At 40.8% G+C, this 72,089-nt stretch overlaps 2 protein-coding genes across 2 annotated transcripts; both read left to right on the plus strand.

Moving 5' to 3' along the window:
- The first annotated feature begins 25,307 nt into the window (after positions 1-25,307).
- On the plus strand, positions 25,308-25,712 carry LOC129250754 (jerky protein homolog). Its single transcript, XM_054890352.1, has one exon. The coding sequence runs from the start codon at positions 25,308-25,310 to the stop codon at positions 25,710-25,712; it is 405 nt and encodes a 134-aa protein (XP_054746327.1).
- Positions 25,713-25,723: 11 nt separating this feature from the next.
- LOC129250755 (jerky protein homolog-like) lies at positions 25,724-26,737 on the plus strand. The gene has a single exon (XM_054890354.1). The coding sequence runs from the start codon at positions 25,724-25,726 to the stop codon at positions 26,735-26,737; it is 1,014 nt and encodes a 337-aa protein (XP_054746329.1).
- Positions 26,738-72,089: the final 45,352 nt, after the last annotated feature.

Raw genomic sequence — 72,089 nt, forward strand, 5'->3', positions numbered from 1 at the left:
TTGTAAACATTTTAAACATTGGATAGAATTATCGGAAAACGTAATGAGGGGAGATATGTTACATGAATGTCTATTGACAATCGTCAACTGTCATGCACTGATCTTCACTACTGCGCTGTGTTAAATTATGCGTTAGACCGTCATTGATAGCATGAAAGTCAGTTGAAGTTGTTGTGAGTAATTGAGTAATTTGTTGGTTTTGGTCTATATTCGTTTGTCCTATGATACTTGCGAGAGTAGATTCAAGGTTGAAAGAGGATTGTAAAAAAGAGTGAAGAGGTGGTGATATAGTGAGTTCATTAGCTAATGTATTTGTGGATTGTGAATCGTGTGTATGGATAATTTGTTGGGTGTTGTTGTTATTTGAGATGTTGGTTTGAGGTATATTTTGTTGGTCGATGTTGGGAGAATTATTTAATGGAACGTTGGATGGAGAGCCATTTTTTGATTTATTTTATAGAATAGAGAGAGGTGAAATAATAGTGCTTGATGTTGGTTTTTCTTTATTATTTTTGTGTATTTGAGTTTCTCTTACTTTCGTGGCGAAAGATGTATCGAGTGTTGGTATTGTTTGTGCTTGGTAAAGTTTAATTGCTTCACGCATTGAGCATTTATTTTTGCATTTTATTTTAAGTAATTCTTTCGATTGCAAATATTTGGGACATGTGTTGGCTGATGAGGCGTGGTTGCCTGAGCAATTCGTGCAAAACGTGCGTGTGCAGGAGGAAGTGTGAGGAGGAAGACTACAAGTAACACATGCCGCTTAGTGGTGTGACCCAACTTTTGACACGTCTTACACCTCATGGGGTTAGGATAGTATGGTTTGACTTTAGCACTTCTCCACGATACTTCTACTTTTTCAGGTAATTCATAAACGTCAAAAGTGAGCAAAATAACACCGGTATGGTGTGAAACTCTGTCAACCGTTCTACTGAACTTGTGTACAGCTATAACACCTTGTTCACTCATATTCTCTATGATTTCTTTTTCGTCAACATCAATGAGGCAGGGGGCATAAACTGTACCTTTAACACTGTTTAAGTTGTCGTTGAATTTGGCTTCAATTTCACATACACCGTTTAGTTGCTTAGCGGATATAAATTTTTGCGCGATTTGCGGATTCTTCACTAATAGCAAGAGGTTACCTGTACAAAGTTCTGTAATCGAAATTATTTCTTTACTAATAGACTCTAATGCTTTATGCACCGCAAAACATGAGTACTTTGATAGAGGTTTGTTGGTATCGATTGCACTGATAGTAATGAATTTGGGGTTATCTTTTTTTTGAACCGGCAAAGCTGAAAAATTCAATGGTGATTAAGAAGGTTTTTTCCGTTTCGTTTGTGGACCAGGAGCAAGCAATGCAAACCTGTTGTCCCCGAGATTTGGTGGCCCGGGGGCCATAGTTGGTAAATTTTCCAAAAGCATACTTGTTTTAAAGCACTTATAAAGAAAAGGTAATTAATAAAATAGTAAATTAAAGCTTTCAAAGCAAGCACGTGAACGCTAAGCAAATACACTGAGAAATAGTCAACACAGAGAAACTTAGAATGAGTGAAACACGTCTACTCTGAGTAAACACCTGTCTAAAGGCATTATATCGCACTATCTGGGTGGCCAATTGACAGGTCCCGAACGTAAAATAAAATGTTCACCGAACTCGCCTCTCAACGCCTCTCTCTCATTGTTACGCGTGCTGTGTGGCACGTGGCACCATCTTGCTGAAACCACATGTCCTGCAAGTCAAGCTCTTGCATTTTGGGCAACAAAAGTTGGATATGATTTCACGGTAGCGCTCACCATTAACAGTTACGTTACGATTCGCAGCATCTTTGAAGAAGTACGGTCCAATGATACCAACAGCCCATAAACCGCACCAAATTGTGACTTTTTCTGGATACATTGGTAGCTCTCTAGCAATTCTTCTGGCTGATCTTCACTCCAAATTGACAATTCTGCTTATTTACGTACCCATTGATCCAAAAATGAGCTTCGTGGCTGAACACAATTTTTCGACAAAAAAGTGGATCTTCGGCCAACTTTCCAGGAGCCCATTCACCAAAAATTCTGCGTTGCGGTAGGTCGTTCGTCTTAAATTCTTGCACCAGCTTCATTAACACTGGCCGATGCAGCAACGATATTTTCTTCAGTTTGCACTTTACGTAAGCGTGTTGGTGGTTTGATGTCCTAAAATGTAAATTTGGTTCTGTTCTAAATTTAGTCACAATAGCTCGAAAAACCGCTTCAGTGGGTCGGTTAAACTGACAATAAAATGGAAGAAGCGCGCGATAAACTTTCTTAACAGAACACGCATTTTTATAAAAAATTTGAATGATTTGCAAGCGTTGTTCGTTTGTGAGAAGATTCATGGTTAAATTATATACCAACTGAAGATGTTTGACAGTGAAACAAAATACGAAACGAGCGTCAACTGTTTAAAAAGAGAATAGCTAAAAAATCACCCGTTAGTAGCATATGCAGATGACATAGCCATAGTAGTGATAGGCAAATACCTAAACACCGTAAGTGACATAATGAATAATACATTCGCAGCAGTGCACCAATGGCCACAGGCAGGCCTAGGGATAAATGCTGATAAAACAGATATGATACTTTTTACTAGAAGGTACAAGAACCCCTATTGGCAACCAACGAAGCTAAACGACGTGGAACTAACTCTTAAAAACCACACAAAGAGTAATTTTGGATAGTAAACTATCATGGAAGTACAATATATTAGAGAGGAAGAAAAAGGCCAGCAACGCACTATACGCATGTAAAAAGATGCTGGGAGTTACATGGGGCCTATTTCCTGCTACAGGGTGGCTGATGAAAGCCGCTACCAAAAAAAAATTGAATAACTTTTTTTCTTTTTAAGTTATCTGTTCCATTTTTGTTTTAATTTGCAGATTGATCTTTAAAATTTATTAAAATGGATAACTGGGACACGCAAACAAGAATTTGGATAGTCCGCCGCTTTCACGCACTGGAGTCCGTAGTTTTGGTACAGAGAGAGTACAGGCGGATGTTTGGCGGCGATCCCCCGAGCAGATGGACCATAATGAGACTGGTGAATAATTTTGCTGAGCAAGGAACAGTCGCAAGAAGGCCTTATCATCGAAATCCACCAGTTCGGACGGAAGAAACGATCGCTGCTGTAGCTGCAGCTATACAAAGCAATCCAAGGGTTTCAACAAGAAGCTTATCTGCTCAACTTGGTGTCAGCCGACAGTCTTTGCAAACAATAATGCATAAAGATTTAGACTTATTTCCCTACAAAATTCAAATGGTTAACAAACTGAATGCAGCAGACTTGCCGATTCGCTTGGAATTTTGCCTGATGAGGCCCATTTCGATTTAAACGGCAATGTGAACAAACAAAATTGTCGAATATGGAGTACTTCTAACCCACAGATACTCCACGAGACGGAATTGCATCCTCTTCGCGTGACAGTGTGGTGTGCGGTTTCTTCACGCTGTATTGTCGGGCCTTATTTTTTTGAAGAAAATGGTCACACCGTTACGGTTACTGGAGACCGTTGAAAATGCTGAAAGAATTTTTCTATCCAGAACTACGCCGAAAGAGAATTCCTTCCTGGGGCAACGTCTCACATAGCCCAGACTTTTATGACAGAGTTGCGACGAAAATTTCCCAATAAACTGATTTCAAGAAACTCCGAATTTCGTTGGCCCCCCAGGTCGCCTGACCTTACTGCACCTGACTTTTTCTTGTGGGGTTTATGTAAACAAGAAGTTTATAAAACAAAGCCAACAAATTTGGATGAACTAAAACAATCCATTCGGGCAACAATTGCTGCTATTCCTGTCGCAACTCTCAAAGCACTAAGATGCCGCACTTGTGTCAACGAGCATGGGGGGCATTTAAATTCAATTATTTTTAAAACTAGTTAAGCTACATTTAATAAAATTTAATGACCTTCAACTTGAAAAAAAAAAATAAATGGATTCCATACACTAAAAAAAAAGTTATTTGAGTTTCTTAATGTAGCAAAATTCATCAGCCACCCTGTATAATGTATTGGTGCTACTCAGCTATAATAAAGCCAATAGTACTATACGGCGGTCTGGTGTGGTGGACTGCGGTAAGAAAACCGACATAAAAAAAACCTATGGAAAGTACTCAACGTCTTGGTGCACTCTGCACAACAGGTGCATTGAGAACTACTCCAACAGCAGCGCTTGAAAGAATACTCAACTCGTCTCCGGTTGATATTACGGCGGAATGCCTAGCTGCTAAATCCGCCGTAAGACTCAGCGCGACAGGAGAATTTACCAGTAGAACATTCGGACATAACTCAATAGGCATTAGTTATAGGGTCCAATCGGACTTCAGAGTTTGATTGAAAAGTAATGAGCCTTATTTTTTTAAGCAGTTTTATTAAACCTTTTGTCTTATACAACTATTATTCTTCAAAATAGGACCCTTGAGTGTCAATACACCGCTGGTAGCGGTCCTTTCACTGAAGGAAACATATTTTCAACTCATCCGCCGGAATCGCGTTCAATTCGGCTGTCACAGTTTTTTCGATCGCCCTCCCCTTCAACTTTCTTTTCAGGCGCGGGAACAAGTAGAAGTCCGGAGGGGACAGGTCTGGGCTGCAGGGAGGGTGGGAAAGCACCGGAACCCCCATCTTGGCCATTGCAGAGGTTCAGAGGAAGGCGGCGTGCGCCGGCGCATTCTCGTGATGAAGGGTCTAATTGTTGACGAGGTCGGGCCGAACCCGGGCGATGTGGTTTTTCAGCCGAAGGAGCACTTCTTTGTAAAATGCCGCGTTTACACTGCTTCCTGGAGGTACAAACTCCTTGTGGACTATGCCTCGAGAGTCGAAAAAGATGATCAGCTGCATTTTCGCCACTTCAAAATCCTAACACACTTTTAAAACAGATTTCACGCGCGGAGCGATGTTGACTGCACCGCTGTTGCCAGCGAACAGGGACCGGGGACCCCACCAGCCGATTCGGTTGATCGCTTGGCGGACGCTCCGCGCGGGAAGGCTCATAACTTTTCAATCAAACCCTGTATATGACTCCGAAATGCAATTGGGTGAGGAAATTCCGAACAACAATAGAAGAAGAGGGATGGCAAAAAGGAATGAAACCTAACCCAAATACTCTTACTATATTTACTGATGGCTCGAAAACGTTAGACGGAGTAGGGGCAGGGATCTATTGCGTAGATCTAGGCAAGAAGCAGCCATTTAAGCTTCCTGAGCACTGTAGTATCTTTCAAGCAGAAGTCTTTGCTGTAGGCAAGGCTGCGGAAATAGCATTCGCAAAGACATCAAGCAACTCCAAAATTAATATATACGTTGACAGCCAAGCGGCGGTAAAAGCAATAACATCATATGAAATTTCACGAAATCTCACGAAATTGTAGATGATATTGCCAAAAGCGCTGTTTACAGACAATTCGAACAAGAAAACGACATACTGAAACCTTTAAATACGATATACAAAGACATCGCTGCGGACAAGAAAACACGGATAAATAGGAGGTGGAATATTCTAACCATATGCAATACCGCGAAAATCATGCGCAGATAAATACGTCCGATTCGTACTAGCTCTGTCTAGAAAAGAAAGCAGAATTATCGGAGGTATGCTAACACGCCACAATTTGCTAGCGGCGCACGAATACAAGATGGGAATTACAAACAACGATAGCTGCAGAGTTTTCAATAAACTAGAAGAGAGGGAAACCTCTAGAACACCTTCAATGTGCTTGTCCTGCACTAGCTAGAACCAGATTAAAACGCTTAGGAACTTTACAATACGAGAAGTTAGAATACCTCAGGGCAAAGACGCAGACGTATTAAAAGATGTCTACTACAAAGAAACGTAAGGGTCTAGCTCCATCTGATAACACTAAGGATCAATAGGTCTAAGTGATGGCTTTCAGCCAGCCAGGTCAACCTAACCTAACCTAATACATATTATTAAACAAAAAAATTAGCTTATGTTTACACGAATAACCACAATTTACAAAGACTTTACAACCATATATGTAATAACGATGGCATAACATACATAAGTATGCCCATTTCTGTTACGGCATAAATTTTGGTTAATTTTAAGAACACAGTCATCTATTTCATTGAAATTGCAAGATCGATAAATCTGGACCTCATCTGCATACAAGTGGGTGTGCTTTCGGTCAAGAATGCAGGTACGTCGTTGATGTACAAAGAAAAGAGAAGAGAACCAAGAATATATCCTGGCGAAACTCCCTGATTAAATGTATAGAAGTAGGTCAAAGCCCAAAAAATGTGTCGAGTTTTGCCAATAAGATACTGTGATTAACTGAATCGAATGCCTTTGAATGGTACGTATATCAAGTACGTATATCTTCATTGACGTCAATCAGTGCAGTTACAAAATTATGCCCTTTCGAAAAGCGGATTGCCGTTTATGCAAAGAAGAGTTCTTATCAAGAAAAGCGCTCAATTGCTTATGAATGACTTATTCGAGTACCTCTGAACGATAGTGTAAAATTGCAATTGGTCTGAGTTCACCGTCGGCTTTAGGGATGGGCAAACTTTTTTCGGTTTTCCAACATTTTGGGAAAACGGATACTGTTAGTAACATGTTAAAACAGTGAAAAATATTTATATATTTACAAATTTTTCAATTATGGAGTCAAGATCTAACAAGCTTTGACAAATTTTCCCTTTACTTTTAACAAGTCCAATGGATTTGATTTTTTACCAAGTTTGTTTGCTGCCGATTGCCCTTGCAAAACGGTTCTCCAAATACTTGGATTTGGCATTTCTAGCCATTCCAGTAACTTCTTTCCTCATAGCCAAAAACGGATTGTGAGAATCATATGTTTTGTAACTTTTCCAACTTTTATTTCGCCTCTCTATAGCTTTTTTAATTTCTGAATTGAAACAAATGTTGTCATAATCTCGCTTAATAATTGTCATCATTGGAACGTGAGTGTTAAATAAATTTATTAAATTCTTCGGTAAATGTTGCATTTGGTTGTCGGTAGATATCATACTCTTTACAAAGTGTCAGTCAATTTTATTAACATCATTATTTAGCTTAACATAGTCTATATTTTTAAAATCTCTAAAGCTGAAGAGCTGAACGTCACCTGTTGTAGTGATAAAGGAGACAAACGTCGAGAAAATTAAACCATGTTTGGTAAAAGAAGGCATAGATAATTAGTCATACAATAAAATTCGCTTTCAGTTATTCGTATTAAAGTGGAAAATGAGAGATACACTACTATTGGTTAAGTGCGTTGGAGTTACTGAATTCATTGCTAGAATACCAAAAGTGCTCATTATGTCAGTTATGCAGTGTTCAACCAACAACTTGCAGTTGAAATCACCAGCAGCAATAATATCTTCATAAGATAACGATAACTTCTCAATGGTATTTATACAGTGGGAAATTAACTAAGTTGTTCTCCCTTATGTGCTGATCCAAGTTTTTTTTCTATAGTTTGGAGGAAAAATGAGCTAAGTAAAATCTGTCTTCATGATTTAGACAATTCTTCTAGTTTTTCCCCTACCTCTGGTATAAATACAACCTTTACTTGAGCCGTTTTTGTAGGTATGTATCCTTGCAATAGGCTTGCTTTATCTAGTCTGGACAAAGTAGGGACAATGTATTGGATTCCCTGTTGCAGAAGGTCAGGGTAAAATCCTATCAGACCGAGGAGATTGTAATGGGCTAAATGTAGATATAGCACATTGTACCTGATTTTCGTGGCCTATTAGCCAACCTTAGGCCCCCCCGCCAATATGGGGGCTGATGTAAAACATGGCATACCGGGAAATGAGTGCCCAGTAGAAGTTGACCGGTTTTCTCTAGGTTTTTGATGTAGCTACCATCTGGCTTTTTCAGGGTATATATGCCGTCTGAGTGATTCTTTGATAATGCTTTCTGGAGACGCATAGCACCTATATCACACCTAATAACACTGTGGTCCAACACTGATGCTTCCCAGACACATGTCAATTTGAATTGCATAAGGAAAGACTAAGTACAGGGTTTTCCAATAACAGGTGTTATTTTGAATTGGATTGCGCTATCGAGAGATGACTACCGATTTTTTATGGCCGGAATTGGATGGTATTAATCTGGACAACGTTTATTTTCAGCAAGACGGCGCTATGAGCCACACAAGCAACGAAACTATTGATCTTTTACGGCAAAACTTTCCGGACCGTCTTATCTCTCGAAGAGGTGATGACAATTGGCCACCGAGATCTTGTGATTTAACACCTTGTGACTTTTTTCTATGGGGCCACGTGAAGGAGAAGGTCTACGTCAACAACCCAGGGCCGATTCAAGACCTCAAAGATGGAATTCGTGAGGCTATCGGGGACATAGGGCAGCCACTTTGCAGTTCGGTTATGGAAAATTTCATGAAAATGATATTGCCCTGTAAGCGTGGTCGTGGTGGTCATTTGCCTGATGTTATTTTCCACTATTAACGGCATACCTTCCTCTTTATAATGAAATAAACATCCGATCATTTATATTATATTAAAAAATAGCATTTTTCTTTGAATATGAAAACAACAATTCTTATTGGAAAACCCTGTACTTCTCCCTTATTGCATTCCTAAATGTCAGTTGGCGGCCGCCGTAGCCGAATCGGTTGGTGCGTGACTACCATTCCGAGTTCAGAGAAAACGTAGGTTCGAATCTCGGGTAAACAACATATATGTTCATATATATACGACACATTCCCGCTGCACGTTTCTTTAAAAGTTAATAATGAAGCATGACTTCCTGCAAATGCTGTTTTTTCGGGACGACAGTAGACATTTTTGACGTCAGATAAAAAAAGATATTTACGCTTCAACTACTGATCGAGACCTCACGCATACACCTTCAAACCACCAGTACATATATATATATTACTAGAGGAACACAAAAATAATATTAGCAGCGACACCTCTTTTAACAGGGCAGAAGCTTATTCCCATACCCAATATATAAAGGGTGGTTAAGTTTCGGTGTTGATTTTGAATAAAATACAAGTTTTTTAGGAAATTATTGTCATTTCTCTTTATTATGATAATATTGGTATGGCAAAATTACGTCTGGAACAAAATATAGGCCAAATGGCCGCCGCGACCTTGGCGGCACACCTCCATCCGATGGTCCAAATTTTCGATGACGCTGAGGTATAATTGAGGTTCTATGCCGTTAATGTGCCGAATTATCTCATCCTTTAGCTTTTGAAGTGTTGCCGCGACGTGAGATTATTCGGCCATCAAATTTTTCGCGCAAAAGAGCCATTGTTTCGTTAGCTGTGTGACAAGTGGCACCGTCCTGTTGAAACCACATATCGTCCACATCCATATCTTCCAATTCAGGCCATACAAAGTTTGTTATCATCTCACGATAGCGAACACTATTCACAGTAACTGCCTGACCGGCCTCATTTTGGTAAAAATACGGTCCAATGATGCCGGCGGTCCATCAACCGCACCTAACAGTCACTCTTTGTGGGTGCATTGGTTTTTCGGCAATCACTTTTGGATTATCATTCGCCCAAATGCGGCAATTCTGCTTATTGACGAATCCACTGAGGTGAAAATGTGTCACATCACTCAAGATGATATTCTTCGAACGCCCGTTTTGATTTGATCGCCCATTTTCATAATAAGCCTGAATAACTTTAACTTTAACGCGTTGCTTGATTATATTATATATCTTTCTATAGTTCAAATTGAATTGGTCTGAAATTGAAAAATGTTAAATGAAATGCAGAAAACAACTTGACGTTTAGGTGTGGTTTACATTCAACATCGGCCCTTCAAATTTAACCACCCTTCCGTTGCATCGGTTTACTATTGATACATTATACCTATATAAGTATGAATTCAAGAAGACGCTCACTTCTTGCATTCATGTTTGTGTTGCCACATACCGTGTGGTGGACATTCGCGACACATCCAGCGCAGGTGGTTCTCCTGGCAGTATTTTACTAGGGCTATAAGTTCCTTTCTTGGAGCCACTTCTTCATCTCCTGGAGGTGATAATTATCTCATGCTCACCTTTGTTCGTTGGCTCCTTGGTATAGATCGCCATCAGATCGTTGGTTGTAGGCTGCGAAATGGGAATGAAAATTATTTTATTGCTTATTAACACTGCCGATCTAGGGCGATCATTGTTGGCATAAATCAACTTACCATTAGCATCTTTGAGTCCTTCAATGACTCTGTCACGTACCCACGGTTCTTGGACTAGAGCTGGATCCAAGAATTGTTTGTTGAACCTTCTTGCTAGTTCAGCCGAGGCTGCCTTTGCATGGTTGAGGATTAACTGAAGGCATCTGAGTTGCTTTCTGTTGCTTAGGACAGCTTGTGGCATAAGCGTTTATGCCTTTTGGCAATAGCTGCCTGTTTTCTACACCTGTTGCTTCCCAGCAAGGCCGCAGATTGACGTTCGCCTTTTTTGGTCCTATTAGGACCATGGGTTTTCCTGTCGACACGGAGCGGGAGTCAAATTCTTCAGCGTTTTGAGCACTCGAAGCCGAAATGCAGGGTTGTCTTCGGGTGATGCGATGCGGAAGGCTTGGATGCCTCTAATAAATCAGCATCCATCTTCTGCACGCTATTGGTCTGAGTTCTAAGTTGAACTTTGCTAAATTCATAGCCGCCATTCCTCAACGTTTAAGCAAGAGCTTTGCTCATCCAGGAGGTTAAGGATGTCCTCTGTTAATCTACTGTCCCGCTTCGGGTAGTGGGAAATGAAGATCAGAGGCAATGGTATGTCCTCTTCCACTACGACCATTAATTGCGCAATCTCCCATGGTTGTAGTTAGGCATTGCTGCCTTTAACCAGTTGGTTGTGTCCTTGTCGTTTATGGTGTCCAGCATAACAGTTTGAACGGCCTTTGGCTTTTCTGTAGCCCATATTGTTGCCGGATAGTCACTGGTATGATACCAAGCATAGTACTGCATACAGCATCCTTGTAGGACATTTGTGTTGTTCCTTTTTCACCTTTGGGTTAGGCGCTGCTGCCTTTGTCCCTTCGGCTTCTGTTGGGACAGATGTCCCTTCCGCCAAGTTAGATCTTGAGAGCTTTGCTTAGGTGTGGTGCTGCTTAAGCGCTGACGCATCAAGTTCATTGGCTGCTGAGAAATTGTCTCGCTTCCTCATTGGAGTGACCTTGACCCAAATGGTGCCTGAGTCGCTTTCTGGCGGCACCGCTGACTCGTATCTTCTTCACTTCTGTTTCAGCCGAACCTGTGCTTTTGAGGGAATAGTTAGGACTTTGGTCTCATCCTCCGGAATAAAATGCAAGTTTTTCCATTTAGTCCTAGGTCCATTTCATCTACTTCCATCTCGATTTGCGTGCTGGCAGAGGTTGGGCATTCGCTCCTTTTTGTAGCCTGCGGCAATTGTTGTTGTTTGACAGAGGCTGTCGAAAAGTCACCGCTGACCTGGTTTTTAGATGACATTGCTGCCTTTTCTTTATTTTGTTTGTAGTTGGATCGTATCTAACTAATGTGAGTGCCACGAGTGAATGGTAATAGAGGTCAAGATAAGGTAAGTACAACCAGAGGGCGCCCGGTATCGTTAAAATACACTCTGACGTAGTGTCATTCATCACTTAGGCCGGTACGAATAACACCTGTGATAAGGGGTTTTTCCGATTTTTTCCTCTATAGATGCGCCATTTTCAGTCAAAAACTGGGACACCTCGTGCAGGCGTAGAATACTACCATAATTTAGGCAATTGCTGCCACACACCTCTGTGTGCACTGCCTCTACCATTAGAAACAAAACACACTTCACCCCTTCTCAACTTCATTTGCGAAGATATTTGCGACATTTCCGATTCCATGTACGATGACATTTGCGATAATGCAGCGATGACCACTCTCATGTCTAAACATGGTAAAGGTCCTGTAGATTCTGCCTTCTCTTACATTGTGGTCGATGACTTCTTAGCTTTTAGCTGGAACACATATTCGACTGCATCAACGCCCTCTGCCTCCACAGTTTCGCGCAAACGTACTTGTTTTTTTATCTTGTTCCCAGTAGTTAACAAGCCACGCTCTTCCAACTCTGCTGAACCTTGAGTTCGCTCAACTTAGCCATTTTCATGATCCTGCCCTTGAACTTTATTTAACAATCCCACACTGACACCAATTGTAGAAATAAATAAACCTCTCACAATAACTCCTCTGAGTACGATCGCTGGATTGTCAACTGAAAGTCACAAATTAATAGCACCACAACTTGTTTTCCTTTAATTCCAACACTTAATGGATCTACTTTACAGGGTCCGACACACGAGTGAAATCAATTAAAAAGGACATAAATTTAGTGTAGAAAATTACTTTTATTAAATTTAAAGTAAAAAATGTGTGAAAATAATAATAATTACAAAATTAATAATCAATTTACTTTTGCTCGATATGGCCACCGTTTGCTTTACAATGGCTTTGAAACGAATCGAAAGTTGCCCGAATGTGACTTGCAGGTATTTTGGCCCACTCGCGGACAATGGCTTTTCTTAGCGTCTCGATACTGGTGAATCTTTTAGGTCGGACCTTCGTATCCAAAATGGCCAAAAGAGAATAATCCATCGAATTCGCCCCTGGTGTATTTGAGAGCCGTGTGTGCCACATGTTAGGAAGTTCGGAACGTTCGGCCAAATAAACCCTATCTTTTTGGGAGTTTACGATTTGCTCAGTTTGAAAAAATTTCTCATCAGAAACCACAACTCCTTCGCTCTTGCAAGTCTGACTTGTTGTTGCTTTTAGATGATTTTTCAGTATACGGCGGTACTACGTAGGGGATTTCGCTTAAGTCGCTTTTTCACTTTTTGAACCATTTGAACGAGTAATGGTTACACTTCGAGTGCCAGGCACTGTACATGTACCCGTTCACCTTACGACTGATTTACTCTATTATTCTTATTTTTAATTGACGCGATAACAGCTTACGTGATTTTGGCAGAGTTTAACAAAACGCACCAGTCGTTTCTTTCTCGAGCTAACCGACACCAGTTGGACACACCAAGTGAAGTCAAATACTTGTCCACCTGATTTTTCTAACGCAAAGTAGGCCATCTTCTTCCTCTGCTACAACCAACTGGTACCGCATCGAATACTTTCAGAGCCCGAGCGTTTATATCCATTCGGACGGCATGACCAACCCAACGTAGCCGCTGAATCTTAATTCGGTGCGCTATGTCTTGCTCATCTGAGGCTCATCACGGTCAAAGGCGCAGGCTCCGGTGTATATCACAGAAAATCACATATTATCAGAATGTCCTTTCAAGAACTGAAAACTGTCGCCATAGATGGCCTCTAGATCTTGAACTCCAGCCAACTTTGCCCGATCTCATTAGACCCCACTTTGGCGCGCACAGCTGGACATTTATTGGTAGGCGAGTCACTACGTGCCTTATCGAACCTTATACGATATAAACTATAAATCCTTGTCGCATCTCGATCGCTACAAAACAATCACCTTTATCAAGCTTTTTTAGTACTCATATACCATGACCACCCACCGCCATAACGCTAGAGACTTGGTCGTGTCGAATCGACCGTGTGAAGTCGAGACGGTCATGATAGAGTCGTGCACTTACGAGCTGTCAATGGAACCTGCTGCTGTTGAATCACGCCAATGTTATCTCATTGCCATTGCCATTATGCATTCAATTTGAGTAAGTTATAGCATAGAGTCATAATCTCGAACAATAATTAGACTATTCGTCCCCTTTTTACATAAAGTAAGGAGTATAAAGTAAGGGGATACGCAAATCATCGGGTCGAGTAAGAAAGACGACAAATGATGGTCAAAGAGTAAACGACTGTGGCTCAAAATAAACAGTAAGCGGAAATGGATGCATTTTGATACAAACTTGTTCCTAGTGGTCTTGAAGTATTGACTAGGTGACAGCCTTATAGATAAATAGAAATATGTGTGTAACACATGGGCTGAAAAGTTCCAGGCCTAACAAAGAACACACGTTTAGCTTTATTCATCAACGTATTGTAATTTCCATCAAGACCATCCAATAATTCCATCGCCGCCTTAACATTTCAACACCACTTTTGTAAAACGGTTTGTCTTTTGTCTGAATTTCAGCGATAACCTCTTCATTCGAGCGAAATTTCTTACCGCCAGTCAGTAGTCGCTGGGAGCCAAATCTGGCGAATCCGGTAGACGTGGGAGCAATTCGAGGTTCAATTCATGTACTTTTGCCATTGTTTTGAATCTTTTTTTTGGCCAGTAGTGAGCAAACGTGGCACCCATCTGAAACAGAACTTTTTCATAGTCAAATGCTCTTACAATATACAGCCTACACGTTGTTTCTGAAATTTTTAGGACATCAAGTAACTCACGAATGGGGAGTTGGACCTTCGCCCAAGCACATCCAAGGGCGCGTCAAGCCATCCTATAGCGAGAAGGCTGCTGGCCCACGACCTATGGCTGTGTTTAGTAAACTGGACCCTTACCATCAGCCGACGGATGCAGAAATCAAATACTGCAAAAGTCAACTGATGCGTCACGTTACTGCCTCTGATTCTGAAGCCAACGCGAAGGGCTATGAGACAAAGGACATAAGACACTCTTTCAAACTCAAAACTTGGGTGGTCAATCAAGAACTGGAGAGTCCTTGCCGAAGATTCGTGCTCAGAACACAGGTACATTGAGTTTCAGTGTGGCGAGGAGGCACAAATGCCATAGCCCTCTAGAAACCCCAGAAAAACAGACTGGCAGAAGTTTAGGGGGGTGTTGCGGGACTTTGACGTTACGCCACCAAGACTTCGAAGAGAACAGGCCATTGAGGCGGTTGTTAAGAAACTCAACACTGTCCTAACTGAATGTTTTGAGTCAGCCTGTCCAATTCGGCCTCTCCCTAACCGGACACCCGTTCCGTGGTGGAATCGAGAGCTCCAGATGTTGAGGCGCGAGTCGAGAAAACTTGTAAACCGGGTCTTCAAGACTAACCTTGCTGAGGACTGGGAGCGATACCGTTACTAGGGTAGAGCTGACCATCGACAGGAGGGACTACGCCATGGGCATCCTTTTAGACATAGAGGTGGCGTTTGATAATGCCACTTTTGACAGTATGTGTAGCTCTGCTAGTAGGCTCTGCGTAGATCGGGTGCTAGTAAATTGGATTCGTTCGATGCTGGCCAAAAGAATCGTATCGGTACGAGCAGAGGAAGATCTGCTTGCTTCATCCGGAGTTAAAAGAGGTCGGTCCAAGGCGGTGTGCTGTCTCCATTGCTCTGGTGCATGGTAATTGATCCTCTACTCACCACCTTGAACGATTCGGGAGTCTACGCACGAACATATGCGGACGCTGTTGCCTATTGTAACAAGCCCTTCGCTTATTAACATCTGCCGGAAAGTGCAGAAAACTCTGGATCTGATTGACGCTTGGTGCTGTGCGAATGGGCTGTAGGCGAATCCCAAGAGGACAATCTTCACCAGAAGGAGGAAGTTTGATGGGCTTGTTCTGCCTAAGCTAAAAGGAGTCGCAATCCAGCTATCCATGGAAATTAAGTATCTTAGAGTTATCCTCGATATAAAGCTTCTATGGAAATCACACGTTGAAACAGAGACATCAAAAGCTCCGGCAGCTTTCAGGTAGTGCAAAGGTGTCTTTGGGAAAACGTGGGGTTTTTCTCCTAGCAAGGTCCTATGGATCTACACGGCTATGATAAGACCTATTATCACCTATGCATCAGTGGTCTGGATAGTAGACTCTCTCTCGTGGGAGTCAGGAGAATCTTATGGAGACTACAGCGCACTGTGGCGATCTGTTACACCGGAGCTTTTCCGACTACTTCAGACCCGGCATTAGATGCTCTGATTGGTTTGCCACCACTTGATGCTGTCATCCGAGGAGAGGCCTTGAAGGCCATCTGCAGACTGTCCGGCATTGGAAAACAAAGAAGGCATGGACGTCGATCCAACGATTCTCTCCATGCCCCTTGACTCCATCCCATCAAGATTCGTACTTGAGAAGAGATACAGTGTAGTGCTGCCAGAGGGTCAGTTGGGGTCAAACTCTGAAGATGAGCCCGGCAAACCCTGTTTTCACATTTGCACGGATGGCTCCAGGACCAAGCATGGCTCCGGGTCTGGGGTCTACGTGGAGTCCAGCAGGATAAAACTGCACTTTGCTCTTGGAATGCATGCATCTGTGTTAAGCGGAGGTGTATGCAGTTCAATAAGCGATGAACTTTGTTGTGGAAAACCGATGGAGAGGCAGATCAATATGGCCTTAGACAGTCCCCAACCAGATCAGGGGTAGTCGAGTCCTGTAAATCCAGGCTGAAAAATGTCTGTAGACATAATAGCCTGATGCTAACATGGTCCCGGGCCACGTGGGTATCGTCGGCAACGAGACCTCTGACTTCTTAGCTAAGACGGGCTCTGAGGCAAACTTCTTTGGCCCAGAGCCCGTTTTGCAACTCCCTTCTGCGGTCATCAAAGCCACGGTTAGAAAATGGGTAACTACAACCCACAAGCGAGCTGGGCAGGCTGAGAGAGGCTCCAGATGAACTAAGTTGATGTTACCTGTCATGTCCGATCGACTGTCGCAAACCCTTCTGTCATTAAGCAGAAGGGAGTGCAGACGGCTGCTTGAGCTGATGACGTGCCACTTTCGGTGGACGAAGCACATGGAAAGGGTGGGCATCTCAGCAGTGTACTCTGTCCAGCTTGTGAAGAGGAGGATGGGACAGCGGACCACAAGTTTGAGGTCTTTGGCATTGATGTGTTAAGAAACGATCATCTTGGCTCCTTGGCACCACTCAGATTTCTTCGGAGGTCGGGTGGATTTAACGTAAATTAAAAGGGAATCCAAGTGTAGTACAATGAACTCAATTAATGTCTGAGTACTTGTACACATGCTAGTTGTCCCGACAAAAAAAGAAACAACAACGTGCGTCTTCCTCAGCGCTCGATAAATAATAGGGACCTTCTAAGCGCTATTACAAAGCTGCACGCATGGGCTAAAGAGGAAAGCGCATAGCTAAAGAAGAAAGCTAACCAAAATCTGGTGACCATTAAAATGGCTGCCGAAGCAACACTAAGTAGGCCACGCGAGGAAAATTCGATACGGCGAAAAAAGCCTCCAAAAAGGAGCAAAATATCTCAAGAAATGGCCAGAAATGGCCCATCTAAAGTTGAGAGAGTTGAAACGCCAAGAGGCCAGAACTGGGTCAAGTATAAGACGCATAAAAGTAAAAACAAAAACAAGAAGAATGTGAATCCTCCTCCGCGACCGGTCATATAGCGACATATTGAAGGCAGTCAAGAAATATAATGGCCTCCAGCAGCTTGGTGAAAACGTGTCACCAATAAGAAAGACAATCAAAGGAGAGATACTGCTGCAACTTACAAGAGCACAGACAGGGCGTGCCCGAGAATAAAAAGAAGGGATTGCTAAACTACTGGGAGATCAGGTGGAAATAAAAGCGCTTACACGTGAGCTGTCACTAGAAATTCGGGACCTAGACGAAATAGCTACGAAGGGTGATATAGTTGGTGCTATCCGCTCACAGGTCACGGAACTAAATAACTTTTGCGAAAGTTCAATCACGAATATAAGACCGACATATGCAGATGCCCCAAAGGCCGCAATAAGCCTTTTTGCGCTAGAAGCAGGGTACTTATTGGGCGCAGAAAAGATTAAGATTGGCTGGGTCGTCTGCAGAATTCGTGAAAATGTTAACCTCATGAAGTCTTACAGATGCCTAGAATACGGACATATTGCAACTAAATGTACAAATTCTGAAGACAAGAGTGAGTGCTGTATGAAAGCTGGTGGGAAACGTCATTTCGCAAAAACCTGTGAAAGGGAACCTTTTTGTATTGTGTGCTATAAAGCCGGAAGGTTTTAAACCAAGCACCAAATGAGTAGTAAAAATGTTCAATTTATCAGGCAGCATGCAAAATGAAAAGAAAATGAGAGTGATTCAAATAAACTTAAATCACTTCAGGAAGCACAAGATCTTTTAACGCAAACGATTGACAAACAGGACGCAGACGTGGCGGTGATATGTGAGCAACATAAACAGCCAGACGCCTGAACGTGGGTTTCAGATGCAACAAGGAAGGCACCTATATGGGTCCTAGGAGATAAAACTGTCCAGGATGAACCACTTGCAGACAAAACCAGCTACGCTAGAGTAAAAAATTTGGTTTGAATATATATAGCTGTTATATGCCGTCGAGTCTACCTCAAGCAGCCTTCGAAAAAGTTCTTGATGAACTGGCTAGAGAAGCCTTGACAGCAACGCCAAATCTAATAGCCGGAGACTTCAATGCATGGACCTTAGAATGGGGAAGTAAGTGTACAAATCAGTGAGGGAAAGCACTGCTCAAAGCCTTCTCTTTAATTGACGTGATGGTATTAAACGGTGGAAAAAAGAACACGTTCGAGAAGAATGGTCGTGGCTCCATTGTTGATACAGCTTTTATAAGCAGATCTATAGCTGCAAGAGCGAAATGTCAGATTTGCGACATTTATACCCCCAGCGGCCACTTAGCCATAATGAGCGAAATAAAAAATCCGAAATAAAGTAATGGAAAGAACAAGCTTGGTAAAAACGCCCAGATAAAAGGGTGGAAGATCGAAACGATGGACGAAGAAATTTTTAAGCTTATGCTAAACACTCACCCAACTAGCACAAACGACGCGAATGGAGAAATGAGCAGTCGCAACTATTGGTAACACGCCTGACCAAAGCCTTTTTTTCTTTTCACTCCTCTCGGGAGCATAGGGCCTCGACAAGACTCTTCCATCGTACACGGTTCTGTGCTGTTGTTTTCGCACTAACCCATGAGATATCGACACCTGCTAGTTCGCGCAACATCGACCGTCTCCAAGTGTTTTTTGGTCGACCGCGACCTCTGCTCCCTTGGGAGGTCCAGTCCAGTGCCATTCTAATGATGCTGTCTGGTGGTTTTCTCAATGTGTGACCTGTCCATCGGCATTCTCTGCGTTTGATTTACCTAGGGATGGGTTTCTCATTCGTTTATCTCAACAGTCCATCGTTACTGATGGTGTTTGCCAGAATATTCTGCAGATGATACGGAGGCATTTGTTGACGAAAAATTGTAGCCTCTGTATGATGGTGTTGGAGACCAGCCAAGTTTCACTTGTGGAACAACATCAAGACGCAAGCCACAAATAGGACTAGAAGCTGGGCCAAACAACCAAAGGGGGTGTACGCGCCAATTATATATATATATGCGATATATACATATATACGTGCGGAAACCGGCATACTGGTGGAACAGCGATATAGCTGAACTTAAAGGCGCCTGCCACAAAGCTAGACGACAATATCAAAGAAGCAGAGGAACAATGAAAGGTTACGAAAGAGGTTAAGAAAATTAAAGGTTATCTGAAAAAATGTTGTGGAAACCCTTTTCCCAAGGCAAGAAAATGAACAAGAATATCGACTAACAGCAGATGCACCATTCATTACAGATGTACATACAGTCACGGAAATGGATAGTATTGGGTTGTTTTGGAAACGCTAAAGCTTCAGGACTAGATGGAATACCTAACGGAGCTCTTAAACTTGCACTAAAGGAAGACACCAACCCTTCCCGGATACATATAAAAAGGGTTTCCCAAAAATTTGTAAACAGCAACCACTTGTCCTTTTGCCGAAACCTAATAAGACGCCGTGTCAAAAAAGCTTATAAAGACCACTCTGTAAAATTGATATGATGGGCAAAATTTTATAACGATTAATTGCTGATCGCTTGTAGCAGCATCTTAATGAAAATGAAGGCTTGTCCGACAACCAATATGGTTTCCGCAAGGGACGGTCCACTATTGATGCAATTAAAAATCAATAGCGGAAAATGCCATTACAGGAACAAGATGGATGCATGGTACCAAGGACTATTTCACGTTAAAAATACATTTAACTCTGCATGCTGATCCCACATAATGTAAGCGTTAGGGAACCTGGAAACGCCGTCTTAGCTTTTGCGTTTAATGAAAAGCTACCTATCTAATAGGATATTTGGCAAAAGCCGAAGCCTTGACGGACGTTCAGTGTAGTTCTCAAACCGCCTCCCGACGAAATTGCTTAACGGTTGTACCGTGAGGATCAGCACTTTGACGGTAGGAGTGTTAGTTCGAATTAAATCCCCACACTGACGGGGTTAGGCTTTTGACGCTTCCTCCATGTAAAAAAAAACAAATGTTATAGTCACAGAGTCTACGCCCCCTTGGGATCGGGTGATTAAGCTGGGCTTTAAGCTACCGTGGGAGTTGGCAGATTTGGAATAGCCGGACAGCCTTAGGTAGCAGGAGTTCTAACAATTCCGCAGCCCCCGACAATGAGCGGCAAAAACGGAGGATTCGGTTTCAGCCTTTAAGAAATTAAGTGCCTCTTCACCATGCAAACACATGGTGAAAATAAAAAAATCCAGAAGTGACTAGCTCATATTAGGCAGCTCCATGGTCAATGTTTGTCCTGCATGTTAGGGGCGGCCGTTTAACCATCACCATCAATATTAAGATTGAGCCCAGTAAGAACTTAATTATAGTATACTGGAAAACGTTTGGGCATACTACTTCTAGCTGATGACTGTATTCTTCTGCTTCCTTAATAAGCGGAGTAATATCTAGCTGTAACGGTATTCAGGCGAATAATGCACGCGGGGGCAACGCCCCGTTAAAAAGATGGCAAGTCTCTAAGAACGCTCAATATCCGGTCGCCATTAAGTGTGGGCGTAAGTCTAGATGTAACATTTCCAGTTTACATTGATTCGGCTCTGAGCTTAAACTCTCATAAGTAGCTTTTGTCAACCAGTGCATGGCCTCCCTGCTTGCAAATATACCCATGGGATAATTTATAAGTGACTACGCATCGGGATATGGATAACGGCTAATGAATTGTGGCCCACAAACCATGAATTTTAACAAAATAAAAAAGCAAACCGCGGAGGAGACTCAAACAGCAACAACAAAGCATCAGAGGTGCATGAAGTAGTTTTTCCAACAGTTATTGCAAATGGCAGTAACGGTAGCGGTGACTCACTCAAAAGTCCATTTGAAAGAAGTTCAAGGTTGGTATACTTGGCCAAATAAATATATCGAGCCGTTGGCGATAAAGTTAAGGATATGGCTGAAATGATAGAGCTTCCGAAGTGAAACATAAATCAGCCAATGCGAGATTTGGTCGCGAATATAATGGACCTACACAAAAAACTGGAGAGATCTACCCTTACTCCGAAGAACCTGGCATCAAGAGGGGCGCATGGAGCAAAATCTACTGTCAAAGGCGTTGCAAGGAAAAGTCCTGCTAAAAGACATAAAAATATCCACGTCGAAGTCTTGAGAAATACGCTGGCTACAACGAAAGAGCATGCAGCAACCGAAAGATGAGAGATGGTTAAGTCCAAGAAAACCCGGAAGGATTCAAAGCAGAATGCCCTCGAACCAGATGAGAAGGCAGAAAGGAACGACGCCAGACGGCAGAGGCCACCGCGAAAGGACGTGATTCCAGTCAGTAGCGTTGTCAGTATATCATATGCTGAAATGGAAGGAATGGAATGCTGGAAGCGGGTTAAGTAAGAAAAATTTCTCAAGGAACTGAATAATAATATACAAGGGGTCAGAAAAGCTGCCAAAGGAGAGTTACAGCTGGTGATCCAAATACTTCGAAGATTTATGAAACTGTTAAGGCGGTCCTAGAAGACACCGCTGAAGTCAAGATAACAGCGTAGTCAGAATAACACCGGAGACCACTAACAAGCTGATAGATGCTAACAAAATCCAAATAGGACTTATAATTTGTCGCAAACGAGAGAAAATAGAGACAAAAAGATACTTCAAATGCATGCGATATATGGCCAAATGGAAGCAAGCTGTAAGAGCTCAGCTGACTACATTAGCGTCTGCTTTAATTGCGGCAACAAAGAACATCATGCGATGACCAGCAGCAAGTGCCCACAATGTCCGATAGCTCTGAAAGAAATATGACAGAAATTAAGATCTTGCAACTAAACCTAAATCATTGTGAAAGCGCTCAAGACCTACGCATGCTGCCTATACGGGAACACAATATAGATGTTGCTATACTCAGTGCACCATAAACACCAATAGTAGACCTTGCCTTCGTGAGTTCCAGTCTTGTTCGCGCACTCATTTGCCATTAACCTGATTGTGAGTAGCCCCGCAAAAACCATAACGGCGTATTCTGATACAGTGTGAAACTCTGAGAGCACTCAGAGTGTACACAAGTACGGTGTTAAGTAATCTCCTTCGGCTTCGTCTAGGACCTTTGGTGTTCATAATTATGCGTGTTTGCGGCGTTACTGCCTCTGCTGCTGGCGTATGATAGGTGCTCTTTGAAATTAAGCCTATGGTCAATTATTACCCCTAGGTATTTAATAAATGGCTTCGATTCCATGGCATGATCGCCCAACATTATATAGGGTGGGCCATGGAAAATTTGCTTTTTGAATCGGATATAACAAAAAAACCAATCAATATTTTTTCAAACTTTTTTTTTTATTTTAAAGATCGAACATTGTCGTTTATGAATGAAAAATAATATCGTTCAGTAGGCCATTCGATCAACCCAATTTTTAAGCACATTTTCGATTGTTTGGGCTCCAATTTCATGAATGGCAACTACGATTTCGTGTTTTAAAGCATCAATCAGCTCCGAGGCGGCCAATTGATATCGGAATTTTGGCTGATTATTCGGTTTTCAAAAACGGTAGCCAAAAGTTTGAGTGTAACTTTGGCAGTGTGACAAGTTGCACCATCCTGTTGAAAGCAAATGTTGTCTATGTCATCCTCTTCAATTTTTGGAAACAAAAACTCGTTGAGCATGTCACGGTAACGCTCGCCATTTACTGTAACCGCGGCTTCTCGCTCATTTTCGAAAAAAAAAAAAATGGCCCGATGATGCCGCCAGATCAAAAACCGCACCAAACAGTGACTCGTTGTGAATGCATTTGCTTCTCTACAATAACGTGTGGATTTTCTGAGCCCCAAATCCTACAATTTTGGTTATTGACGTAGCCACCGATGTGAAAATCAGAAAAGAAGTAGAAGACTCACCACTTTGGAAATAGGTTTTCAATATTTCCCAATTTTGTTCAAGCGTATAGCGTCTCATTTCGTAAATGTCAAACCTTCACGTAAATTATGAACACATTTGACATGTCATTTGTGTTGCCATTCTCAAAAAGATAGGTGGTTCAAAAAGCAAACGCTATATGGCCCACCCTGTATATAAGCCCACAGGGTATTCAGATGAAAGTTGAAATTGTAAGCGAATAAACGAAAAGTAATAGAGTAATTTGGGAATTTTTGGTCCCACAGATGGAAACTTCAGCCTGCACAATGAAACATCCGGGGTCCGAAAAATTGTAGTCAGCACCAGTAGATTCCAGCATAAAAAGATACACCAGCTACCTGGCTGTCTCCTGATCGAAAAACGCGAAACCACATCGATCATGTTGTGATAGGTGGAAGACACGCTTCTAGTATATTAGATGTACGTATGATCCGAGGACCCAATATCGGATCATTACTCCGTTGCAGTATCACAAAACGTACATCAACCTACGCAAAGAATGTTCAACATCGAAAAGCTGTACTCATAACAGAAGTTTCGCCACTCGACTCCCACTCCTGCTCTCAGAGAGTACTGCCCAACAAACCGGCATGCACGAGGAATGGAGCAACATTTCTCGTTCTCTACGTACCGCCGCCGAAGAAGAAATCGGATTCCGGCGAACCCGAAAAAACATTTGGTATGACGAGGAATGCCATGCAGCCGCACAAAGAAAGGACGCTGCCTTTACAGCCACACTCTAATCGGGCGCAACGCGAACCAATGGGGGATCGCTACAGAGTGCTAAAAGAGAAGAGAAAGACAGAGAAAAGATAAAGAGAGAATAAGAAGAGAGACGTAATGTCGGAAAGAAGAAACGAGAGGCCGAAATATGTGAGTGCGAGGAGCTTGAGATGCTGGCCAATAGGAACAACGCCCGAAAATTCTACCAGAAAGTTCGGCGGCTTACAGAAGGTTTCAAGACCGGGGCGTTTTCCTGTATGAAGAAAGACGGCGGTCTGGTGACTGACATCTAGAGCGATCTTATCTTATGGAGGGAACCCCTTAAACAGTGATAGCTGCGCATTTCACAGAGAATGTGAAGATCCCGATAGCCCAATCGTTCACGATGGAACTGTCATTCCGTTACCCGACAATGACGAGGTGAGAGTAGCGATAACGCGTCTAAAGAACAACAAAGCCACGGGCGCCGACGGACTGCCGGCTGAGCTATTCAAACTTGGCGGCGAGGAGCTGGTAAGGTGCATGCATCAGCTTCTATGCAAAATATGGTCGGATGAAAGCATGCCTGCCGATTGGAGTTTAAGTGTGCTCTGCCTAATCCATATGAAGGGCACCAATTACCGCGGAATTAGTTTTCTAAATATTGCCTATAAGGTTTTAGCGAGCGTATTGTGTGAAAGGCTGAGGCCCACTATCCACCAACTGATAGGACCCTATCAGTGGGGCTTCAGACCTGGAAAGTCTACCATTGACCAACTATTCACAATACGCCAAATCTTGGAAAGGACCCATGTAAGGAGAATCGACACACACCATCTTTTCGTCGATTTTAAAGCTGCATACGACAGTTCGGAAAGGAGTTACTTGTATGCCGCGATGTCTGAATTTGGTATATCCGCAAATCGAATACGGCTATGCAAGATGACGTTGCTCAATATGAGCAGCGCCGTCAGAATTGGGAAGAACCTCTCCGAGCCGTTTGATACCGAACGAGGTTTAAGACTGGATGACTCGCTGTCATGTGACTTCTTTAACCTGATGTTGGAAAGGATCGTACGAGCCGCAGAACTTAATCGCTCATACACAATTTTTTATAAGAGCGTACAACTTTTGGCGTATGCCGATGATATTGACATCATCGGACTTAACAATCGCGCTAGTTATGTTCCTATCTTTTAAAGGATAGAAAAAAACAATACACTACTTCTTTCACCACTGAATTACAACTGATTCTTTTATTAAAAGTGTTTAAAAATGAAACTTATAATTTACAGTATAATTCCTCTTAACCGGCTTCGCATTAACCGGTCGACGGATTAACCGGCCTGTTTACAACAGCCGAGCGCAATGCAATATTTTCCAAGAAATTCACCGGCGAGGCGATGCGGCGAAGTAAACTATAAACGATGTCAGGATTTTGTCCTTTGTCGTTTTGACCAATTTGGTTTGTTTTTGCTGTGAGTACGGAATAACATAGTTCTTTCAATAACAATGAGTGCAAAGCGCAAACGAATTGTGGTTTCGATGGATACACGTTTAAAAGTGCTAAGGCGGATTGATAATGGTGAATCCGTAGCGAAAATATGTGCAGAATTTAATGTTGGAAAAAGCACTGTAAATGACTGGCGAAGAGATAAGCGTTCCATTGAGGAGTTTTGCCCGAAAATGGAATCTGATAGAAATCTGGGTAGCCGTTGTACGAGAAAAAAACCAATTTGCGAGGTCGTCCATGAAGCTTTGTGGATCTGGTTTCTTCACGAGCGTCGAAGAGGTACACCGATTGGCGGCCCAAATTTGAAAGAAAAAGCTTTGGCTATCCACCAGAAGATTAATATTGGAGGTGACTTTGTGGCAATCGATGGAAGAAGCGACACGGAATTCATTTCGCACATGTAAGTGGAGAAAAAATGTCTGCTGATACTTCTGGTGCGACAGAATTCAAGACTAAGTTTGGTGAAATGGTTAAAACAGAGGAATTATCTCCAGAACAAGTCTATAATATGGACGAGACCGGGCTAAACATTAAAATGTTACCAGAAACAACTTTTCTAGGCAGTCGTGAACAGTCTGCCTCTGGCTTCAAAAAGAACAAAGAACGTATTACAGTGGCCGTTTGTTCGAATGCAGCAGGGACTCATAAAATTCCTCTTTTCGTTATTGGCAAGTTTGCTAAACCACGGGCATTCAAAAACTTGAATCCATCTTCCCTTCCGGTTTATTATAAGTCACAAAAATCAGCGCGGATGAATTCAGACTTGTTTAAAGAATGGTTTAATTTGGAGTTTCTTCCAAAAGTTAAAAAACATTTAAAAAGTGTAAACTTGCCCATTAAAGCAATTCTTGTGTTAGATAATGCTCCAACCCATCCTCATGACTGCGCTGTAGATGACATAAAATTAGTTTATCTTCCTCCTAATGTGACAAGCTTAGTGCAACCAATGGACCAGGGAGTGATCGAAAGCTTAAAAAGACGATACAGGCGTAAACTTGTTTCTGAAATTCTGCAACATTCGGAGAGTGAAGACAAAGGCCTTTTAGAATTCATCAAAAAGATCAATACCAAGGACGTTATCTATATATTAGCTACAGTATTTCAAGAAATGCCCTCTTCAACGTTTGTTAAGTCTTGGAGAAAACTTTGGCCAGATGTTGAGAATCTAATTGTGATCTCGAATACTGCAGGGACTGAAGAAGAAGAAAACAAATCTACTTTACAAGACCTTCAAAAGTTATCGGGTAACGAATCATTACAGGCAGAAGATGTGGAAAATTGGATGATAAACTGTGACGAACACCTTGAAAATGAATTTTTGAATGAAGACGAAATCATAGATTTAGCAAACGAAGAACAAGAGGAAGATGATGAGAGTAGTGACTTGAAGAGGAGAAAACAGTTTCTCATGGAGAAGCCAAAAATGTGATGGAAATTGCATTGAAATACATTGAGCAGCAACATGAGTCAACAGCATTAGACGTTTTGGTGATTAGAAAATGGAGCGATGTCGCATTCAGAAATTCGATGAAGGTTAAAAAACAGAAGAAAATCACAGATTTTTCCAAAAAATAATTATTACACTTATATTTAATTGATGTAACACATTAACATATGTAAATATGAAACACATAAATGTGTAAAAAATGCTTCTCCATTTTTTTATATGTATGTATACAATATATTATACAAGTACACTTCGGATTAACTGGCCAAAACGGCAACCGGCCAGGTATGCAGTCCCGAGGTGACCGGTTAAGAGGAATTGTACTGTAATTACAAAATTGCTTATTCTGCATTTAATACTAACTAAATCAATTTCTCAATAATGTTAATATTGCTTAATTAGCATTTTACAAGTTTTTGTTAATTCGCCATTCGGTAATATGAAGCTTATAAATTTATTGTAAAATTGCTTATTCTGTATATTAATAATTCTTATGAACTCAATTTAATTACAATTTGCTTATTCTATATTTTAATAGTAATTCTTATGAACTCAAATTACAAATTGCTTATTCTATATTTTAACAATAATTCTTATGATTTTAATTTAGTTCATTGACTTAGTTATTATATATGTAACCTCGGAGGTTTGGTTGGTGGTTGTGTTATGGGGGTTTCCATAACTCCTCCCCCCTTAGAGTAAAGTGAAGGCCACAAGGAAGACGTAGGGGCTGGAACGTTTAGTTGAAGATCAGGAGTGAATTGAAATTTAGTTCTTATCCTTGCGATGTAAACAAGTGCGGCGGTAAATATGATGCTCAATGAACAGGTTGTTAGGATAATAATATTGTTTTTCTTTGATGTTGTTTCGTGACTTTCTAGTTGATAGCTTCTAAGTTTGTCCAGGCTCAGTTTGTTGGTTATTTTTTTTGCGTTTACTTCGGAATAGCTTATGAGGGGTAGAAAAAGTTCGTCTCTGTAAAACATGGGGTTGTCTTTGTAGATTTCGCCGTTGACATTGATTGAACAGTTGTTGTTGTTGTTGTTGTTGTTGTAGCAGTATCTTCGCCCTGCCAGTGTAGTGTAAATTACCGGTCGTCTTCGTCTAGCTCATCTAACGGTAGGCCCAGGAAACTGGCAGTTTCGACGGGTTGGGTCCAGAGGGAGAGAGGTGTTAGATGAATGGGTTTGATGGGGCATGTGAAGAGGTGGTTAGTGTCGTGCGGGGTACCTTCACATGCAGGACATATGTTTAGTATGTCGAGGTCGATTCTGGATAGGTAGGAGTTTAACCTGCTACAATATCCAGAACGTAATTGTGCCAAGATTACGCGGGACTCTCGAGGAAGCTGGAGCTCTTCGTCTGCAATGGGTGGTGGTTGGACTCCGATAACGGCATTCGGGGGTCGGGAGCTTAGGAAGGTGGTAAGTGTCTCCCGATGAATGTCGTTAATAGCCTGTCTGTATACTGTCTGATCCTGGAGAGGTCTGTCCGTTTTGTCCTGGATCTCGTCCACATAGTTGAGGAAGTGTCTCCTGATGTGCCTGGGAGGTGGCTCAGGCTCGAGCAGGTGTCTGCATGGGTGAGGCCTACGGTGACACCCAAGCAGAAACTGCTTGCCGAGCATTTTGTTATGCTCCTTAACCGGGAGCATGTGCGCCTCGTCATGTAAATGGTGGATAGGGGACATCAGGAGACATCCTGTCGCGGTCCTGATGGCAGTATTCTGGCAGGTCTGAAGCTTCGTCCACTGCGTATCACTGGTTCCAGGCGACCAGACAGGCGCGGCATAGTTCAGAACCGGTCGGTCTATTGCTTTGAAAGTCGACAGCAACATTTCTTTGTCTTTGCCCCAAGTGCTGCCGGCAAGCGACTTGAGGACCTTGTTGCGATTCTGTACTCTCGTTGCAATAGCGGTTGTGTGCGCCGAGAAGTAGAGCAAGCTGTCAAAGGTGACTCCCAATATTCTGGGGTTATTTACCGTCGGAATTGGGGTATCGTCGACGTGTACCTGAAGTGGCAGCTTGACCTCCTTTGTCCAGGTGGTAAAAAGGGTCGCCGTGGATTTAGTGGGAGAAAGTTTTAAGTTTCTCGCAGTGAAGAAGCGAGAAAGGCGGGCGAGGTAGTCGTTTACTTTTGAGCATAGGCCATCAATGTCATTGCCCGACGCCATTATCGTGCAGTCGTCGGCATATGAGACCAGTGAGACTCCCTCTGGTGGCTGGGGGAGTTTCGAAATATAGAAATTAAAAAGCAAGGGTGAGAGGACACCACCCTGCGGTACTCCTTGCTTTAGTTTTCTCTGTTTTGAGGTTTGGTCTCGAAATACTACCGACGAGTGACGACCACTCAGGTAGTTCGCGGTCCACCTCTTCAGCCCTGGCGGGAGTGTCGACTGTAAAATGTCATCTAGTAGCGTGGCGTGGCTGACTGTGTCGAAAGCCTTTTGTAGGTCCAACGCTACTAGGACAGTCCTCTCGCAGGGGCGGTTTTGGTTAAGGCCGCGGTTTACCTGGGTGTTTATGACGGTGAGTGCCGTGGTGGTACTGTGCACTCTACGGAAACCATGCTGGTGTGGGGCTGGAGTCAGGGGTTGAGTGAGGAGTGGGAGTAGAAGGGCCTCAAGTGTCTTCACTACTGGGGAAAGGAGAGTTATCGGACGATAAGACTCCCCTTGGTTGGCGGGTTTCCCAGGCTTCAGCAGTGGGACCACTCTCCCTAATTTCCACTTATCAGGAATGATGAGAGTGGCCATAGACAGGTTGAAGACCTTTGTGAGATATTCTACTCCCAATGGACCCAGCTTTTTCAACATCAGCATGTTTAGTCCGTCGGGGCCAATGGCTTTTGATGGTTTCATGTGTTTGATGGCCCCCTGAACCTCGTCGCTGGTGAAAGTAAGCGGTGCACTGTTGTATGGCAGTTTGTGCAACAGTCTGGTGGCACGACGTTTGGATCTGTCGACCGGAGGATGCAATATAAATTGCCGGCTAAAGTAGCTCGCGCATCTCTTCGGGTCCGACGAAGTACGACCGTTGAAGGTGATATCCACCTTGTGCTTCGTCGGGTTCGACAGGGACCTTACGGTGGACCAGAGCTCGCTCACACCAGAGGTGAAGTTACAGGACTTCAGATGATCTACCCATTTGGTCCGCTTATGTTGGGTGACCAGTTGCCGGATCGCCAAATTGAGATCCTTTATACGAGGATCCCCGGGATCGCCCTGGCGTAGACGGTCACGCTTGTTTGCCATAACGGCTGCTTCGGCTGGGAAATTGGGACGTAATTCCCGGATCCGTCCAGCAGGTATGAAGCGAGCCGCGGCGGCTGTAATCGCCTTGCGGAATGCGCGTTCGCCTGCGCGCACATCGGTGGGAGTGGGTAGGGCTGCGAAGATGTTCTCAGTAAATTCCGCGAATGTGGTCCAATCAGCTTTGTTAAAGTTGATATATGACCGATGATCCGCGGAAACAAAATCGGCAGGTCACTCGATCGAGATGATAATGGGCAAGTGGTCTGATGCAAGCGATAGCATAGGTCGCCAGGTTATGCTATTTATCAGTCCAGCGCTAGCAATTGTTATGTCAGGCGAGCTGCTACAATTGCCCACTACCCTAGTGGGGGCGTCGTCGTTTACAGTGCTGAACGTCGAATCGTCCATCTGCTCTGCCAATAGCTGTCCCCTACGATCATTTGGCAGGCTTGAATGCCAAAGATCGTGATGCGCGTTAAAGTCACCTACTACCAATCGGTTTTCTCCCCTGATGAGCGCACCAATATCGGGGAGATATCCTGCCGGGCAGCAGGTGACAGGGGGTAGGTAAATATTATAAATTTCGAGCTCGGCATCGCCTGACCGGACAGCTATACCTTGACGTTCTAAGGTGCTGTCCCTGCGGTCGATGCCTTCATCAATAAGACGATACTGCACTGAATGGTGTACTATGAACGCTAGGCCACCACCGTTGTCTCGCTCGCGGTCCTTTCGGTGCACGTTATAGCCGTCCCTGGTAATCAGGGGGGAGCTAGCGTGCAGTTTTGTCTCTTGGACCGCAGCTATCTTAATTCCGAACCGACTCATGAAGTCGACTATCTCGTCAATCTTACTCGTTAGTCCGTTGCAGTTCAGTTGCAAAAGCTTGAAGCTTCGCGGGAGGGTCGTCGTAATTCGGGGGGTGAGGGATGCGTGATGTTGTCTGCGTTGGTCCTGCTGTGCGTTCCGCAAAATGGGGAGTGGCCTGATGTTGTCGGGTGGCCGCGCCACGGGGGGCGGTTGCGGGTGCAGAGCTCTGCAGCAGGGGGCAACGTAGTCGCGTGTCCACTCACGGGTGGTGTGCAGGCCGGAGCACCTCCGAAAGTGACACCAGCCACTGCAAGAACTGCATTGGACAGTTGTCAGGTTCCGAGGTACTACGGTCTGGCACACGGAGCAGACTGTGCGGGGGACCAAGAGCTGCTGGTTTGTCCCCGCACTGGGGTAGGAGCTGGAGGGTTGTGGGTTGGAGAGGGAGTCGTGTTGCTCTTGGGGGCTCCTGGCCGTTGAGGTGTTGTTAGTGACGGCAGTGTGATGTGCCGGCACTGAGGGCAGTGTAGCCGTAGAGGCGGTGACCGCCTGTGGGCGGGAGCAACACGTGGCCACATACCTTGTGGACCACTCCCTGTGAGTCTTAAGGCCTGAACAGGTCTTAAGATGGCACCACCCGTTGCACTGGTTACACCTAACCGAGGTGGAGTTCGGGTGGAGCCGTTTGTGGCAAATGCAGCAGTAAAGTACTTCAGGTCCGGGGTTGGGTTCGACGCCAGCCCGGAAGAGAAGTATTTGGAGCAAACTGGCTGCAATGAGTTGCTCCTGTGACGAAAGGTTTAGGGTAAAATACGGTGCACTAGACAGGGCTAGTGTACTGGGGCGGCAGCCCTTGGTCGGGAATAAAAACCCGAGTCATTCCGGTAACGTAGAACCGGCTGCCATGGGAATGTTGTAGTAGAGGAGAGCTGTACCCTTAACTTCGTAAGCGTCGTTGTTGCAGCTAGTTGTTACGGTAGTCTTGTTTGTATGATGAAAAGAATATAGTTTGTTTCAGGTTGTACGATTAAGTTTATATTGCCAACATCTTCTAGGTCGCACAGAGCATCTTTGTTGCTTATTATTTGACCAATGAAGGTGGAGTTGGTTGTATATTCAGTATATGGTGATTTTTTGCAGTAGTAGGAGTTCTCGACTCTTGGACAAGGTTCGTCAAAAAATTGGATGTGGTTTTTATTGTATGTTAAGTATGGTTTTATTTTTATCTTTTTAGTGTTATTTAAGGGGAGTGGAAGTATATGATAAAGTTCATAGTTTTCTTTTGATACATTTGATATTTGTGCATTAAATATAATATTTGAATTATTATAATATGCTTGTAGTCCAAGTAGTTCGCATATTTGCTCTTTAGAGCTAATTTTTATTGACTGATTTTCCATATAGTTATATATTTGGCCTAGCTCTGTAGTGCTTAGTATGAATTGCGATATCACATTTAGTTTTGCTAGGACAATTGATTCCGCTATGCTTTCTAAGTGGTTGTTTAAAAGGTCTATATTATAATTAATTTGGCTGATATACTGAAGTTCAAAAAGTTGGTCATCTCCTTTCAAGATATTGTTTGCTATTTTGTTTATGTATGTTTCTATTTTATCATGTTCCTTGTTTATGTGGATAGTGACGTTTTGCAATCTTTCTTGCATGATTGAATTTATTTGGTTCTGGTTATTCAGTATAGTCTCGATATGTGTTGTATTAGTTTTAATGTCTTGAAATTGTTTATTTATGGAAAGTGCGTCATTGACATCCTTATTCCCCGTGATGAATTTCACGGCTGTCCCTAGTCCGTTGATGAGTCCACGTTTATGTCGTTTATGTAGTGTAAGTGTCTGTACTTTATTTTCTAGTTCCTTGAGTTTTTTTATTTATTTTGAAAGAGTAACAACTAATTAATAATTATTACACTTATAATATTACAGCGCTGGCTACCAGGGCCTTCAGCTTATTGCTAAAAGGAAAAAAATAGTCTAATAGGATTTAAAAAATATTTAAAGTTATTGGCAGATGCGTGACTGATGGTACTCATGTTCATTCGTACTAACATGTGTGTGTAACATATATACGCTCATTGTATGTACGATTAAGAGCATAGATGTACGCCCGTATATTCACTAACGAACATTTGCACCATGTCCAACAAGGATTGTTCACATACATATATTAAAAGTAATATGATATATACAAGAAAAAATAATGGTTAAGTAGGTATCTTACACAGATAAATCAATTTATAAATGATGTTAATACTATCGATATCGCGAAGCTTTAGGTAGGATGATGGTTTGGTATTGTTAAAAATGGAGGTTCTTATTTGTTTGAGTCCAGCACATTCGTCCAGAAGGTGAAGAACGGTGTTGTCGGTAGAGCCGCAAAAGGAGCAGGTTTGTTTTGTGGAGCCTTTTAAAAGGTGTGCATGTGTGGTGAGTGTGTGTCCAATTTTAAGGCGAACAAATATTTTGAGTTTGCCGCATGATACATTAGATGGATATATCGGAGATTCCCCATTAGGGTTGTAATTTTTGTAGCAGTGATGATAGCTACACCAATCGCTAGCGAAACATTTCTGAATATATTTTTTTACGAGCTTCTTAATGTCTTTATCGATGAAATGTTCGGATAGATGTAACGGTTGTCTGGAAGCTTCTTTGGCAAGTTCGTCAGCTTTCTCGTTCCCGCGAATACCGGCGTGACCTGGTATCCACATAATTTTTATGGTATCCTTTTGCGAATCTTTTCAATTAGTGGGGTGTTGTTGATGTGGTTAGCAAGGGCTTCGAATGTGGATTTGCTATCACTACATATCAGATATTTATTTCCACTACTGGAGGCAAACCGTACCGCTTCAAATATTGCAGCTGCTTCAGCTGTAAATATCGAGCAATATGTTGGCATTGCAGCGGCCGAAATCAAACCACCAAGCTCGTTTGTCACTGCAAACGTAGTGCTGGTGTCAGACTTCGATCCGTCTGTAAAAATAAACTCCCAGTTACCTCTAAGAGGTTGAACAAATTTGTTATAGAGTTGTTTGTATTTGTTGGGGCTGGTAGAGGATTTTGGATATTATAATAAAGTGGTGATGAAGCTAGATCTACGATCCAACCACTGCGGATGCGTTTCGATTGCTGCAAGCGTTGGTACAGAAACAATGTCGAGGTTCTTGACTAAGTTTAAAAAGCGCGATATTGCTGATGGTGACTTGGACTTGTCTTTTTGAAGCCATTCTGGTTCAACGTATGAAAATAGCAACTTGTTTCTGCAGTGAAGTATTTTTGGGATTAGCATCATTGAGTTGCTCATTGTTCTTTGCGAAATAGCTGGCAGTCCTGCTTCGGCTAAAATTACCTTTATTGGAGACGTGGGGAAAGCGCGGATACTTCTCCTGGCCGCAGCATGGTATGGTGTTTGAAGGCATTTGATATGTCTTCTGGCGCAGTGTCCGTATATTGCGAGTCCGAAATCGATTTTAGAAAGTATTATGGCTTTTGTTATATTGACAAGAGTTCTTATGTGTACTAGACAATGTTTAGATGAGAGGTATTTTACAATATTAAGTCTAGAGAATAAGCTTAGTCTAACATATTCACAATGATCTTTGAACGTATATCTCTTATCAAATATAATGCCTAATATTTTTAAACTATTAGTATGGGGGATTGGGGAGTTAAAAAGGGAAAGGGTAGGGAAGACGCATTTATGTTTCCTGCAGATATGGAAAGATGTGCTTTTGTTAACAGACAGATTAGCTCTGGATATTTTTGACCAAGTGTTTAAGTCCTCCAAGATATTAGAGAACGCGGTTTTAATTATAGTTAGGTCTTTGATTTTCGAAAAAATAAGGACGTCATCGGCATAAACGAAATGCTCAATTTGGGTATATGACGAAATAATCCGGCTAATTACGTTGAACGCGATTGTAAACAGGATAACTGATAACGGCGACCCTTGAGGGATACCATTGAAAAGGGAAACAATTTTTGATTTCTGATTATTTGCACGAACAAAAAATTTGCGATTGCAGAGGAAGGATTTTACGACATTGAATATTTTTTCACCAACTTTCCAACGTTTAAGTTCTTGTAATACGCAATGCGCTCCAATTCTGTCATATGCCTTTTCAAAGTCTAAACTAAGTATTGAGACGTGATTTTTAGACGATAGGGCTTTAGTAATGAAATGATCAAATAATAGAAGAGGATCTATTACGCTTACACCTTTCCGAAAAGCAAACTGATGTGGGTTTATGAGATCATTCTGTTCGGCAAACCACACAAGTCGCCGAGAGATTATCTTTTCTAGTACTTTTGACATGCAAGGTAATAGCGAAATTGGTCTATAATTTGAAATCAGAGAATTGGGTCTGTTCGGTTTTGGGATAGGTATAATCCCAGCAGTTTTCCATGCCTGTGGGTATAAACCTCGGTCTAAAATCAGATTATATAATCTTACAAGCCTTGATTTCACAGCGAAGGGAATATTTGGTAAAATAGGATACGATATTTTGTCTGCACCTGGTGTTTTGCCTTTCATTGAAGAAATAGTACTGTCAAATTCAAATAATGTGACAGGAGCATCAGCGCATGAAGCAGAGGGTGTAGGAGAGAGATTTCGATAGTTTTCGTTTTTGGTGTTTGCATTTAACGTATTAAAATCTGGACTAAAATTTGATGAGTGGGAGTAGTCTGACCATGTGCCTGCAAATTTATCGGCTATAATTTGGGGATCGTAGATCGGGCCTTCTGGGGAATGAATGAAGGCGATGTGGTTTCGTTGGAGTGACGATGTAAGTGTTTTTATATCAGCCCATATTTTTTTTGGACTAGAGGACGGAGTGATTTCCGACGTAAGTTTTTCAAGAGATTGTCGTTTTGAGGATTTAAGTTCTCGCCTGAAAAGAGCATTGGCTTTTTTGTAATTTACATAATTTTCGTCAGTTCTGTTCCGTTTGTATTGACACCATAAGTTTTTCTTTGTATTTCTAAGTATTGATAAAAGCTGTGACCAATAAGGTAATTTGGTAGAGAACTTTTTTGTGTTTGTTTGTGGTATGGAAAGGTGAGCAGCTGATCGGATTATCGATTTGATGGTAGATGCCTCTTCATTGATGTTCGTTGAGAATGGCTTATTTCTAGACAGATATAATAAAGAGTTACAGAATTTTGGCCAATCTGCTTTTTCTGTTATGAATTTGGCAACAGGTTTGACTTGGTAGGAAAAGGGGATTGCAAGAGAGGAAATGATAGGAAAGTGGTCACTATTGTGCAAGTCATCCAGTGTTTTGGATGAGAGTTTAGGAGCTATGGATGCTGAAGATAGGATGATATCAGGGTGGGAAAAGGTTTTATGAGTGGAAAAATGGGTGGGTGCACAATCATTTAGGATAACTAAATTTTTGGAGAGGATTATGTCCTCTAATATGGTCCCTCTTTTGTTGGCCGAGGCGGAGCCCCAAAGGGGGCTCCACGCGTTAAAGTCTCCTAATAATATGATTGGAGTTGAAAAAGGGTCTAGAATATTGTTTAGATCCCTGTTATTAAAATCTTGATTTGGAGGAATGTAGCACGTAATTATTGTTACTTTAAAACCAATGTCGACTTCAAAAGCTAACGATTGGATGTTGGAGTTGATAGGTATTTGCTTATGGATAACTGATTTTTTTACAAATACGGCAATGCCTTGCTTACTGTAAGTATTTTGTGAGCTGTTATGGAAATAACTCACATAATTATTAGGGGGATAAGCTGATTTACTGGCTGGAATATGTGTCTCTTGTAGTGCTATTATTTCGGGAGTAAATTCTTTAATTAATAAATTTAAATCTGGATAATTGTTAAAAAGGCCATTAAGATTCCACTGTAGTATTCTCATGTTTCATTATCATTCATTGCTACTGTATTACTAGTATCAGTATCAGAATTCGTGGGAGGGAAAGCAGCAGAGGAGCTGAGGTAGGAATTAAGTTGAGGTATTAAGTCTGCTGAGAGACAATTTATTTGAGAGATGAAATCGTAAGAGAGAGTATTGGTTATTGTTGGAGTATCGACTGATTCGGCTATGTGTGAATTGTTGGAGTATGGTGTGTTTTGGCTGTTGTCTGCGTTTTCTTTGCTTACATTGTTTCGTTTATCAGTAATGTTATTTGTGGTGGGTTTTGTTGTTTGTATATTTTGTTCGCTGGTGTTGTTTTGATTGTTTTTGCTTAGTGACTTTTTTGCTACTTCAGAAAAAGTAGTGGAGTTTTCATCAATTTTTTTTGGAATTTGTTTTCTCTGTATTTGGATAGCTTCACGCATGGAGCACTTATTGTCGGTTTTAATGGTAATGATTTGCTTCATTTGAATATATTTAGGACATGATTTACTTGATGCGGAATGATTTCCAGAGCAATTCGCACATAAAGAGCGAGTGCAAGGGGATGGGTTATGAGGAGGGAGAGAGCAATTATCACATACAGGGGTCTTATTACATCTTTTCACTGTGTGTCCGAGAAGTTGACAGTTTTTGTATCTCATTGGGTTGGGGTAGTACGGTCGCACTTTCGTAGTGTACCATGACACTTCGATTTTATCAGGCAGATGGTAAAGATCGAATGTTAGCAGTAAAACTCCGCTTGGAAAAGGCTTTCCATCAATATATTTTGGGAACTTGTATACAGATGTGACACCCTGTACTTTCAAATGTTCAATAATTTCACTTTCCTGGATGTCATTCAAACACGGAGCGTAAATTGTGCCTTTGGATGAGTTCAAATTATTATGGAGGGCGAAATTCACTTGGCAGACGCCATAAAGGTATTTAGTAGAGATAAATTTTTGTGCGACACTACTATTCTTTACTAGTAAAAGAAGGTTTCCGTCTCTTAACTCAGCTATATTTAAAATATCATTGCTTACGTTGTTCAAAGTCTTGTGAACAGCAAAGCATGAATATTTGCTGAGCGGCTTATTAGAGTCTACAGCACTTGCCACTAGATATTTAGGATTATCTTTTTTTAACACTGGTAATGTGGGAAAAACGTCTTTTGTAATATTTAAATGTTTTTTTCGTTTGCGATCTGGGCTTGCCGATAATAAGGCAAACCTATTATCCTCTAAAGGGGGCCCCCCGGGGGACATGATTGTTTTTGTTTTATTTATTTTATTTATTAGCTATCGTATTTGCAATCAGCACACGTAATAAAAAAATTACAACAAAAGCTTCTGTGAGGTGGATGCCAAAAGGAAAATAATGGAAAACACACCGAAAACACACCAAACTAGCCAGAAAGACAACCGAACACGGCGGAGATCAGTCGATGACTGCTGTCCTTGAGTTTTAACCTAGTTACTTTTGTCAAGCTTGTAGTTCTGTGGGTGTTCTCGAAGACTGAGACAGTGTCCTGTATTTTATTGACAGTTTTAGTGTATTCGTCCAGGTTAACAATATGTATGAGGTTATTGTGACTAGTGATTATTCTTGCGGGTCCTAATCGGAATCTAACTACTTTCTGATGTATGTTTATTTCTGTTATGTCTATCGTTTGAGGAAATGCTAGTGGTATCCCATGAATGAAGAAAAGATTTAATTAGAAGTTTTTGGTTTTGTGTGTATCTTTTTTAATTTTGACTTGTGAAATTTGTTGTTATGTTCTGTAATTATAGATACTCTATTGTTTTTCTTCACTTTGTGTTTTGTAAATCTGGGTGTACTTTTATTACGTTTTGCTTCTTTTCGATGAATGGTTTGATTTTCTAAATTTTCCGGGTCTGAGCGGTTTTCGTTCAGTTTGTTTATCCTATTGCTAGTTGCATTTTCCATTTTTTCTTTGATTTGTGGGTATAAAACATTTTGGAATTCGTTAAGTTTTTTAATGTATTCATGTTCGTTGTTGAAAGTGACAGTATTATTAAATTTGAAGGTTCTACCGAAAAATAGTTCGAATGGGGTAAATTTCGTAGTACTGTGAATTGAGTTGTTGTAGGTGATTAACGTTTCTGTAAGTATGTCGTCATGGTCTTCGCTGAGGTGATTCTCTTTTCTGGTAGTTAATACAATTTTGTATATTTCCGTTAGGGTGGAATGTAGTCTTTCTACAGGAGCGTTGCTCGTGCTCTGTTGAAATGAGGTAATATGCAAGTGAATTTAGAATTGCCTACAAAATTCTTTGAAAATATTGGCTGTGAACTCCGAGCCTTGGTCAGCAACTATTTTCCTTAGAATACCGTAAAGGTTAATGAATTGTTTTAGAGATTTTAGTATACATACAGAATGTCTTGATGGGAGTGTGTATGCTGCTGCAAATTTTGAGAATTTGTCAATAACTGTTAGCATTTGTTTGTGGTTTATGCTCTAGATGTCTATATGTAAGATATCTAAAGGTTTTAAAGGGGTTTCCGGTTTTTCAAACAAGGGTTTTGGGGGATTTCTGTCATATTTAAGGGTTTGGCATTTGTCACAGTTGTTAATAATCTGTGTTATTTTGTTTTTCATAAAAGGGAAATAAAATTGTCTTTTAAGATGGAGAAGCATTTCGTTAATTCCGCGGTGGTTATTATTTTCTGGTAATTCTTTATTAGTTCCTCTTGTTTGTCAGTGTCTGTTATGTCGTTAAGTATTTCTTTACATTGTATTAAACGAAACATTTTATTATTTGAAAAATATTTTGAATAAACGGACTGAATAATGCGAAAAGTGTCATCGTCTGCAAATATAGCGGATAACTTATTTGGATTGAGAAATTTTTTAGAAATATCTATTATTATTTCTTCTGTGTATAAAGGTATCCTGAATATCCTACGTTGCTTGTTTTTGAATGGCATAATAACTGACATTTCTGGAGTTTCTGATGATTTTTCGAATATGAGCTGTAGGTTAAAGTCGTTTAGGGGTTTCTCAGAGATATATATGCCGTCATTTAAATTTTCTTCTGCTGAATGCACTGTGGAACCAGACGTACCTTTATTTGAAACAGCATCATTTACGTTTATTTCTGATAATTTAGGTATATCTATTTTTATTCGACTTAGGGCATCAGCATTTGTATTCAATTTTCCTTTCTTGTATACTATCTCATAGTCGAATTCTTCCAGTTTGAGGCGCCACCTGACCAATTTTGAATTATACTCTTTTAAACTCATTATCCACGTGAGTGGTCTATGATCAGTCACAATAAAGAACTTACGTCCAAACAGGTAAGGGCGGAAATATTTGGTCGCCCATACTATCGCCAATAGTTCTTTTTCTATTGTTGAATAATTGCATTTGGATTCTGAGAGAGTTCGACTAGCGTAGCATATAGGTTTATCGTTTCCTATGCGACCTTGGGATAGTATAGCTCCTAACGCAAAGTTGCTTGCGTCCGTATACTAAATAAAGGGTTTTGCAAAATCAGGGTACTGTAGAATGGGGTCGTTAGTTAAGATAGACTTACATGTTTCAAAAGCGTTCATGTATTTCTCATTAAAGTCTATGTTTTACCCTTCTTGAGGCATTCCGTTAGGGGTTTGGTTAATTTGGAAAAATCCTTAATGAATTTTCGGTAATACCCGACGAGGCCAATGAATCTTTTAATTTGCTTCTGAGTTCGGGGGATTGGAAAATTTTTTATAACATCAATTTTTGTCGGATTGGGTCGTATTCCCTCTGTTGATATAATATGCCCGAGAAACTTTGTTTCTTTTTTTAGAAATTCGGATTTATCTGTTTGAATTTTAAAGTTGGATGAACGAAGCTGATTGAAAACTAACTGGATGTTTTGTATGTGTTCTTGTAGGGATGTGGAATTGATAATAATATCGTCTAGGTAGACTAGGCATATTTTACCTACTAGTTCCCTAAAACGTTATCCATGACTCTTTGGAAGGTGGATGGTGCGTTTTTGAGTCCAAAAGGCATTCTAAGATACTCAAAATGTCCGCCTTCTACTGTGAGTGCAGTTTTTGGTATGTCTTTATCATGCATCTCAATTTGGTGAAACCCACTTGCCAAATCAAGTGTGGTAAAGTATACATACATTTACCTAATTTGATAGAATTTCCCTTATACTGGGGAGGGGATACCTATCGGATATGGTTTTCTCATTAAGTTTCCTGTAATCTATTACCAGCCGCCATTTTTGTTTACCGCTGGCATCGAGTTTTCTTGGAACTATCCATACAGGGGAACTCCAGGGAGAATAACTTAGGCGTATTATTCCCTGTTCTAACATATCTGCTATTTGGTTTTTTCCTTGAGATTTGAGATTTGAGGGTATCTATAGGATTTTGTATGCATAGGGATATAGTCTGCTGTTGTTATTTTATGCTTGACTTGATTGGTGAAAGTCAATTTTGTATTTTCCTTAAAAAAGATATCTTTATAATTTTGGCAGAGTTTTAATAGGCGTAATTTTTCTTCACTGTTTAAATGCTCTGTTCTAAGTGTTTCTAAAATATCGTATTCACAGTTTCCTGTTTGAATTGATTCGAAATTAAAGGCTTCTATGAACTCATGACAGTTGTATTTAGTAACTTTCAATGGTTGCTCTATGCATAATATCTGTTGTTCGTCCGAAATGTTAATAATTTCGAGTAGGCTGTGCCAGTCTTTTGCTTGGTATATACCTTCAGGTATATAAAGTGAAGCAGTGAAAAGTTTTTCCTATGTAGATATCTCCGTCCCTCACGTCTACTGGAATTTTTTTTATGAAGTTTGGAATTATCAGGAATAATATGCTTCCCTGATGAGAAATTCGGCTTAAATTCTAAAGGGATTATTGAGTTCTTTGTTACAATTTTATTTTTTTCCAAATCTATTTTGGATTCTAATTGTGAAAGGATGTCAATGCCTATCAGTCCATCGAAATAATTATGAAAATTAAATAAAAGAAATCTTAGTTCACCTGGTTCGTTAAACTCAACGAAGTTTGGAAGTCTAACCTCTTTGTTTAGTTCATATTTGTTGAGGATCGTTGTTATAGTAATTGGTTTACGTGTTATTTGATCTGAAGGATTTATAAATTTTGGGCTTATAAATGATGAGGAGGCTCCCGTGTCAATTAGGAATTTTAAGAGGTCGTCCGAATGGGGAAGAGATATTAATGTAGCCTAAATCGCTACCATGCTTATTTATATCTAGGTATCCTGTCTGTTGTTTGAGGCTAATTCGCGAAAATTTGTGTTGTCCTCAATGTTCGAATGATCTTTTGTTTCTTGGTACTGATCTAAGTTTTGTTGGTAACCTGCGATTGATGGTAATGAATCTAGGTAGTTGCTGCTTTGAAGGTTATAAAGTTCCCTACTCTTATATTGATTTCCGGATGCGAGAGTACGCATCGTGTGGTCAGTTTTGAAGGATCTTTGAGTTGTTGTTGGTGCTTGAGTTTTCACATAGCTGGAGCTTATATCCATAGGCTCTGGCTTATTGTATCCTTGAAACGTGTTACCTCTAAATGGGTTCTGGTTGTAGTTTTGGTTCGGGAAGTTGGAGTTTATCCTACGTTGAGAGGTTTGGGCGTTATAATTCACTATTTCTTTTGACTGTTGGGGACGTGTGTATTGATTGTTGTATGTAAACTGGTTTTGCTGCGGAAAAGGTGTAAATCTATTATTATACCTGTTTCAACCATAAAACGAATTGTATGGCCTTGGCTGCCATTTATTTTGGGTTGTAATGGGATCTGTTTTCATTAAAAAATGTTTTGTTCTTTAATGCATAATGAAAATGCTTCTGCTAGTGAGTCTGGCTTGGATGCCCTTATGGTCGAGCCTAGTGGTTCCCTTAATCTAATCAGAAAGCTATTTAGACACATTTCAAAATAAAGTTCTTTCTTAGATCTTACTACCCTTTCGTCTCTTTCGTGTATTTGGATATCGTTAAGTAGAGCTGCCTGAATTTCTGAATTTTTGGCGAATATTATGGAGGTCTCTAATTAGAGAAGTTTCGGTCCTTTTATCTGAGTAGTGTAGGATAAGGTTTTGTTTAATGTCATCCCAAATAAGAGGTGTTCCGTACATATTTAACACCTCATTAGCTTGTCCGATGATTTTGTTGTGTATGGCTCGCAATAGTATCTGACCCTGTGGTGTTGCGTCACAGGCTGTTGTGTGAAGCAAAATTTCTTCCACGTTGTTAATAAATTCATTTAAGAGTCTTGTGTTGCCTTCGTACGTTGGCAAGTCCTTTATAGCGTCTCGAATACGGAGAGATTCAAGAGAGAATCTAAGGGGAAAATTTGAGATAGGGTTCCATACAGTGTTTGGCTGTTCGCTTGAAGGAGTAGCCATATTATTTGCTTCTAATCGAAAAGATGTATCTGTCAAAGGAGATTCTTCGGATATTGAACTTAAACTCCTACTTTTAAAAAGTATTCCTAGTGTATTTGGGTATGGTCTAAATGAAATAGATTTACCTGTTTTTCGCTTGATTTACTAGCAGTATAGTTATTTTTTTTTTATGGGAAATCAATCAATACGTGAATAATATTTAATTTTTTTTTTTGTTTTTATTTATAACAATAAATTATAGTTCTTAAAAATATATGTATACATATATTTTTTTGTTTTTGTATGCAGGAATATATATGTATGTATATATATATTTTTTTTTTATTATTGTATTTTTTGTTTCTTAATTCCTATTTTTTCTTTAATGTGTTCAAAAATTCTTTTTATTTCACATGCGTGTATATATATCTTCCTCGTTTTGTTTTGTATTTGAAATAGATACAATATTTCCTTTTCTTGTTTTTTTATCAAAATTTTGATTTTATTAAAAATTTCCACTGTTTCAGTTTTCCCTTATTACTTTATTATTGTATTTATTTATTTACTTTTATGGGCTCTTCTAACCTGGAGGGTCTGGCTTTAAGGCTACGGAATCGCAGATTTGAGTTTCTGTTATACTGGAGGGTCCTTCGATAGGAATCTCAGTTTATTGTATTTAGTTAAGGCTGTACAAGCCTCTTTGTGATAATTTATGTTTTTTTTTTGTTTTTATTATATGTATTTATTTATACACATCACAATTTTTACTCACCACATTAAGAGTACGATGTTGAACATGTTGCTCCTGGTGGTAAGAAATTGAAACTCTCCGATATTCGATATTTCTTCAAAACGCTTTTCTGTGATGTGCCCTCACAGTCCTTCAGGGGTACTTTAAATTTTCCTTCGATATTCCCTCGAAGTTATTTTCGTACTGCTTCTCTGATGTTCCCTCACAGTCCTTCAGGAATTGTTTTTACTGTAAATCGAAGTCGTCCACCAGGCCTAAGCCAACTGCGCCAGTTATGTTCCTATCTTTTAAAGCAGTGGTCGCTACCTCGCAAAGGCAATTCTGGTAGCTCGCGCTGCTCACGTTGCAAAAAATCCAAAAGTCTGAAAATCATACCAGTATTAGCAAATTTCAGAAATTTTCATAATAAATAGATAAACAGCGGCAACACTGCGGTAAGCGATTAGGATCGGCTGGAACCGATTAGCGTGTCCGAGAATTTTTTGGCTTTATATATACGCAATTCACGTCGACATTGCGCTCAGTTTAATACTGAACGGCATTATCAACGTTCTGCGTGTAGCGGTGGGGTTAGAGTTCGAAACATTATGGCAAGCAGTAGTAAGAAGGCGAAGACATACCATTTCCATTCGGAATGGGAAGAACAATACTTCCTCACAGAAGTTAAAGCCAAAAGTGTTTGTTTGTTATGTAATACATCTGTGTCAGTTCCTAAAAAAGGAAATATTGAGAGGCATCATAAAACTGTACATTCCAATTTTGAGAAGGCATTCCCGTTAAATTCTGCCACCAGAAAAGAAAAACTGAAACATTTAAAAATCCAGTTAATTGGACAACAGTCAATATTTTTGAAAACAATCGACAAAATTAAGGCTGAAACTGAAGCATCTTATCGTATTTCCCAGATAATTTCACAAAAGAAAAAACCTTATGAAGACGGGGAAATCATAAAACAAGCATTTTTGGAAGCTGCAGATTCTTTATTCGCCAACTTTAGAAATAAAGACGAAATAGTGTCTGCTATAAAATCTATGCAACTTTCTGCTAATACAGTGATGAGGCGAGTAGAAGTAATGAGCAATGATATTTTTTTACAGTTAAGAAGTGACTTAGATAACTGTATTTATTTTTCACTGCAACTGGATGAATCAACAGATGTAGTTGACACCTCAGAGATGGCCATATTTGTCAGGATGGCTTTTAGTGATTTTACAATTAAAGAAGATCCTTTGAAGTTTATTCCACTCAAAGGACATACTACTGGGCTAGAGCTGTTTTCTCATTTAAAAAATCTCATCTCTTCTGAGAAAATTCCAATATCAAAAATGGTAGGCCTGACAACTGACGGTGCTCCAGCTATGGTGGGTTGTGATAAAGGGCTCGTGACGCTATGTCATAAGGATGAAAGTTTTCCACAATTTCTTAGTTACCACTGTATTATACATCAGCAAGCATTATGTGGAAATTTTCTAAACTTGAACAACGTTATGAAACTGGTGGTGAAAATTGTGAACAAGATTAGAGCTCAAGCGTTACAAAGAAGATTATTTAAAACCTGGCTGATGAAATTGACTGTCAACACGGAGAGCTACTTCTTCACTCTGAAGTGCGATGGTTAAGCAGAGGACGAGTGCTCAAACGTTTCAATGATGTCCTGCCTGCTGTACTCCAATTTTTCAAAGAACGCGATGAACTGATTCCTGAACTGAAAAATTCGACTTGGCCCAGAGATTTTGGTTTTCTTGTGGACATTACAGAGAAATTAAATGAGCTTAACTTGCAGCTTCAAGGCAGGGATAAAGAATTAGCGGAAATGATTTATGATATACAGTAGAAGCCCGATAAGTGCAATATCGATAACTGCAATTTCGCGGAAAGTACAATTCGATTTTGAGGCCATAGAAAACTCGAAAAGAGCAATAAAAAATTGCAATTTTCGGGCGCAAAAGAATTCTTGTTCGAAGAAATTTTTTACTTAATACGGCAATGTATTTGCGTTCATCACGCGCGAAGACACAGCTTTATATTTAGCTATGCACAGTTATGGTTATCGGAATTATTGCGACCAAAAACACTGTTCTCACGCTTTGTGATTTTTGATTTTTACAAATAACTGTAAAATTATAGCGCTGATATCATAAAATATGGCATCGAATCGTTTGTGTCATTCAATACGCTTTAGTTTCAAGCTGGTTCTTGAGAGTAAAACAATCGTTCGGAGTTTGAATCATTTTTTTTGCTTTCATCAAATAAAATCATGGGAAAAGTGAAAAGGAATCTACATTTTCTTACATTGAAAGAAAGAGATGAGATTCTCCAAAAAATTGAAAAAGGCGTTAAACAACGAGATCTTGCATTCGAATACAAAGTTGATTGCGCAACGATTTGCCGAATAAAAAAACAATCCCGTTCATTAAAAGAAAATGCATACAATTCATTTTCACTTGGAAATAAATGGAAAACTTTGCGGTTTGGCAATCATCCAGAGCTCGAGAAGCGTTTGTACCAGTTTTTCATGAATCAGCGGCGACGAAATGCTCCTGTTTCTAGCTTGATATTGAAAAGCAAAGCATTAAAAATATTTTATGAAATAAAAAGGGATGGAGAACAATTCAATGCAAGTGATGGATGGTTTTCGCGATTCAAGAAACGCTTCTTACTTCGCTATTTGACTGTGACTGGTGAATCATTATCTTGTGATCCAGAAGCCATTGAGCCATTTAAGGAAAAATTGACTGTGAAAATCGCTGAAAAAGGATATGTAACATCACAAATATATAATGCTGATGAAACGAGGCTCTTTTGGAAACTTTTGTCAAATAAAACCTACGTTTCGAAAGATGAAAAGAGTGCTCCAGGCAACAAAGTTTCAAAAGATCGAATCAGTGTTCTTTTGTGTGCAAATGGTGATGGCAGCCACAAAATAAAACCATTAACGATCGGCAAATCTATGAATCCGCGTTGTTTTAAAAATTTTCGTCTACCGGTGAATTAAGCTAGGAACAAACTGCTTGGATGACGCGGGATATTTTCAAAAAGTGGTTCTTTGATAATTTTGTCGAAGAAGTGAAAAAAATCGCCAAAGAAAATGATGTTCCACCCAAAGCATTACTCTTGCTGGATCAAGCCCCATTTCATCCGCCCGAAGAAGAATTAGTTTGTGGTGAGATCGAAGTGATGTATTTTCCGGCCAATTGCACAGCGATTTTACAGCCAATGGATCAAGGTGTTATTAACTTGACAAAAATTCAATAAAAAACATTGCTAATGGAAACCATAATTAGTGAAAAAGATTCTTCATTACATGAACTATTGAAAACCGCCGTGATCATGTTGAGCCCAGCATGGGGGAAATTGCTCCCTGAAACGATCGCTAAATGCTGGAAAAGCGTATTGGGTACAAGCCCAACAGTTGACGCGATTATTGAATCTAATCCAGACGATATGCCATTGGATATCGAAATTGACGACCTTCTTCTTGTTGGAGGATTACAACGGTTAAATGAGATGGTCGAAAACTATGTGGGTGAAGCAGACACAGATGAAATCCGCAATTGGGTTTTGGAATTAGGAATAGATGAAAGTGATAGTGAAGCCAATGAACCCGAAGATACTACTCAAGAAGAAACAACCGAAAAAGTCCAGCATGAATCGATTTTTGGCTGTGTCAATACAATTTTGAAATGGGGTGAACAGAACGATGTACTGTCATTCAATCAGATCGCTTGTTTGCATGATATCCGATGAAAAGCACTTGAAAAGTGTTACGAGAAAACGCAATCGAAAATAACAAAGTTTTTCCAAAAAAAATAATTGAATTTTGGAGCACACACTCATATGTCCTTCCGCATTGATCTCTTTGTATTAATTTCAATAAATATGTGTTCATTTTGAATATCGACCTTTTGAGCTCATTAATTGCATTGAATAGAGTTAAAATATTTTTCCCTAGGTATTCCTCGATCCACAGGAGAAATTCGCAAAAGTGCAATTTTTCACCAGTTTGCAACTTGTGTTATGAACAACTTTGGCGAAGACATTGCTGTGACAGAAATGGAACTGATTGCTTTTCAAAATGACTTGACTTTAAAATCTTTAGGTTCAAATACAAAATGTATATAGACTTTATTAAGTAAAGATAAGTATTCAGTTTTATGTCGTGTTGCGTTGAAAGTGAAAGCGTTATTCAGTTCAACTTATTTGTGTGAATCTTCTTTTTCCAATATGAAATTTATTAAAAATAAATACCGCAATCGGCGTATAGATATACATTTGGATAACTGTATTCGAATGACTGTATCAAATTATACTGCAAATATTAAAAAAATTATCGATGAGTCAGAATGTCAACCTTCTCATTAAATATGCTTTTTTTATCTGCCCATATTTTATTTATATAATAATGTACTATTGCTGTTTTGTTGTTTTTTTAAGTCGCTTGTGATTTGCCATTATGACTGCAAAAAATTTTGTTACGATTGATAGGTGTGAACATGGATGTAGTTATGCATAAGTATAAGCACTATAAGTCATAAGTTTATTATATATAGAACGTATATTAGTAAAATAAATACATGTATTGTATGTCGAATATAACTGTGTATTATTTAATTTATGTTGGCTTGTGCAAGTAGCTCGCTGTTTATTTCAAAATCTTGAAAGTAGCTCAACACATTGAAAAGGTTGGCGACCACTGTTTTAAGGGATAGAAAAAAAAAAACAATACACTACTTTCTTTCACCACTGAATTACAACTGATTCTTTTATTAAAAGTGTTTAAAAAATAGCTTATTCTGCATTTAATACTAACTAAATCAATTTCTCAATAATGTTAATATTGCTTAATTAGCATTTTACAAGTTTTTGTTAATTCGGCAATCGGTAATATGAAGCTTATAAATTTATAGTAAAATTGGTTATTCTGTATATTAATTATTCTTATGAACTCAATTTAATTACAATTTGCTTATTCTATATTTTAATAGTAATTCTTATGAACTCAAATTACAAATTGCTTATTCTATATTTTAACAATAATTTTTATGATTTTAATTTAGTTCATTGACTTAGTTATTATATATGTAACGTCGGAGGTTTGGTTGGTGGTTGTTGGTGGAAACCCCCATAACTCGCTGTTAGTTCTGCCTTCTCCAAGCTGGATAGAGAGGCAAAGGGAATGGGTCTGGTGGTGAACGAGGACAAAACGAAATACCTCCTGTCATCAAAGAAACAGTCGGCGCACTCGCGTATAGGCACCCACGTCATTTTTGACAGTTATGATTTCGAGGTTATAAAAGACTTCGTGTATTTTGGAACCAACATCAACACCGATAACTATGTCAGCCTTGAAATCCAACGTAGAATCTCTCTTGCCAACAAGTGCTACTTTAGACTAAGTAGGCAATTGAGTAGCAAAGTCCTCTTTCGACGAACAAAATTAACACTCAAAAAAAAAATCTGATCATCCCCGTTCTAACGTGTGGCGCAGAAGCGTGGACTATGACAACATCCGATGAAGCGACGTTTATAGTGTTTTCAGAGAAGAAGACGGCGTCCTAAGAAGGACACTTACTAGCTCACCCGGCGTCCAGAGTCGCCTGTTTTGAGAAACGAATTCTCAATGTTCTTCGGCATAACTTTACATTTCACGCCTCTTTTTTTGGATAATATCCACCGCAAAATTTGCGACGGCATTCCATTTTTCTTCGTCTATCATCATTTTCTCGGTAATTTCTCCAGGTGTAAATACACCAATAGCTCGTTGCAGACCTGTTCTCTCTACGTTCCGCCTCTCGCATTTAAAGAAGGTGTGCTCCGCATCATCATACTCAGTATCTCCATATATGCACTTTGGTTGGCTCACTTTTGCCATTCGCCACAGATACTTGCGAAAGGACCCATATCCGGACAAAAACTGTGTGAGGTAATAGTTTACCTCACCGTGCTTTCTTTCTACCCACTTTTTTGGATAGGGTATTAGTCTCGCTGTCCATCTATCATATAGTTCAGAGATCCATCGTGCCTGCCAAAGTGTGAGCGTTTGAACTCTAATATCGGAGAAGCGTGACACTGGGATTCGTGTGTTTTTTGCCTCCCATCTCCGTTTGCGCTCTTGTGCTTGAATATCTATAGGGATGGTTCCGCTGATAACTAACACCGCTGCTTTAGATAATGTTCTGTATGACGGAGCCACTCTGAGAGCGCAGGTGCGTTGCACAGATTGCAGAGTTTTCCGCCGGCATTGCACCCTTAGTGAATCTGCCCATATTTCGCATCCGTATAAGAGAAGAGGAGACCGCCGTAGCCGAATGGGTTGGTGCATGACTAACATTCGGATTTCAGAGAGAGAACATTGTTGTTGGTTCGAATCTCGGTGAAAGAACAAAATGCAGGAAAAGTTTTTTTCTAATAGCGGTCGCCCCTCGGCAGGCAATGGCAAACCTCCGAGTGTATTTCTGCCATGAAAAAGATCCTCTTAAAAATATCTGCCGTTCGGAATCGGCTTGAAACTGTAGGTCCCTCCATTCGTGGAACAACATCGAGACACACACCACAAATAGGAGGAGGAGCTTCGGCCAAACACGCAAAAAGGGTGTACGCGCCAATTATATATACATATATATGAGTGAATCGAGTTCGTCGTCTCCATTAAAATTTTTCGCTGGTTCTGTGTTGGACCTTCAAGGTTTGCCATGAGCTTACTCAACACTCAGCTTACTTTGGCAGCTCTTGTGGCAGCATGGTTTATATGCGCCCAGTAAGTTAGCCTTGTGTCTAATTACACTCCTAGGTACTTGACCACTCTTTTTGTCGATAAAGTGGCATCGAGTACTTGTATGTCTACTTCTGATGGGATACGTCTGTTTGTTAGAAGGATTAGCTCTGCTTTCTCTGTGGCCAGCTTTAATCCATGGTCTTCTAGTCATGTCTGAGCTCGGATCATCACCTGATTTACCTTCCTTTTGGCTTCGTCAGTGTTTCAGGCGATTATTATAACTGCACTGTCTCTATTCGAAGGATTTCATCGTAGCTTATATTCCAAAGTTCAGGTCCGAGTATTGATCATTGGGCCGCACCTGCGTTTATTTGTTAAGTCTTACACTCTTCCCGCGGTTCGTATAAGAGCACGCGATTGCTTAGATAGCTCCGAATAATCTTCAATTGATTATTCGGGATCTTGAATTTTACCTTTATGGTTTCAATTACGTCGTCCCAATTTCAACTGTTGAAAGCATTTCTAATATCCAGTGTGGCTAGTAATACTAAGCGTTTGGAGTATCGGTTAACCCCTCCTGGGCATGTTCTACGCTAGATATTACATCGTGGATGGCTACTAAGTTAGATTTGCCTTCTAAACACTTGCTGCCTGTCAGACAGTTTATCAGTTTCTCCAAGAGTTTTCCTGCGCTATCTAGCATACATAGCGGTCTATAAGCGGACGCTAATGTTGGGTCTCCCTTTCCCTTACTGATTAGTACTAGTTTTTGTTTTTTCCATATTTCTGGTAAAATTCCTTCTTTTAGCAATGCGTTGCACATGTTTAGCAGCAAAAGAGAGCGTTCGATTGCCAATAGTTTCAATATTTCTTCAACTATGCCATCAGGTCCTGGCCCTTTATTGCATTTCATTGCTTTTGCAGCATCCATAAGTCCTTCTTCTGTGAATGGGACACGTTCCGTTGCTTCATACACCTAATTCTCTTTTTACACGAATTTTTTTTACACGAATTTGATTTAACACGAGTTAAAAAGAGAAAAAATTTTTTTTTTTACACGAATTTCATTTCATTTCAATTTCAATTTACATTTAACACGATTTTCAATATTTTATGAATTTTTCTTGAATCTCATAGAGCAAATCGGATTCATTGTTTGGGATTTTTGTTTTAGCATATCGGTTTAGGTTATTTGTTTAGGATCTTAGAATATCAGCATGTAATCGCATCTATACAGGATGAGCGGCTTTGGGCTGTTATCGTGTACAGCTGTTGCTATAAAAATATGTGTATATGAGTGGGATTCCCCGAATTATGCATAGAGTAAAGGCGTAATGTACTTTTTACGCAATTTAGTTTGGTTTTGAGAGTTGAAAAGAAAAGACGCTTAGTTGTTGTGAGTATTTAAAACATTATAAGTAAAATAAAGTTAGTGCTCGTATAGATTTATTAACTCAATAACAGGTAAGCTTTAAGGGGGGAAGCTGGTCTAGAGCGCAAAAAATGGGCATATTTTATGAATTTATTTTGACTCAACAAAGGAATCAATCGAAAATCTGTGAAATAGGTTTAATAATATAGCTTTCATGGTACAAATACAAAATTTTTCGTCTGAATTAATTTCAAAATGGCCGCTGTCCAGCAGTTCTCCTAAGGCGCCTTTTTTTCTAGTGGGTCCATTGCCGAAGACGTAAACTTCTTAATTTTTGTCCTGGATCAAAAAAAAAAATTTTTTTAGTTTCTATATAACAACAGAAAGAGTCTTACGTAGGATTTTTTCGATATTTTGTTTTTTCGCGAAATGGTGCACGTTTGAACAAAAAGTTACAATTTTCACTATAAAGAACGACATAAAATTGTTGATTAAAAAAAAAACTATGTAATATAAATAAAAAATCCTACGTACGTCTCCGGAGAAAGGTATTTCGAATGTATTGTCAAAATTTCGTAAGAATCGGTAAAGATTTGTTCGAGTTATGTCTTCGGCCAGTTTAAAAAAAGTGATTTCGAGAAAAACGCGTTTAAAGTTGTAAATAGCGTTCGGGGCATACCTGCGAGGCACTGCCGTCGAATGAAAAATTTGGGCATTTAGACATTTTTGCTGGCATCCCTCATTTGGTATATTATTTCTAAGACCCTAAAGCACCTTTTAAGACAAAAAAAAATTTTTCGATTTTTTCAAAATTCTAGACCAGCTTCCCCCCTTAAATAATTTTCAAATCTTTGCATTATTAATATGAAAAATATTTTGGTAGCCTTAACACAATGTCACATAATTCACCTGTAGTAAAAGCCAAGAGGAAGGCGATCAGTTTAGATACTAAAATTAAAATTTTAGATCAACTTACAACAGGACAAGGAGCAACGGCTGTAGGAAAGCATATTTGGTGTTAGCTACCATAAGAACGATCCAGAAAAATGAAACTGCAATTAGAAAATCGGTATGTTCTGGAACGAAAATAAGTGCTAAATCATCGTCATACATAAGAGATGTTGTCAAAGAGAAGATGGAAAAAGCTTTGGTAATGTGGATTGAAGATAAATCACAAAAAAGAATACCAATAGATGGAATTGCTATCAAGCAAACTGCATTAAGAATTTATAAACGTATTAAAGAAGTTGAGTCAGGCACTTCATCTCAGTCAAAACAACCCGAATTTTCTGCAAGTACAGGTTGGATGACAGGTTTTCTTAAACGACATGCTCTCCATAATGTAAAAATTAAGGGAGAAACTGCGTCTGCAGATGAATTGGCTGCCAAAAAATTTCCTGAAAAACTTAGAAAAATTATTGAAGATGGAGGATACACCCCAGATCAAGTTTGGAATGTAGATGAAAGTGGCCTCTTTTGGAAAAAAATGCCGAGCAGAACTTATGTTGCAAAATCGCAGAAAACTGCCGGTGGTTTAAAAGTAGCAAAGGACCGTGTAACATTGTTGTTTTGTTCCAATGCTTCAGGAGAACGTATGTTAGAACCACTGCTAGTAAATCGTGCTTTAAGACCACGCTCGATGAAAAGTGTAGATTTCAATAAACTCCCAAGTCACTGGACAGCAAACAAAAATGCATGGATGACCAGTGCAATCTTTACAGAATGATTCCAGAAATACTTCATTTCAGAAGTTAGACGCTACATGAATGCAAAATGTCTAGAATTTCTTCTTCTTAATTGGCGCGATAACCGCTTACGCGATTTTGGCCGAGTTTAACAAAGCGCGCCAGTCGTTTCTTTCTCGTGCTAACCGGCGCCAATTGGACACACCAAGTGAAGCCAAGTCCTTCTCCACCTGATCTTTCCAACGCAGAGGAGGCCTTCCTCTTCCTCTACTACCACCAGCTGGTACCGCGTCGAATACTTTCAAAGCCGGAGCGTTTGTATCCATTCGGACGACATGACCCAGCCAACGTAGCCGCTGGATCTTTATTCGCTGCGCTATGTCTATGTCGTCGTAAAGCTCATACAGCTCATCGTTCCATCGTCTGCGATATTCGCCGTTGCCAACGTGCAAAGGTCCAAAAATCTTACGCAGAATCTTTCTCTCGAACACTCCAAGCGTCGCTTCATCGGATGTTGACATCGTCCAAGCTTCTGCGCCATACGTCAGGACGGGCATGATGAGGGTCTTGTAGAGTGTTAGTTTTGTTCGTCGAGAGAGGACTTTACTGCTCAATTGCCTACTTAGTCCAAAGTAGCACTTGTTGGCAAGAGAGATTCTACGTTGGATTTCAAGGCTGACATTGTTATCGGTGTTAATGCTGGTTCCTAAATAAACGAAGTCCTTTACAACCTCGAACCTATAACTGTCTACAGTGACGTGGGTGCCGATACGCGAGTGCGCCGACTGTTTGTTTGAAGACAGGAGGTACTTCGTTTTGTCCTCGTTCACCACCAAACCCATTCGCTTTGCCTCTTTATCCAGTTTGGAGAAGGCAGAACTAACAGCGCGGTTGTTAAGGCCGATGATATCGATATCATCGGCATACGCCAACAATTGTACGCTCTTATAAAATATTGTGCCTGAGCGATTAAGTTCTGCGGCTCGTACGATGCTCTCCAACATCAGGTTAAAGAAGTCACACGACAGCGAGTCACCCTGTCTGAAACCTCGTTTGGTATCAAACGGCTCGGAGAGGTCCTTCCCAATTCTGACGGCGCTACTGGTGTTGAGCAGCGTCATCTTACATAGCCGTATTAGTTTTGCGGGGATACCAAATTCAGACATCGCGGCATACAGGTAACTCCTTTCCGTACTGTCGAATGCAGCTTTGAAGTCGACGAAAAGGTGGTGTGTGTCGATTCTCCTTTCATGGGTCTTTTCCAAGATTTGGCGTATTGAGAATATTTGGTCGATGGTAGACTTTCCAGGTCTGAAGCCACACTGATAAGGTCCAATCAGTTGGTTGACGGTGGGCTTCAGCCTTTCACACAATACGCTCGCTAGAACCTTATAGGCGATATTTAGAAGACTAATCCCGCGGTAATTGGCACAAATTGCAGGGTCGCCCTTCTTATGGATTGGGCAGAGCACACTTAAATTCCAATCGGCAGGCATGCTTTCATCCGACCATATTTTGCATAGGAGCTGATGCATGCACCTTACCAGCTCCTCGCCGCCATGTTTGAATAGCTCAGCCGGCAGTCCGTCGGCGCCCGCGGCTTTGTTGTTCTGTAGCCGTGATATTGCTATTCTCACCTCGTCATGGTCGGGTAACGGAACTACAATTCCGTCGTCATCGATTGGGGTATCGGGATCTTCACTTTCTCTACGACATGCGCAGCTGTCACTGTTTAACAGGTTCGAGAAGTGTTCCCTCCATAATTTAAGATTGCTCTGTACGTCAGTCACCAGATCGCCGTCTTTGTTCTTACAGGAAAACGCCCCGGTCTTAAAACCTTCTGTAAGCCGCCGAACTTTCTGGTAGAATTTTCGGGCGTTGTTCCTGTTTGCCAGCATCTCAAGCTCCTCGCACTCACGTATTTCGGCCTCTCGTTTCTTCTGTCGGATAATACGTCTCTCTTCCTTTTTCAGCTCTCTGTAGCGATCCCACATGGCTCGCGTTGCGCCCGATCGCAGCGTAGCTCTATAGGCGGCATCCTTTCTTTCTGCGGCAGCATGACATTCCTCGTCGTACCAATTGTTTTTTCGGGCTCGCCGGAATCCGATTTCTTCTTCGGCGGCGGTACGTAGGGAACGAGAAATGTTGCTCCATTGCTCGTGCATGCCGGTTTGTTGGGAAGTGCTCTCTGAGAGCAGGAGTGAGAGTCGAGTGGCGAATCTTCTGGCTGTCTGTTGTGATTGCAGCTTTTCGATGTCGAACATTCTTTGCGTAGGTAGATGTACGTTTTTTGCTGCACAGAGGCGTGTGCGCAGCTTGGCTGCAACAAGGTAATGATCCGAGTCGATGTTGGGTCCTCGGATCGTGCGTACATCTAATACACTAGAAGCGTGTCTTCCATCTATCACAACATGATCGATCTGGTTTCGCGTTTTTCGATCAGGGGACAGCCAGGTAGCTTGGTGGATTTTTTTATGCTGGAATCTGGTGCTGCAGACTACCATGTTTCGGGCCCCGGCGAAGTCGATCAGCCTCTGTCCGTTACCGGATGTTTCGTTGTGCAGGCTGAATTTTCCGACTGTGGGACCAAAAATTCCTTCCTTGCCCACCCTGGCGTTGAAGTCGCCAATCACGATTTTTATGTCGTGGCGGGGGCAGTGCTCATACGAACGCTCCAAGCGCTCATAGAAGGAATCTTTGGTCGCATCGTCTTTCTCTTCCGTCGGGGCGTGGGCGCAAATTAGCGATATGTTAAAAAAACGTGCTTTGATGCGGATTATTGCGAGACGCTCGTCCACCGGAGTGAACGACAGTACTTGGCGACGAAGTCTCTCTCCCACAACAAATCCGACACCGAATTTGCGCTCCTTTACATGGCAGCTGTAGTAGACGTCGCAAGGTCCTATGGTTTTCTTGCCTTGCCCCGTCCATCGCATCTCTTGGATGGCAGTGATGTCAGCCTTTGCTCTTACGAGGACATCAACCAGCCGGGCAGAGGCACCTTCCCCATTAAGGGACCGGACATTCCAGGTGCATGCCCTCAAATCGTATTCCTTATTTCGTTTGCAGGGGTCGTCATCAGTGTTGGAAGTTCTCATCCGAGGCTTTGTTGCTGTTTTCATTGGGGGGGATTTTTAAGTGGCGGGTCCCAAACCCAGCGCACAACCAGCTATGCTGGGATGCTTCGCCTTCTCACGTTAGCTCACTCCCGAACGGGTGTTCGAAAGCTAACCAGAGGATACGTGGGCTAATCCCGGACGTTGTGAGCTGCTTGAACCATATGTAGAAGAATCGTCCTGGCCACTCCCAATTTAAAGTTCTTTTAATTCTAGACAATGCACCTTGTCATCCGGTCTTGGAGCACCCAAATGAGCAATTTTGCTATCTTCCGCCTAACACTACATCCTTAATACAACCGCTAGACCAAGGGATCATTGCTACTTTTAAAAAGTACTACATAAAACGTTCATTCCAATACGTGGTAGACAAACTAGACCATAATGAGGATTTAAAAGTCATTGATATGTGGAAAAAATTTTCTATTATGGACTGCATTAATCAAGTTGGGTTAGCGTTAGCTGACTTAAAGCCATCAACCTTGAACTCATGTTAGAAAAATATTTGGCCAGAATGTGTCAAAAGCAAAGATCCTGATCCTGTCATCCATAATAACGCTGTTTTTACTGACATCACAACGCTGGCACATACAATTGGTGGAGATGGATTCGATGATCTATGATTTGCCGATATAGAGGAATTATTAGCTGATAAAAGCTTGAGCGAAAATGAAATTATAGACCTCACCCTTGAGACTCATCAAGACAGAGAACATAGCGATAATGACGAAGAAGATCCTCCCATTTTAAATGCAATTCTAATTAAAGAAGGTCTTGATCTTGCCAGAAAATTAGGTAATCATTTTCAACAACATGATCCTGATGAGGAACGAGCTGCAAAATTTCAACGTGAACTGAAATCATTAATGGCTTCTTACAGGGAACTTTATAAAGGTTTATTACGAAATCAAACACAATCTTTAATGACTGATTTCCTTCTAAAAACTACTGAATTATCAACACAGGAGCCTAGAGATGATAATCCAGAAACAATTTTACAAGATGATGAACAAAATAATTCTAGTGATGGCAGTGATATTCTAGTCTTACGCAAACGTATGCGTTTATTGTCAGAAAGTGACAATGCATAAAAGTTTTTTATGTTTATATTATTTTTACTTGTTTTATATTAATGAATTTCAGATATTATTTTCTTTTTTTCAAAGTATAACTTATTTCTTATAATATATTTAAAGAATTAAAATGTGTAAACACGAAATAAATTCTTTAGTGAACTCTAAAAAGAATTTTTTTAGTATTGTTTTCACCTAATTCTCTTTTTACACGAATTTTTTTTTACACGAATTCTTTGGGAACGTATCTATCGTGTAAAAAGAGAATTAGGTGTACTCGAGTTCTTCCCTCTCAGCACAGTGTGTTGGGAAGAATGTGTCGACTATTTTGCTTACCACTTCGGTTTCCATATCAGCAGCAGGGAATTTGGCTCCTAGCTTTTTCAGAACGATTTTGTAGCCCAACCCCCATGGGTTATTGTTTAGATCGTTTCGTAGCTCTTCCCATTTGTCTTTTTTGCTTTGGCTTATAGCTTTCCTCAATTCTTTTCTGCTCTTTTTGTATTCTGGCTCTAGTATACTTTCTACGCTTATGGATGCACATATCTCTTGCACATATTCTGCGATCTCCTGTGTCCACCAGTATACAGCATTTCTTTTTTTTGTTCTTATCTATTTTAGGCATAGATGCGTTGCAACCTATCGTAATGCATTGCATTGTTGTCTTGACTAGTGTTTTTCTGTACAATTCGTACAGATCGTCGTTTTATTTTCGTCAATAGTTGCAAGGAGCGTCGCTCCGTTAAGCTTGTTTATGTTCCATTTGCGTGTACTCTTATTTCGATTTTCACGCACTCTTTGGTTTTCGATTTCAATGCAAAACGTGATTTATTGATGGTCACTCCCATTGTTCGTTGTCGCCGAGCCCCATTCGGTTGCTTTTGAGTTGAAGTCTTCCGCTATTATTAATCGCCCCTATAAACTAAAGGCTTTGTCTTCAATAATTTCCAGTTTCCGGGTGAATTCATCTATATTGTCATTCGGTGTAAGATAACAGCTTATCATTGTGAATTGGCTGTTTTGAACGTAGACGTAACCATCGCCTGATCCTTTCGCGGTTATTACGAAATTAGTGCCCCTAGGCAGCCGTTGCCGACTTTTCTTCGATCCAAACTTTCTCGGATTAAGCATATATTTCGCTTATTAATACTGCTTGAACTTTTTTTCTAAGATTATCTGCTCCATTATCAGGTCTGCATTTTTACTCTTGTGCATATTTGCTTGAGGTACAATCATATCTTGGCCTGTTCTTTTGTCATCGGGCATTTGCCCGAGCCTGGCATATGCTTTGTCTCGCTGCGATTGGCATCAGTACATAAGCAGCGTTTGGGCTCTTTGGTGCGCTCTTTCATTTTGTGCCCAGCTTCTTCACATCGGATGCATATATTTTTCCGTTTCTGTCTGGTCCTTTGTAGTTTCATTGAAAGTGTCCGACTCCGAAGCACCGGTAGCACGGCTTCAGAGATGTGCTAGCTCTCATTCTTGCACTAGCCCGTACTTGTTGCCGTTGATTAGGCTTTGTGATCCTAACATCGATATTTTCATTAGTGCCAGCTAGCATTTTTCTTACAGTGTCATCAACTTCCTTCTTCTCCGTGACGGCATCCAAGTCTCTGAACTCTACAGTTGAAGTTGGTCTGAGGGTTGTAATGGAACCGACCGCTTTTACGGTTTTCTCTAATTGTTCCAAAAAATCAGCGTTAACCGTTTTCCCCTTTTATAATTCAAGTAAAAGAGCGCCAGTTTTGGTTCTTCTTATGCCTTTCACCCTTGTGGTTTTGTCTGGCATGGCCTTTTCTCGGATGTTTTCGAGAATTTCAGCATAACTGTGGTCCTCTATCGGCTTTACCAACACAGCCTCCGATTTTGGTTTTGGTACTCATTCATTCTTCTTTTGGTTCGCTTTAGTCTTCCTTGTTTCATCATTTTGCGCCCCATCACTTCCTTTTGGCACGGTATTGGGCCTAGATTTTAGCCGGCTTACCACTTGTCATTTCCCAGGCTCTCGAACTCTTAGTTTCTTCGAAAAGTCGGGTGCGGCAGGACTTGGTGCATTCCGTTTTGCGGTTAAAGGAGTACTCTCCTGGACAAAACCTGTTTTTAGAGCTGTTGCGGGGATGTCACCTCCGATTCCTGTCGTTGATGTGTCCGGCAAGAGACTACCTTTAACGGCTTTCTGAGCTGGAATCCAACGTCAAATAGTTCGTCGAGCTCTGAGACTCCGGTCTTTATTTCCGGAAGTATTCATACTCTTCAATATAACTGTTTTCATCTTCCTAAGCACTCTCAAACATTTCTACACGGCTTCCTCTTCTTCAGCTCGCATTTTGAGAATAAACTCTTGTCGCGGAGATGCAGTGGTTTCCCGTTCTGTGTTTTCGTCCTTTGCAGTTACAGGGGTATGCGACGGAGCATTGGGCGCATTTGCAGTATTTTTAAACTCTTTTGACGTTACTCTTACGTCTAATTCTTGAGGCGTCATTTCAGCTCCTTCCCTGACCGTCTTTGATTTTCCTATAGTTGGCAATGTTCCACTCGTAAGGGGCAAATTCGCTTTTTTTGGTGGCGAGCGAAGCAATCGAGGTTTCCTTACAAAAGGGCTCTGCTGTATATCTCCATCAGTAATGGCCTTCTGCTATTTTTCTTCTTTTTGTCTTGTCAATAGCGGGTGTACCCTCGGAGACAATGCTCCTACCCCAGTTCCCTGAGGCCTGACCTACGCTTTACCGATCCCGGAAAACACGGACCGGAGCACCGAAAGCTACTACTCTTTCGCCCAATGAACACTTCTTGACCAGAGTCCAAGGCGGCTGGTTACTGATATACAACGAAGCTACCACATCGGCAGAGCGAACTCACATCACCCCTTTGAAGTCGCAGGTAGAAAGTCATAACGACCTATCCAGGGACTCCCAGTGCGCCCCGTTGCATACCGGTCATGCTTTTTACATACAGTCGCACCTAACCTGGTGAACAGACACTGACCAGCACACCGCCCAATATGGGAACAGACATGTGCTGGATTTTGTCCCCTAACTTTCTAGCTAACTCTTACAAAGTCTATGAAACGAGGAACATCTTGATTAGGCTCCGCGGGGTCGTCGGACCCGTCACCTCCTTGTGGGAAATGCACTTGCGGGCGAAACGTGTGTTCTTTGTTAGGCCTCGGACTTTTCAGCCCATGTGTTACATACATATTTGTATTTATCTATAAGGGTTAATAAAAATATATGCCCTTTATTTATTCAACAAAATTTGCTGTCACCCAGTCAATACTCTAAAGCCACTAGGAACAAGTTTGTATCAAAATGCATCCATTTTCGCTTACTGTTTATTTTGAGCCACAGTCGTTTTCTCTTTGTTATCATATGTCGTCTTTCTTACTGGACCCGATGATTTGCGTATCCCCTTACTTTATGTAAAAAGGGGACGGATAGTCTAATTTTTGTTCGAGATGGTGACTCTATGCTATAACTTACTCAAATTGAATGCATGATGACAATGGCAATGAGATTACATTGGCGTGGTTCAACAGCAGCAGGTTCCATTGACAGCTCGTAAGTGCACCACCCTATCATGACCGTCTCGTCCTCACACGGTCGATTCGACACGACCAAGTCTCTAGCGTTCTGGCGGTGAGTGGTCATGGTATATGAGTACTAAAAAAGCTTAATAAAGGTGATTATTTTGTAGCGATCGAGATGCGACAATCATTTCTAGTTTATATTGTATAAGGTTCGAGTAAGGCACGTAGTAACTCGCCTACCAATAAATGTCAAAGTTGGATCTAATGACATCGGGCAAAGTTGGCTAGAGTTCAAGATGGTCTCTAGTTCTTGAAAGGACAATCTGGTAATGTGTGATTTTCTGTGATGTATAAAGGAGCCTCCGGCTTTGACCGTGATGAGCCTCAGATGAGCATTACTTGGTAAGGTCGAATGGCATTTTTAAGGACCGCTCATCCGCTTCAGAGCGCTTAAAATATTCGTATAAGTCTGCGTAGTTCAACCGGCCACCAACTTCAACTAAATCGAAGGCAGTTGACTCGTCCAAAAATGAAGTTAAAGTGTTAAAGTTGCTTTAAGGGGTTTTCTGGACCACCTGAATGCCATCCAAAAATTTTTTTGTTAGACATTGAATATACTGCAATTATTTATTTAATATTCATAAAAATAGATTCTTATAGGCTAAGCGGACATGAAATGAAAGCCAATTTCCGGGCATCAATAAAAATACTCGAAGTTAGTGATTTGTTAAAGATTACCAACAGAAGATATATTAAAGAATCACATTGCTTGAATAAAACCGCAGACAAACCATCAACATTGAGGAGGGTTTAAGTCAAATAATGCCTCTAAAGACATGTTCAGTGGACAATACTAGCTTGTCGAAATCAATAGATGGTTGCATACTGAAGGAAACAATTTCAGCACTGTCAGAGGCCGATGCGAAATTGGACTTTAAGAACTCAGTAAAGAGATAAGCGGCATCAGCTGGAGTATTAGCAGCTTTGTCACCGAATAAAAGACCGGACAGGATATTGGAAACAGATTTCTTCGAATTTAGACAATTCCAAAACGCTAATCTAATCCAAAGATTTGAAACTTTTTTGTAAACTTATAACGCAGTTTCTGTGAGAAAATTTATCCAAACAGTCGAATTTCTTATCATATATAGAGCAAAGAAAGCTGAATTCTTAAATTTTTGGAATTTACGAAGAAATTTGTTTTTCTTATTTCGAAGCTCAATTAATGCACCATTGTGCCAGGGCATTTTTCATTGTTTTTTTTTTGTTTCCAGAGGAATAACACTCACTACCACAGTAGTTCTGAACACCTCGAAACACTTAGAAACTTCAAAATGATGAAATAACAAATTCTAGTCAATGTTCAGCAAAAAATTCAGTTTCAAAGAATCACATATTTAATATTAAACGAGCAATTTGAATTGAAATGATTAATTTTATCACATTCGTAAATTCAATTCCATTCGGAATTCATAGAGAGAACGTAGGTTTGAATCTCGGTGAAACACCAAAATTAAGAAAAAAAATTTTCTAATAGCGGTAGTCCCTCTGCAGGCAATGGCAAACCTCCGAATGTATTTCTGCCATGAAAAAGCTCCTCATAAAAAAATCTACCTTTGGAGTCGGCTTAAAACTGTAGGTCCCTCCATTTCTGGAACAACATCAGGACGCACACCACAAATTGGAGGAGGAGCTCGGCCAACACCCAAAAAAAGGGTATACGCGCCAATTATAACTATATATACTAGGATCGCCCGTACGTCGAAATTTCGACATTATTCGACGTTATAAAATAAATGCGGAGGCAAAATTTAGTCATACCTTTTTTTAGTATTTATAGTCATAGAAAAAAGTTGAAACATATATAAATGGATATCTTATGTTGAAACTGTTTACATGATACTTTTTTTATTGAAATTAATATAAAAAATGCCGAAAAAAAAATCATTTGTTCAATCACCAATGAAACTCCCGTTATGAAAAAAATTACGCACCAAAAAAATTGTCTGAATCTTCCAAAATTTCCGTTTAAGCAAATCTGAATAATCTTTTTTCTCGTTTGATGCGACATTTTACTGGCCTAAAATTTTTTTTGTTCCGTCACCAATGAAATTAAAACAAATCTCAATATACAAAATATTTTATTTTCATTCGAAGAACTTTTTTCCATATTAAAATTAATCTATAATTAATACTTACTCTCAATTTTTGTTTGAAACACAATTCACTTTACACTTCCTTCGCATTTCTTAATAGAATGAAATCTTCTTTTTTTGTTTGCAATTATGATACAGTATCGTCTCACACCATCCTTTTCTAATTAATGTTATGAAAAGAGATAAGAAGTGACGCCAAAATTATTTACCCATACAAATGTATGTTGTTCGTACTTCAACTTTTAGTCCGGGAGCCAGGGGTCGATTTTGGACTGCGTGTTAAACCGTTAAATTCTTGACTATACTTGTGATTTAACTTTCATGAATAACGAAAGGGAACGTCAGCTGGCGCACCCGCGGTGGGTGTGATTGTGGGAGGGTACGAAACGTATCGAATAAAAATTTCTACCAACTCATTTTATACCGGCTGAATAAAAAAAAATAGTCAGCTGCGCGGTAGAGGGGGGAAAACACAGCTGAACAGGTGAACTCGTAAAAAAAATGAAAAGTAAAACTACTGTATGCCGATTGAAATTTTTTTATATAATTTTGGACACATATGAAAATATAATAATGATGGTCAGCTGCGATTATAGCGGCGGGAAGACCGTCAGGCGAAGCAAGAATGTATCATTGCGTTCATACATCTCGGCGGCGCGCGGAATTTTCAATGCTTCGACTGACGTCTTTTCCCCCAACGGACAATCAGCTGACGATTATTTTTCCATTTTCATTTATTAATACTGTAATATTTGAAAATTTCAAACGGTCTTTTATCAATTTACCAGAGATATGTTTAAGTAAAGTGACAAAATTATATAATATCATGCTTCATATTAATATAGAATATTTGGTTAATTTCATCATATTTAAATTAATTTATTATTAAAATATAACATTCTTAATTTATTATTGAAATATAAGATATTTAATTTATTATTGAAATATAAAATGTATAATAGTATAAATATGAAAGAGAATACAATTTTTTTTTAATTCTCAGCATCGCTATTTTCGTCACTGTCATCATCGGAGTTATCGAATGTTATGCTACAAGCACCATCTTCTTCAGTTTCGAAGATGAGCATGGCTCCAAAGGTGGGCGATGTATTCCGCACGTAGACAATGTTGTTGTAGCTCCGTTTTACAGGGCGGGAACAATGAGCCATCAATCCTTCTTTCGAGATTTAGCGGGTTCGAGTCCTCATGCGAACCGTATGTACGAGCAACATTTATATCTTCAATTCCTGTCATAGCATATAATCGGCGAACATACCCTTCCAGTGTTACAAAGACTTCATCAAGATCACAATTTGGAATGTTCGAAATGTCAGTTAGTGCCTGTATGTATGTTGGTGAGTTTCGTAGAATTTTAAATGGTTTTTTTCCCCCTTGCGGTAGAACGCTGAGTTGAAATCGCAGCCCGTGAAGGCATGAAATCCTGGAAATGCAAATTGGGACCGAATGATTGATATAACTTGGTGACGTTGATAAATTTCTGATTGTTGCCGGTCCCAACGTGCATCGAGATATTTAAATTGCTTTTGATGTTATTCATGTTCCCCAACATAATAGTTAAAATGTCTGTGTCTGAACGCCGTATTGTTACATGAGCATCATAAGTCAACTGACAAACATGGAAAATTATTTTTGTATCAGCTTCTTTGTGACCCGGACATGCCAACAATGGCTCTGATACTCTTTGTACTTTGCCTTGATGTACTTGATATTTATGACATTCCAGAAGAAGTATCCACAAAGCGATCAAAATTTTTGAACGCTATTCTCGTGCACAAATTTTTCTTTGCAATTATATCTTCGGGACAAAGCACCGATCGACGAGTAGCAGAAAATGTTGCTTCCGTCTCCAATCCCTTTAGCGTACTGTAGCTGCAGCAATGGCCATATTTATTCAGAGTGTTAACAATTTTTTTACTGTAAGTTAAGCTTTTCATTGTCATTCCGAGAGTGATATGTTTGGATGTTTTGATATTGCCATTAGTGGCAGCGTTGTTGTAGTTGTTGTAGCAGTTGTTGTAGCTTTGCCCTGTCAGTGTGTCGTAATCACCGGTCGTCTTCGTATAGTTCATCTAACGGTAGGCCCAGGAAACTAGATGCTTCGACGGGTTGCGTCCAGAGGGAGAGGGGTGTTAGATGAGTGGGTTTGATGGGGCATGTGAAATGGTGGTTAGTGTCGTGCGGGGTCACGGTCCTTAAAGCAGTGTTTTGGCAGATCTGAAGCTTCGTCCACTGCGAATCATTGGTTCCACGCAATCAGACAGGCGCAGCATAGTTTAGAACCGCAAACTGTCAAAGGTAACTCCCAAAATTTTGGGGTTGTTAACCATCGGAATTGGTTTGTCATCGATTTTCACTTTGAGTTGAAGCTTGACCTCCTTTGTCCAGGTCACCGTGGATTTAGTGGGGGAGAGTTGTGAATTCCTCGCAGTGAAGAAGCGAGAAAGGCTGGCGAGGTAGTCGTTTACCTTAGAGCATAGGCCATCAATGTCATTGCCCGACGCCATTATCATGCAGTCGTCGGCGTATGAGACCAGGGAGACTCCCTCTGGTGGCTGGGGGAGTTTCGAAATATAGAAGTTGAAAAGCAAGGGTGAGAGGACACCACCCTGCGGTACGCCTTGCTTTATTTTCCTCTGTTTCGATGTTTGGTCTCGGAATATCACCGACGAAAGACGACCACGCAGGTAGTTCGCGGTCCACCTCTTGCGGTCCACCTCAGCCCTGGCGGGAGTGTCGACTGTTAAATATCATCTAGTAGCGTGGAATGGCTGACTGTATCGAAAGCCTTTTTTAGATCCAACGCTACTAGGACAGTCTTCTCGCAGGGACGGTTTTGGTTGAGGCCGCGGTTTGCTTACTTACTTACTTAGGTGGCCATAACAACCCGTTACCGAGTTACGGCCGACCTCACTGGCTCTCTCCAGGCACCTCTGCTCCGCGCGCGCCTTCTCCAATTCTGTATACCAAGCGAGCATATGGTTTCCTCCACCTGGTCTTTCCACCGGAGCAATGGTCTTCCTCTTCGTCGGCTCCCTTGGACTTCGCCCTCGAACACCTTCTTTGCTGGAGCTTCTTCATCCATACGCACGACATGCCCTAGCCAACGCAGATATTGGATGGCGATGCGTTGAACTACGTCAATGTCGGCGTAGAGCTCATACAGCTCGTGGTTCATTCTTGAACGGTAGTCTTCGCCAACGCACACAGGACCGAAGATCTTACAAAGAACTTTTCTCTCGAACACCCCAAGAGCGGGTGCATCGCTTTGTGACACTACCCATGCCTCTGCGCCATAAAGCAACACGGGTATGATGAGCGTCTTGAAAAGTGTCAGTTTGGTCATGCGAGAGAGGGCTCGACTACTCAATTGCTTACTTAGCCCATAGTAACACCTATTAGCAAGAGTGATTCTCCGTTTGATCTCCAGGCTGATATCGTTGTTGCTGTTAACGGCGGTGCCAAGATAAATAAATTCTGGCACAATTTCGAAAGTATAGTTGTCCGCAATGACGTGCGTTCCTACACGCCGTGTGTTCCGCGTTGTAGACAACATATACTTCGTTTTACCCTCGTTCACCGCCAGACCCACTCGTGATGATTCCTTCTCGATAGCGTAAAACGCAGCCGTGACATCTCGCTTACAGCGGCCGATAATGTCAATGTCATCGGCGTACGCAAGGAGCTGGACACATTTGTAGAAAATAGTGCCATTACGATGCACACCTGCTTTTCGGAGCACCCCTTTCCATCACTAAGTTGAAGAGGTTGCATGACAGTGGATCGCCTTGTCTCAAACCTCGAACGGTACTGAATGGCTCGGAGAGGTTATTTCCTACCTTGACGGAGCTGGTTGTGTTGCTCAACGTCATTCTGCAAAGCCGTATGAGCTTCGCTGGTATACCGAACTCAGACATGGTGGCGTAAATTAAGGGAGAAACTGCGTCTGCAGATGAATTGGCTGCCAAAAAATTTCCTGAAAAACTTAGAAAAATTATTGAAGATGGAGGATACACCCCAGATCAAGTTTGGAATGTAGATGAAAGTGGCCTCTTTTGGAAAAAAATGCCGAGCAGAACTTATGTTGCAAAATCGCAGAAAACTGCCGGTGGTTTAAAAGTAGCAAAGGACCGTGTACCATTGTTGTTTTGTTCCAATGCTTCAGGAGAACGTATGTTAAAACCACTGCTAGTAAATCGTGCTTTAAGACCACGCTCGATGAAAAGTGTAGATTTCAATAAACTGCCAATTCACTGGACAGCAAACAAAAAGGCATGGATGACCAGTGCAATCTTTACAGAATGGTTCCAGAAATACTTCATTTCAGAAGTTAGACGCTACATGAATGCAAAATGTCTAGAATTTAAAGTTCTTTTAATTCTAGACAATGCACCTTGTCATCCGCTCTTGGAGCACCCAAATGTGCAATTTTGCTATCTTCCGCCTAACACTACATCCTTAATACAACCGCTAGACCAAGGGATCATTGCTACTTTTAAAAAGTACTACATAAAACGTTCATTCCAATACGTGGTAGACACACTAGACCATAATGAGGATTTAACAGTCATTGATATGTGGAAAAAATTTTCTATTATGGACTGCATTAATCAAGTTGGGTTAGCGTTAGCTGACTTAAAGCCATCAACCTTGAACTCAATGTGTCAAAAGCAAAGATCCTGATCCTGTCATCCATAATAACGCTGTTTTTACTGACATCACAACGCTGGCACATACAATTGGTGGAGATGGATTCGATGATCTATGATTTGCCGATATAGAGGAATTATTAGCTGATAAAAGCTTGAGCGAAAATGAAATTATAGACCTCACCCTTGAGACTCATCAAGACAGAGAACATAGCGATAATGACGAAGAAGATCCTCCCATTTTAAATGCAATTCTAATTAAAGAAGGTCTTGATCTTGCCAGAAAATTAGGTAATCATTTTCAACAACATGATCCTGATGAGGAACGAGCTGCAAAATTTCAACGTGAACTGAAATCATTAATGGCTTCTTACAGGGAACTTTATAAAGGTTTATTACGAAATCAAACACAATCTTTAATGACTGATTTCCTTCTAAAAACTACTGAATTATCAACACAGGAGCCTAGAGATGATAATCCAGAAACAATTTTACAAGATGATGAACAAAATAATTCTAGTGATGGCAGTGATATTCTAGTCTTACGCAAACGTATGCGTTTATTGTCAGAAAGTGACAATGCATAAAAGTTTTTTATGTTTATATTATTTTTACTTGTTTTATATTAATGAATTTCAGATATTATTTTCTTTTTTTCAAAGTATAACTTATTTCTTATAATATATTTAAAGAATTAAAATGTGTAAACACGAAATAAATTCTTTAGTGAACTCTAAAAAGAATTTTTTTAGTATTGTTTTCACCTAATTCTCTTTTTACACGAATTTTTTTTTACACGAATTCTTTGGGAACGTATCTATCGTGTAAAAAGAGAATTAGGTGTACTCGAGTTCTTCCCTCTCAGCACAGTGTGTTGGGAAGAATGTGTCGACTATTTTGCTTACCACTTCGGTTTCCATATCAGCAGCAGGGAATTTGGCTCCTAGCTTTTTCAGAACGATTTTGTAGCCCAACCCCCATGGGTTATTGTTTAGATCGTTTCGTAGCTCTTCCCATTTGTCTTTTTTGCTTTGGCTTATAGCTTTCCTCAATTCTTTTCTGCTCTTTTTGTATTCTGGCTCTAGTATACTTTCTACGCTTATGGATGCACATATCTCTTGCACATATTCTGCGATCTCCTGTGTCCACCAGTATACAGCATTTCTTTTTTTTGTTCTTATCTATTTTAGGCATAGATGCGTTGCAACCTATCGTAATGCATTGCATTGTTGTCTTGACTAGTGTTTTTCTGTACAATTCGTACAGATCGTCGTTTTATTTTCGTCAATAGTTGCAAGGAGCGTCGCTCCGTTAAGCTTGTTTATGTTCCATTTGCGTGTACTCTTATTTCGATTTTCACGCACTCTTTGGTTTTCGATTTCAATGCAAAACGTGATTTATTGATGGTCACTCCCATTGTTCGTTGTCGCCGAGCCCCATTCGGTTGCTTTTGAGTTGAAGTCTTCCGCTATTATTAATCGCCCCTATAAACTAAAGGCTTTGTCTTCAATAATTTCCAGTTTCCGGGTGAATTCATCTATATTGTCATTCGGTGTAAGATAACAGCTTATCATTGTGAATTGGCTGTTTTGAACGTAGACGTAACCATCGCCTGATCCTTTCGCGGTTATTACGAAATTAGTGCCCCTAGGCAGCCGTTGCCGACTTTTCTTCGATCCAAACTTTCTCGGATTAAGCATATATTTCGCTTATTAATACTGCTTGAACTTTTTTTCTAAGATTATCTGCTCCATTATCAGGTCTGCATTTTTACTCTTGTGCATATTTGCTTGAGGTACAATCATATCTTGGCCTGTTCTTTTGTCATCGGGCATTTGCCCGAGCCTGGCATATGCTTTGTCTCGCTGCGATTGGCATCAGTACATAAGCAGCGTTTGGGCTCTTTGGTGCGCTCTTTCATTTTGTGCCCAGCTTCTTCACATCGGATGCATATATTTTTCCGTTTCTGTCTGGTCCTTTGTAGTTTCATTGAAAGTGTCCGACTCCGAAGCACCGGTAGCACGGCTTCAGAGATGTGCTAGCTCTCATTCTTGCACTAGCCCGTACTTGTTGCCGTTGATTAGGCTTTGTGATCCTAACATCGATATTTTCATTAGTGCCAGCTAGCATTTTTCTTACAGTGTCATCAACTTCCTTCTTCTCCGTGACGGCATCCAAGTCTCTGAACTCTACAGTTGAAGTTGGTCTGAGGGTTGTAATGGAACCGACCGCTTTTACGGTTTTCTCTAATTGTTCCAAAAAATCAGCGTTAACCGTTTTCCCCTTTTATAATTCAAGTAAAAGAGCGCCAGTTTTGGTTCTTCTTATGCCTTTCACCCTTGTGGTTTTGTCTGGCATGGCCTTTTCTCGGATGTTTTCGAGAATTTCAGCATAACTGTGGTCCTCTATCGGCTTTACCAACACAGCCTCCGATTTTGGTTTTGGTACTCATTCATTCTTCTTTTGGTTCGCTTTAGTCTTCCTTGTTTCATCATTTTGCGCCCCATCACTTCCTTTTGGCACGGTATTGGGCCTAGATTTTAGCCGGCTTACCACTTGTCATTTCCCAGGCTCTCGAACTCTTAGTTTCTTCGAAAAGTCGGGTGCGGCAGGACTTGGTGCATTCCGTTTTGCGGTTAAAGGAGTACTCTCCTGGACAAAACCTGTTTTTAGAGCTGTTGCGGGGATGTCACCTCCGATTCCTGTCGTTGATGTGTCCGGCAAGAGACTACCTTTAACGGCTTTCTGAGCTGGAATCCAACGTCAAATAGTTCGTCGAGCTCTGAGACTCCGGTCTTTATTTCCGGAAGTATTCATACTCTTCAATATAACTGTTTTCATCTTCCTAAGCACTCTCAAACATTTCTACACGGCTTCCTCTTCTTCAGCTCGCATTTTGAGAATAAACTCTTGTCGCGGAGATGCAGTGGTTTCCCGTTCTGTGTTTTCGTCCTTTGCAGTTACAGGGGTATGCGACGGAGCATTGGGCGCATTTGCAGTATTTTTAAACTCTTTTGACGTTACTCTTACGTCTAATTCTTGAGGCGTCATTTCAGCTCCTTCCCTGACCGTCTTTGATTTTCCTATAGTTGGCAATGTTCCACTCGTAAGGGGCAAATTCGCTTTTTTTGGTGGCGAGCGAAGCAATCGAGGTTTCCTTACAAAAGGGCTCTGCTGTATATCTCCATCAGTAATGGCCTTCTGCTATTTTTCTTCTTTTTGTCTTGTCAATAGCGGGTGTACCCTCGGAGACAATGCTCCTACCCCAGTTCCCTGAGGCCTGACCTACGCTTTACCGATCCCGGAAAACACGGACCGGAGCACCGAAAGCTACTACTCTTTCGCCCAATGAACACTTCTTGACCAGAGTCCAAGGCGGCTGGTTACTGATATACAACGAAGCTACCACATCGGCAGAGCGAACTCACATCACCCCTTTGAAGTCGCAGGTAGAAAGTCATAACGACCTATCCAGGGACTCCCAGTGCGCCCCGTTGCATACCGGTCATGCTTTTTACATACAGTCGCACCTAACCTGGTGAACAGACACTGACCAGCACACCGCCCAATATGGGAACAGACATGTGCTGGATTTTGTCCCCTAACTTTCTAGCTAACTCTTACAAAGTCTATGAAACGAGGAACATCTTGATTAGGCTCCGCGGGGTCGTCGGACCCGTCACCTCCTTGTGGGAAATGCACTTGCGGGCGAAACGTGTGTTCTTTGTTAGGCCTCGGACTTTTCAGCCCATGTGTTACATACATATTTGTATTTATCTATAAGGGTTAATAAAAATATATGCCCTTTATTTATTCAACAAAATTTGCTGTCACCCAGTCAATACTCTAAAGCCACTAGGAACAAGTTTGTATCAAAATGCATCCATTTTCGCTTACTGTTTATTTTGAGCCACAGTCGTTTTCTCTTTGTTATCATATGTCGTCTTTCTTACTGGACCCGATGATTTGCG

This window comes from Anastrepha obliqua, chromosome 6 (assembly GCF_027943255.1).
Source record: "Anastrepha obliqua isolate idAnaObli1 chromosome 6, idAnaObli1_1.0, whole genome shotgun sequence".
Classification (NCBI taxonomy): Eukaryota; Metazoa; Arthropoda; class Insecta; order Diptera; family Tephritidae; genus Anastrepha; species Anastrepha obliqua.

Bases quoted from the DNA above. Each gene is read 5' to 3' on its own strand.
- LOC129250755 (XM_054890354.1), top strand. From the start codon at position 25,724: ATGTCTGCTGATACTTCTGGTGCGACAGAATTCAAGACTAAGTTTGGT.
- LOC129250754 (XM_054890352.1), top strand. From the start codon at position 25,308: ATGAGTGCAAAGCGCAAACGAATTGTGGTTTCGATGGATACACGTTTA.